The sequence below is a fragment of the Hordeum vulgare genome, chromosome 3H (assembly GCF_904849725.1).
Source record: "Hordeum vulgare subsp. vulgare chromosome 3H, MorexV3_pseudomolecules_assembly, whole genome shotgun sequence".
NCBI lineage: Eukaryota > Viridiplantae > Streptophyta > Magnoliopsida > Poales > Poaceae > Hordeum > Hordeum vulgare.
The window spans coordinates 522,907,265-522,979,353 of NC_058520.1; the positions used below are offsets into that span (position 1 = coordinate 522,907,265).

A 72,089-nucleotide genomic window follows, 5' to 3' on the forward strand; every position below is an offset into this window, starting at 1 on the left:
TTCAAAATTTTCCTACGCCATATTCAGATCTTCCTATGGAGAGACCAGCAACGAGAGAGGGGTAAGAGCATCTTCATACCTTTGAAGATCGCTAAGCGGAAGCGTTAGTAGAACGTGGTTGATGGAGTCGTACTCGCGGCGATTCAGATCGCGGTGTGATTCCGATCTAGTGCCGAACTACGGCACCTCCGCGTTCAACACACGTGCAGCCCGGTGACGTCTCCCGCACCTTGTTCCAGCAAGGAGGAGGGAGAGGTTGGGGAAGAACTCCAGCAGCACGACGGCGTGGTGTCGATGGAGAGACGAGGTCTCCCGGCTGGGCTTCGCCAAGCACCGGCAAAGAGGAGGAGGAGGAAGGGCAGGGCTGCGCCGAGAGAGAGAAACCGTGTGTAAAACAGCCCCGAAACCTCAACTATATATAGGGGGAGGGGGAGGGGGCGCAGCCCTTAGGGTTCCCACCCCCAAGGGGTGCGGCAGCCCCCATCTGCGCCACGAGGTGGCGGCTAGGAGGGGAGGAGTGGTGTGGCGCACCCCTGGTGGGCCTTAGGCCCACCTGGCTTAGGGTTTGCCCCCCCTTTCCTCTCCCCTGCGCATTGGGCTGGGTGGGGAGGCAAACCAGCCCACCTAGGGGCTGGTTCCCTCCCCCACTTGGCCCATCTTACCTCCCGGGGTCGTTGCCCCCCTTCAGTGGACCTCCGGGGCCACCGCCGGTGGTCCCGGTGGTCCCGGTACGTTACCGGTGATGCCCGAAACACTTCCGGTGTCCGAAACCATCTGTCCTATATATCAATCTTTACCTCCGGACCATTCCGGAGCTCCTCGTGATGTCCGAGATATCATCCGGGACTCTGAACAACTTTCGGTAACCTCGTATAACAATTCCCTATAACCCTAGCGTCATCGAACCTTAAGTGTGTAGACCCTACGGGTTCGGGAGACAGGCAGACATGACCGAGACACCTCTCCTGCCAATAACGATCAGCGGGGTCTGGATACCCATGGTGGCTCCCACTTTCTCCACGATGATCTCATTGGATGAACCACGATGTCAAGGATTCAATCAATCCCGTATATGATTCCCTTTGTCTGTCGGTATAGAACTTGCCCGAGATTCGATCGTCGGTATATCTATACCTTGTTCAATCTCGTTACCGGTAAGTCTCTTTACTCGTTCCGTAGCACGTCATCGTGTGACTAACTCCTTAGTCACATTGAGGTCATGATGATGTTCTATCGAGTGGGCCCAGAGATACCTCTCCGTCACACGGAGTGACAAATCCCGATCTCGATTCGTACCAACCCAACAGACACTTTCAGAGATACCCGTAGTACAACTTTATAGTCACCCAGTTACGTTGTGACGTTTGATACACCCAAAGCACTCCTACGGTATCCGGGAGTTGCACAATCTCACGGTCGAAGGAAAAGACACTTGACATTAGAAAAGCTTTAGCATACGAACAACACGATCTAGTGCTATGCTTAGGATTGGGTCTTGTCCATCACATCATTCTCCCAATGATGTGATCCCGTTATCAATGACATCTAATGCCCATGATCAGGAAACCATGATCATCTATTGACTAACGAGCTAGCCAACTAGAGGCTTGCTAGGAACACATTGTGATCTATTTATTCACACATGTATTACTGTTTCCTGTTAATACAATTATAGCATGAACAATAGACGATTATCATGAACCAGGAAATATGATAATAACCAATTTATTATTGCCTCTAGGGCATATTTCCAACAGTGAAGAATAATAAGAGTGCTCGTGCATTGGACTAAGCTGAATCTGCAGGCAAACACAAAGGAGAAGACAAAGTAATATGGCACTTTGAAAGCTAAACAGGTATGCACGCAAGAGCCACTAAACATTGTAACCAATATCTTCTACCTTGACCCAAAGAAAAAGAAAACTATTTACACGGGAAAGATCCCAACAAGCAAAAGAAGAAAGGAAAATCTTTTTGGGTTTTCTCAAAAGGACACAAAACTAGAAAACAAGAAAACTAAAATAAACTAGCAATGGATAATACAGTGGCAAAGTGTAAACACTGACAAACAAAGTGAAAGCATAAGCATGAATGTAAGGTCGGTGAGAACACGTACTCCCCCAAGCTTAAGCTTTTGGCCTAGCTTGGTCTACTCCCAAGGACGGTCCTGGCGAAACCCAAAATCATAATCGGGGTTATACGGGAGCGCTGCAGCCACTGCCTGAATAGCTGCCTCACGAAGACGAGCGTCCGTCACCTTCCTCTCATACTCTTGTGCCTCTCCTATGGTTATATAGTATCTCCGTTTTACCTGAAAGTCAAAGAAAGCAGGAGCAGGAAGGGTAATATGGAAGACACGCTGCCGGTTAAATATCAATCGGGATAGGAGGGATTCATCATCCCTCTCAAGAAACTGGTAGCGTGTCAAAGCGACGCGGTCAAGGAAAGCTGTATGGAGCGGGGAATCTCCTGCGCGGATGGGTACTCCAAGAAAATTTGATATGCGAGTGGCATAGATGCCGCCAAAGAAATCTCCCTCAATAGCGTTCTTATTCAGCCTCATTGCTATAATAGCTCCCATGTTGAAGCTTTTGTCACCCATAACTGCGCTCTTAAGGATACTAAGGTCGGATGCGCATAGGTGACAATGTTCAACCTTACCGTTAATGCATCTACCTATGAAGAGGGAAAAGTAGTGCAAGGCAAGGAAATGAATACATCCTATGGTAGCTTGCGTGATGTCTCTAGTTTCTCCAACAGATATACTAGAGAAAAAAATCTCTAACCGAAGATTTAGCAGGATCTTTAAGATTACCCCCATCGGATATTTTGCAAATTCTGTTAAAATCCTCCAAATCCATGGCGTAGGATTTATCATACAGATCAAACAGTATGGATGAGTCACGGCCAACTGAAAATTTAAATCTACGCACGAAAGAGGCAGTGAGCATAGCATACTGTTCACATTTATCTGAGAGGAATTCTTCTAACCCGGCATTGCGGACAAGTGTATCAAACTGATCCTTGACGCCTGCTTCAATCATGAACTCATCGGAAGGACATTCACATGGTTGTACCGGTGCGTCCCTTAGTTGATAAGGATCGGGCTCCCGAATAGAAAGACGGGGACCCTTCTTACTTGAGGAACCACCATGAAACTTCCTCCTGAACATAATTTCCTTCTGCTGAAATTTTTGAAGTTCAAGAGAAAAGTGAATAAAGACCAACCACACCTTGTAGCAACTACTCCTACTAGTGCCTAGAGACCGTATCATGCGCTAAAACTACTTGGGACCACCTAAAATCAACATTTCAAGCTCAAGAACATGGTCACCAAGGTAGCAAGAATACGCGAAGGATAAAGCACTAGAGCAAAAACTAATTGGACCAATGGAGGAGTCACTTACCAAGGAGTAATTTCCCCAAAACGGTTCGGAGAATGGTGCTTTGAGCAAGGAGATCAAAAATCACAGCCAAATGAGCAAGAACACGGGTTTGAGCTGCGAAACGATTTTTTCTGGAGGTAGAGGAAGAGGATGGGAGCTTGAATGAGTGGAGGGGGGCCCTGTGGGCCCCACAAGCTTGCTTGCCGCGGCCAAGGGGGGTGGCCGCGGTGACAGGGCTTGTGGTCCACTGGTGTGGGCCCCAGGCGAGCTCTCAGTCCCAGTATTTTCCAAATATTCCAGAAAAAATCATAATAGATTTTCAGGACCATCGGAGAATTTTTATTTTCGGGTTACTTTTCTCTGGGATGCTAAAATAGGAAATAGGGAAAACTAAACTAAATCTATCATTTTTCTTCTAAGCAAAAGAAGGTAAAATCTTAAAACAAAGGTATGTGACTCTTTGATTCATCCATTTCATGGTCATCAAAAGAAATCCGTCAATGGGGTTGATCAAATCCTCATGACAAAACTTTCTCGAATCGCAAAAGAGAACGGAGAATTTTTCGAATATCCACTAAGTCACCTCAATGGGGATATGAATCTCCCCAACAAGCAAATCATACTTCATCTTGACACGAGGAATAGGGCATTCAAAGCTCCCAATAAGAATCGATGAAGTTTTTGCGATAGCATTGATGCAATGTACTTGATATCGTTTCTTTGGAAAGTGCACTGTGTGCTCATTACCGTTGACATGGAAAGTGACATTGCCTTTGTTACAATCTATAACAGCCCCTGCAGTGTTTAAAAAGGGTCTTCCGAGGATGACAGCCATGGCATCGTCCTTGGGAATATCCAAGATAACAAACTCTGTTAAGATAGTGGTATTAGCAACCACAACACGCACATCCTCGCAAATGCCGACAGGGAAATCAGTTGATTTTCGGCCATTTGCAGAGAGATTTTAGTGGGTGTCAACTTATCCAGTTCAAGTCTACGATAAAGAGAGAGAGGCATAACACTAACTCCGGCTCCAAGGTCACATAAGGCAGTTCTTACGTAGTTTCCTTTAATAGAGCAAGGTATAGTGGGCACTCCGGGATCACCAAGTTTCTTAGGAGTTCCACCTTTGAAAGTGTAATTGGCAAGCATGGTGGAGATCTCAAGATCTGGTATCTTTCGTTTATTGGTCGCGATATCTTTCATGTACTTTGCATACGGAAATTTTTTGAGCATATCAACTAACCGCATCTGCAGAAAGACGGGTCTTATCATTTAAATAAAGCGCTCAAAATCCTCATCATCCTTTTTCTTGGATGGCTTAGGAGGAAAGGGCATAGGTCTCTGAACCCATGGCTCCCATTCTTTACCATGCTTCCTAGCAGTGAAGTCATTCTTATTGTATCTCCTAGGTTGTGGGTTATCAGGATTAACCGTAGGTTCAATCTCCACATCCTTATCATTGCTAGGTTGAGCATCATTATGAACATCGCTGTCCATATTGTCACCAGGTTCATGGTCATCACCAGATTGTGTTTCTGCATGAGACGCAGAAATATCATTTGGTTCTTCAGGTGTGACAGTATTTGGTGAACTAACATGCAGGTTTCTATCATCCTTCTTCTTCTCCTTAGGATGACTGGGTGTATCAGCATTAATTCCTTGAGAATCTTGATCAATTCTCTTAGGATGACCCTCAGGATACAAAGGTTCCTCAGTCATTTTGCCTCCTCTAGTAATGACTCTGATAGAGTTGTCATTTAATTCATTGAGCAAGTCATTCTGAGCTTTAAGTACTTGTTCTACCTGAGTAGTAATCATAGAAGCATGTTTACTCAGAAGCTTCAGATCATTGACATTCCTGTCTACACAAGCACTTAAATGACTAAGCATACGAGTACTTTGTTCCAAATGTCTGCTAACATAATCATTGAAACTTTGTTGTTTGGCAACAAAGTTGTCAAATTCATCAAAGCATAGGCTAGCAGGTTTATCAAAAGGAATATCACTCTCATCAAACCTACGCAGAGAATTTACTTCTACTACCTGTATCGGGTTATCGAGCCATGGATCTCTTTGATAGGTGGTAGATTTTTGACATCTTCAGATCTAATGCCTTCCTCTTGCATAGATTTCTTGGCTTCTTGCATATTTTCGGGACTGGGGAATAGAATACCTCTTTTCTTCGGAGTTGGCTTAGGAGGTGGTTCGGGAATAGTCCAAGCATTATCGTTGATCAAGATGTTATTCAGTAGAGTCTCAGCTTGTTCTACAGTTCGTTCCTTAAAAACACAACCGGCACAACTATCTAGGTGGTCTCTAGAAGCATCGGTAAGTCCATTGTAGAAGATATCAAGTATCTCATTCTTCTTAAGAGGGTGATCAGGCAAAGCATTCTGTAGCTGGATGAGCCTCCCCCAAGCTTGTGGGAGACTCTCTTCTTTGAGTTGAGCAAAGTTGTATATTTCCTGCAAGGCAGCTTGCTTCTTATGGGCAAGGAAATATTTCTCACAGAAGTAATAGACCATATCCTGGGGACTACTCACACATCAAGGAGTAAGAGAAGTGAATGAGGCTTTAGCGTCATCCTTTAGAGAGAAAGGAAACAACTTAAGGATATAGTAGTGGCAGATCTTATCCTCACTAGTGAAAAGAGTGGCTATATCGTGTAGTTTGGTAAGATGGGCTACGACCTTCTCAGACTCATAACCGTGGAAAGGATCAGATTCGACTAGAGAGATTATCTCAGGATTGACAGAGAATTCATAATCCTTATCGGTGATAAAGATAGGTGAAGTGGCAAACTCCGGGTCGTATTTCATCCTAGCTTTCAGAGATTTTTCCTTCCACTTGAGAAGTAATTTCTCAGCGTCATAGGCATCCTTACACGCAAGAAAATCCTCAGCTATCTCTCCCTCCATAACGTAACCCTCAGGTATATCAGGCAATTCATATCTAGGAGAGCTAGATCTAGCAGGAGCAAAAGCAGGTTCTATCTCAATAGTATCGGCAGTTTTAGAAGCATCACGAGCATTGGCAGTAACTCTAGCATTATGAGCATCAAGGAACACCCCTAGTGGCACATCAGGCAAAGTAGTATCTCTAGCAGCATCAAGCATAGCATCATCACGCAAAATAGCATCTCTAGCATCATCAGGCAAAGCAGTATCAGGCATAGTATCTCTAGCAGTATCAGGCATAGCATCTCTAGCAGTATCAGGCATAACATCTCTAGCAGTATCTGGCATAGCATCTCTAGCAGTATCTGGCATAGCATCTCTAGCAGTATCAGGCATAGCATCTCTAGCATTAGCATCATAAGCATCATCAAGAATAGGCAACATATCAATATTTCTAGCAGGAGGTGATGTCGCAAACTTACACATAACTGAAGGTGAATCAAGTGCACTGCTAGATGGCAGTTCCTTACCTCCCCTTGTAGTTGAGGGCAAGACTTTGGTTTTTGGATCTTTCAGATTCTTCATAATGATCTGCAGATATAAATCCCAAGTGACTCAAAGAATATAGCAATCCCCTCCCCGGCAATGGCGCCAGAAAAAGCTGGTGCTAGCAGTCCCCGGCAACGGCGCCAGAAAAAGCTGCTGCTAGCAGTCCCCGGCAACGACACTAGAGAAATGTTGTTGACGTGTCCCTGACTTGATGCCTCCGCGACAACAGAGCCAGAACTGCTCCTAGTTTCTCAACAATTAGCAATTGTCTTGCAATGGCCCACCAACGCGTGGGTTCGTCACAGTTTTCGAGGGTAGAGTATTCAACCCAAATTTGTTGGTTCGCCCAACGAGAAGTGAAAGGATACTCTCAAGTATTAGCAGCTAAATGTGTCAGATTCAACCACACCTGAAAGATTAGTATCTGGAAGCAAAGTAGCAGCAGCAAAGTAGTATGATAACAACGGTGTCAGAAATGATCTGTTGACAAGGCAGACTATTCCTAACTGTCGTATCAATGGCGCCAGAAGTTGACCGTGGATGGAAAATATTCTTTCCCGTCAATGGAGAGAGAAAAAGTATTGTAGCAGGTAGCAGCAGTGCAACGAGTAGCAACAGTGGCAAGGAACAACAGTAGTGACAGCAGTAGCAAGTAGCAACAGTAGCAAGTAACAGCAGCGGAGCAAAACAAGTAATAGCAGCAGAGCGAAACAAGTAACAACAGCAGTGGGACAAACTCGTAGGCAATGGGTCGGTGATTTGTTTGGATGACATTCATCATGCAACAGTTATAACACAGAGAGATATGTGGCTAGCTCACGTTCATCAATGTGATGTAGGCATGCATTCCGTGTGTAGTCATACGTGCTTAGGGAAAAGAACTTGCATGGCATCTATTGTCCATCCCTCCCGTGGCAGCGGGGTCCAAAAGGATACTACGGGATATTAAGGTTCTCCTTTTAATAAACAACCAGAACAACGCATTAGCACTTGGTGAACACATGAACTCCTCAAACTATGGTCATCACCGGGAGTGGTTCCGGTTATTGTCACTCCGGGGTTGCCGGGTCATAACACATAGTAGGTAACTACAACTTGCAAGATCGGATCTAAAACACACATATATTGGTGACAACATAATAATTTCAAATCTGAAATCATGGCACTCGGGCCCTAGTGACAAGCATTAAGCATGGCAAAGTAGTAGCAACATCAATATCAGAACATAGTGGATACTAGGGATCAATCCCCGTCAAAACTAACTCGATTACATGATAGATCTCATCCTACTCATCACCGCCCAGCGAGCCTACGAATAGATTACTCACGAACGATGAAGAGCTTCGTGGAATTGGAGAGGGAAGAAGGTTGATGATGACGATGGCGACGATTTCCCCTCTCCGAAGCCCAAAACGGACTCCAGATCTGCCCTCCACATGAAGAACAAGATGTGGCGGCGGCTCCGTATCGCAAACGCGATGAAATCTTCTCTCCTGATTTTTTTCTGGATGAAAGTGAATTTATAGAGCTGGAATTGGGGGCGGCAGACCCACGTGGGCCCGACAAGCTTGGTTGTCACGGCCAGGGGGGCCGCGGCAACAGGGCTTGTGGCCCACTGGCCCGTCCCCTCCGGTGGATCTTTGCGCAGGTATTTTTCATATTTTCCAGAAATATTCTCCGTAAATTTTCAGGACGCTCCGAGAACTTTCATTTCTGCACAAAAACAACACCATGGCTATTCTAGTGAAAACATCGTGAGTCCGGGTTAGTTCCATTCAAATCATGCAAATTAGAGTCCAAAACAAGGGCAAAAGAGTTTGGAAAAGTAGATACAATGGAGACGTATCAATGGCAAGAACACGATGCGTGCCTCGCTACCCCTTCTATCACTGGGTGAGGTCACCGCACGGTATGAACCCAAAACCAAGCACTTCTTCCATTGCAAGAATCATAGATCAAGTTGGCCAGACAAAACCCACAACTCGAAGAGAATTACAAGGATATGAAATCATGCATATAAGAGATCAGAAGAAACTTAAATAAGATTCATAGATAATCTGATCATAAATCCACAATTAATTGGATCTTGACAAACACATTGCAAAATAAGATTACATCAGATAGATCTCCATGAAGATCATGGAGAACTTTGTATTGAAGATTCAAGAGAGAGAGGAAGCCATCTAGCTACTAGCTATGGACCCGTAGGTCTATAGTGAACTACTCACGCATCATCGGAGAGGTCATGGTTTTGATGAAGAAGCCCTCCTTATCTGAATCCCCCCTCCGACAGGGCACCAGAACGTGCCCTAGATGGGATCTTGCGGAGACAGAAGCTTGCGGCGGCGGAAAAGTACTTTCGATGATCTCCTGATTTTTTATGGAATTTTTGGGAATACATAGGCGAAAGACCTAGGAGAGAGGTGGCCGAGGGAGCCTACAAGCCTGGGAGGCGCGGGCCCAATGGTCGTGGCTAGGGGGCTTGTGGGGTCCCTGGTGGCCCCCTGTCGTGGTTCTCAGGCTCCATGATCTTCTTCTGTTTCGGAAAAAATCTTTTTGGAAATTTCGTTCCATTTGGACTCCGTTTAAAATCCTCCTCTAAAAAGGGTCAAAAACACGGAAAAAACAGGAACTGGCACTTGGCACTGAGTTAATAAGTTAGTCCAAAAAAGATATAAAAGGCATACAAAACATCCAAAGTTTGACAAGATAATAGCATGGAACCATAAAAAATTATAGATACGTTGGAGACATATCAAGCATCCCCAAGATTAACTCCTGCTCGTCCTCGAGTAGGGAAGTGATAAAGACTGAATTTTTGATGTGGAATGCTACCTAGCATAGTTGTCCTTTGTAACTTCTTTCATGTGACATGAATGTTCAGATCCGTAAGATTCAAAACAATAGTTTTCTATTGACATGAAAACAATAATACTTCAAGCAAACTAGCAAGGCAATCATGAACTTTTAAAATAACAAGCCCAAGGAAAGTTATCCCTACAAAATCATATAGTCTGGCTATGCTCCATCATCCTCACACAACTAATATAAATCATGCAGAACCCCGGTATTGGCCAAGTAATTATTTTCGCACTCTTACTTTCTCAAACCTTTTATAACTATCACGCAATACATGAGCGTGAGCCATGGATATAGCACTATAGGTGGAATAGAGTGTGGTGGTGGTTGTGAGACAAAAAGGAGGAGATCAAAGGGCTATGGAGATTCCCATTAATAGATATCAATGTGAATGAGTAGGGATTGCCATACAAGGGATGCACTAGAGCTATAAGTATATGAAAGCTCAAAAGGAGAACTAGTGGGTGTGCATCCAACTTGCTTGCTCACTGCTACGGCGACAACAGACCTTTCCCGGCAACGCCACCAGAAATCCTTCTGCTGCTGGCTACGCCTATAGGGACTTCCTTGGCAAATATGCAAAGGATTTCCCCGCGGCCTTGGAGCCTTGCGTTGGTGTTCCCTTGAAGAGGAAAGGGTGATGTAGCACTGCGGTCGTAAGTATTTCCCTCAGTTTGAGAACCAAGGTATCAATCCAGTAGGAGGATCGCGTCAAGTCACAAGTACCTGCACAAACACAAAGAGCTTGCACCCGACGCTATGAAGGGGTTGTCAATCCCTTATAGATTGTTTGCAAAGTGGAAACTGTAAGCAAAAAGTAAACAAAGCAAAGTAAAAGTAAAAGTGGAGACGATAGTTGTGAATAGACCCGGGGGGCGTAGTGTTCACTAGTAGCTTCTCTCAGCAAAGCAAGTTGACGGTGGGTGAACGAATTACTGTCGAGCAATTGATAGAACCGCGCAAAGTCATGACGTTATCTATGGCAATGATCATATCTATGGGCATCACGTCCAAAACAAGTAGACCGATACTTTCTGCATCTACTACTATTACTCCACACGTCGACCGCTATCCAACATGCATCTAGTGTATTGAGTTCAAAAGAACAGAGTAACGCCTTAAGCAAGATGACATGATGTAGATGGACAATCTCAAATCTATGATGAAATCCCATCTTGTTACCCTTGATGGCAACAACACGATGCGTGCCTTGCTGCCCCTTATGTCACTGGAAAAGGTCACCACACGGTATAAACCCAAACCAAGCACTTCTCCCATTGCAAGAATCATAGATCTAGTTGGCCAAACAAAACCCAAGACTCGGAGAGACTTACAAGGATATCAAATCATGCATATAAGAAATCATCAAAGACTCAAATATAATTCATAGATAATCTGATCACAAATCCACAATTCATGGGATCTCGACAAACACACCGCCAAAGAGGATTACATCGGATAGATCCCAATGAAGGTCATGGAGAACTTTGTATTGAAGATCCAAGAGAGAGAAGAAGCCATCTAGCTACTAACTACGGACCCATAGGTCTGAAGTGGACTACTCACGAGTCATTGGAGAGGCAATGATGTTGATGTAGAAGCCCTCCAGCTCCAAAGTCCCCTCCGGCAGGGCACCGGGAAGGGTCTCCAGATGAGATCTCACGGAAACGGAAGCTTGTGGCGACGGTAAAGTGGTTTCGTGGACGCCCTGATTTTTTCTGGGATTTTAGGGAATATATAGGCCAAAGAGCTAGGGCAGGGGAGCGCTAGGGAGGCCACAAGCCTGGTTGCCGCGGGGCCCCCTTCGTCGCGGTGTCAGGGCTTGTGGGCTCCCTGTGGGCCTCCTGCCTTGGCCCTCAAGTCCCCCGATGTTCTTCTATTCTGGAAAAATTCATTTCGGGGATTTTATTCCGTTTGGACTCCGTTCCAAAATCAGATCTGAAAAGAGTCAAAAACACAGAAAAAACAGGAACTGGCACTTGGCACTGAATTAATAAGTTAGTCCCAAAAAAGATATAAAAGGTATATAAAACATCCAAAGTTGACAAGATAATAGCATGAAACCATCAAAAATTATAGATACGTTTGAGACATATCACTCACGAAGACCTAGGGCAATTTTGAGTCATTGGAATATACAAGCCAAGTTATATAATAAAGATTCCCACTAGTATATGGTGGTGACAAAACGAGAGGCTCTCAATCATGAAGAACAGGGTGCTATTATGAAGCACAAGTGTGGAATAAGATAGTAGCATTGTCCCTTCTCTCTTTTTCTCTCTTTTTTTATTTGGGCGCTTGGGCCTCTTTTTTTATTTTTTTTATTTGGGCTCTTTGGCCTCCTTTTTTATTTCCGCACATGGGACAATGCTCTAATAATGCTTATCATCACACTTTTATTTACTCATAGCTCAAAGCTTACAACGATGATGAATCTATAGGAAATGCCTCCGGCAGTGTACCGGGATGTGCAACGATCTAGCTTGGCGTATGACGTTGAAACATCTCGCTAGCTATCTTACGATCATGCAATTGCAATATGAGAGTGACGACACAAGTCATGAGACTTAACGGTGGGAGTTGCATGGCAATATATCTTGGAATGGCTATGAAAATGCCATAGTAGGTAGGTATGGTGGCTATTTTGAGGAAGGCATATGGTGGGTTTTGTGTACCGGCGAAAATAGCGCGGCACTAGAGAGGCTAGCAATGGTGGAAGGTGGAAGTGCATCGATACCATGGACTCACATTAGTCATGAAGAACTCACATACTTGTTGTGAAAGTTTTTATTAGTAATCAAAACAAAGTGCTAAACGCATACTCCTAGGGGAAGGGTCGGTAGGTGTTAACCATCGCGCGATCCCGACCTCAACACAAAGGATGACAATCAATAGGTCAATTATGCTCCGATTTCCGAACATAGTGGTTCACCATACGTACATGCTACGGGAATCACTAACTTCAACACAAGTATTTCTAGATTCACAACACCCTACTAACATAACTCTTATATTACCAAATCCATGTCTCAAAACTAATTGAGAGGAATCAAGACTTCTCTTTCTACTCAATGCACATGAAGATGGAAGTTTTTGTATCCTCTTTGGGTACCTATCACCTTTGGGACTAATTTCATAGCATAAGCCAATAACCAAGTCACGCACCGTCATGTTCTAAAAGATCTAAGTGAAGCACATAGAGCAAAATTATCTAGCTCAAAAGATATAAGTGAAGCACGATGAGCATTCTAGCAAAATCACGATGAGTGCATGTCTCTCTCCAAAGGTGTGAAAAAAGGATGATTGTGACACAACAAAAATAATAGACTCCTACGATACAAGACGCTCCAAGCAAAACACATATCATGTGGTGAATAAAAATATAGCTCCAAGTAATGTTACCGACGGATTGAAGACGAAAGAGGGGATGCCTTCCCGGGGCATCCCCAAGCTTAGGCTTTTTGGTGTCCTTGAATTTGGCTTGGGATGCCCTGGGCATCCCCAGGCTTGAGCTCTTTCCACTCCTTATCTCTTTGTCCATGAGAACTTCACCCAAAACTTGAAAACTTCACAACACAAAACTTAAACAGAAACTCGTGATAACATTAGCACAAGAAAACAAACTACCACCTCTTTAGGTACTGTAGCAATCTTGATTTCTATTTATATTGGTGTTAGGCTACTGTATTCTCACTTTTCCATGGCTAGTACCCACCGATACTATCCATAGTTTCATCAAAACAAGCAACCAACTAAAAAAAAACAGAATATGTCAAAAACATACCAGTTTGTAGCAATTCGTACCTTAAAAATTCTGAAAAATTACGAATGCCTGGTAAAAAGGCATATCAACCAGCAGAAAAAAGAATCAACTCAATATATCTTTCTGAATAAAAATGAAAAATCATCTCATGAGCAAAAAGTTTATGTCTTTTTCCAGCAGGATCAAACAACCATCACCGAAACTAGTCATAAAGGTTTTGCTTGGCTCAAACACAAAAAGAAACAAAAAAGACACAATCATAACATAATTATTATAGTGTGGACGCAACAAAACAGAAAGAAAAAAATAAATTCATTGGGTTGCCTCCCAACAAGCGTTATTGTTTAACGCCCCTAGCTAGGCATAAGGCGATAGAATCACGTATCGTCGTCTTTGGTGCTCAAACCATAAGTAGCCCTCATCATGGATTTATAAGGCAATCTTATTTTCTTTCTAAGAAAGTGATCCATGCCCTTCTTTAAAGGAAATTGAAATCTAATATTCCCTTCCTTCATATCGATGATAGCACCGATAGTCCTTAGGAAAGGTCTACCAAGAATGATAGGGCATGTAGGATTGCAATTAATGTCAAGCACAATGAAATCCACGGGTACATAGTTCCTATTTGCAATAATAAGAACATCATTGATCCTTCCCATGGGTTTCTTGACAGTAGAATCCGCAAGATGCAAATTAAGAGAACACTCTTAAATCTCATTAAAACCCAGAACATCACATAAAGACTTTGGAATCGTGGAAACACTAGCACCCAAATCACACAAAGCATTGCATTCATAGTTTTTGATTTTGATTTTGATAGTAGGTTCCCACTCATCATGAAGCTTTCTAGGGATAGAGACTTCCAATTCAAGTTTCTCTTCAAGAGATTTTTATCATAGCTTCGACGATATGATCGGTAAAGGCCTTGTTTTTCCTATAAGCATGTGGAGAGTTTAGCATGGATTGCATCAAGGAAATGCACTCAATCAAGGAGCAACTATCATAATTTAATTCCTTGAAATCCAAAGTAGTAATTTCATTACTACTCAAAGTTTTGATATCTTCTACTCCACTTTCAATGCTTTTAGCATCAAGATGGATGGACTCCGAATCATTGGGGCGTTTTTCAACAAAACTGGATTTATATCGAGCCCCATAATCATTAGGTTTGACACAAGAAAACAAAGATACAATGGGATTCACACCAAGCACTTTAAGATCTTCGTGATTCTTATCACGAGAACACGCCTTTTTAAGCCATTCATGTCTAGCACGAATTTGGGCAGTTCTTTCTTTGCTCTCACTCATGGAAACACGCATAGCTTTCAAAGTTTCATCCATATTGATCTTGGGAGGAGCACATCTAACTTTCAAAGCATCAATATCACTAGACATTCTGTCAACGCTCTTAGCCAAATCATCAATTTTGAGTAGTTTTTCCTCTATGGACGCATTGAAAATATTTTGCGAGTTGATAAACTCTTTGATATTACTCTCTAGATCAGAGGGTAATCTATTGTAATTTCCATGAGTATTGTTGTAGGAGTTTCCAAAGTTATTGGAGGGGTTACTAGGAAAAGGCCTAGGAACATAGTTTCCTCTAAAAGCATTGTTGTTGCCAAAATTATTCCTACCAACAAAAATAACGTCCAAGCTAGCGTTGCTACTCTCAATCAAGGAAGACAAGGGCATATCATTAGGATCTAAAGGAGCACTTCTACTAGCAACCAAATTCATTAACTCATCCATCTTAGCACTCAACGAGTTAATTTCTTCTATAGCGTGTACCTTCTTACTAGTAGGTGACCTTTCAGTGTGCCACTGAGAGTAGTTCGTCATGATATTGTCTAGGAGTTTCGTGTCTTCTCCTAACGTGATTTCCATGAACGTTCCACCTGAGGCGGAGTCCAAGATATTTCTAGAAGCGAAATTCAAGCCAGCGTAGGAGATTTGTATAATCATCCAAAGACTCAAGCCATGAGCGGGACAATTTCTAATCATCAATTTCATTCTCTCCCAGGATTGTGCAACATGTTCATGATGAAGTTGCTTAAAATTCATGATATCATTACGGAGAGAGATAATCTTAGTCGGCGGAAAATACTTGGATATGTAAGCATCTTTGCACTTATTCCAAGATTCAATACTATTTTTGGGCAAAGACGAAAACCAAGTTTTTCCTCGATCTCGCAACGAGAAAGGAAAAAGCTTCAATTTAATCACATCACCACATCTTTCTTCTTTTGCATATCACAAAGCTCAATGAAGTTATTAAGATGGGATGCGGCATCTTCACTAGGAAGGCCGGAGAATAGCTCTTCCATAACAAGATTCAGCAAAGCAACATTGATTTCGTATGATTCCACACTAGTGGCGGGAGCAATCAAAGTACTAATAAAATCATTATTATTAGTATTCGAGAAGTCAAAAAGTTTGGTGTTTTCATTCATGGTGACTTCAGCAAGCAAGCAAGCACACAAGCGAACAGAAAGCAAGCGAGAGAAAAGGGCGAACAAAAAAGGCAAACGAAAAAGGCAAATGTTTTTGTAATTTTTTGTTTTTCAGAAGTGGGGGAGAGGAAAACGAGAGGCAAAAAAAGTAAATGCAAGAGATGAGTTTGCGACACTTACTTGGATGAGTTCTTGACTTGATCCTCCCCGGCAACGGTGCCATAAATTCTTCTGCTACGGCGATAGAAATCTTCTGTCGTCTCTTGAGCTTGCGTTGATTTTTCCCTTCAAAAGGAAAGGGCGATCCAGCACGCTCCAGTATTTCCCTCAGTTTGAGAACCAAGGTATCAATCTAGTAGGAGAATCTCGTCAAGTCCAGAGTACCTGTGCAAACACAAACAAGCTTGCACCCAACGCTATAAAGGGGTTGTCAATCCCTTCAAGATTGATTGCAAAGTGAGATCTGAAGGCGAAAAGTGCAACGAAGAAAATGAGTAAGGCTGAAAATATGGTGTGAAGTAGACCCGGGGGCCATAGTGTTCACTAGAGGCTTCTCTCAAAATAGCAAATATTACGGTGGGTGAGCAAATTACTATCGAGCAATTGATAGAACCGCGCAAAGTCATGACAATATCTAAGGCAATGATCATACATATAGGTATCACGTTCAAGACAAGTATACCGATACTTTTTGCATCTTCTACTATTACTCCACACATCGACCGCTATCTAGCATGCATCTAGTGTATTGAGTTCATGACGAATAGAGTAACGCCTTAAGCAAGATGACATGATGTAGAGGGATAAATTCAAACCAATGATGAAAACCCCATCTTTTTACCCTTGATGGCAACAACACGATGCATGCCTCGCTACCCCTTCTGTCACTGGGTGAGGTCACCGCACGGTATGAACCCAAAACCAAGCACTTCTCCCATTGTAAGAATCATAGATCAAGTTGGCCAGACAAAACCCACAACTCGAAGAGAATTACAAGGATATGAAATCATGCATATAAGAGATCAGAAGAAACTCAAATAAGATTCATAGATAATCTGATCATATATCCACAATTCATCGGATCTCGACAAACACACTGCAAAAGAAGATTACATCGGATAGATCTCCATGAAGATCATGGAGAACTTTGTATTGAAGATCCAAGAGAGAGAAGAAGCCATCTAGCTACTAGCTATGTGTTGGAAATATGCCCTAGAGGCAATAATAAAATGGTTATTATCATATTTCCTTGTTCATGATAATCGTCTATTGTTCATGCTATAATTGTATTAACGGGAAACAGTAATACATGTGTGAATAAATAGATCACAATGTGTCCCTAGCAAGCCTCTAGTTGGCTAGCTCGTTAGTCAATAGATGATCATGGTTTCCTGGTCATGGGCATTAGATATCATTGATAACGGGATCACATCATTGGGAGAATGATGCGATGGACAAGACCCAATCCTAAGCGTAGCACTAGATCGTATTGTTCGTATGCTAAAGCTTTTCTAATGTCAAGTGTCTTTTCCTTCGACCGTGAGATTGTGCAACTCCCGGATACCGTAGGAGTTCTTTGGGTATATCAAACGTCACAACGTAACTAGGTGACTATAAAGGTGCACTACGGGTACCTCTCGAAGTGTATGTTGGGTTGGTACGAATCGAGATCGGGATTTGTCACTCCGTGTGACGGAGAGGTATCTCTGGGCCCACTCGGTAGAACATCATCGTGAGCTCAATGTGACTAAGGAGTTAGTCACACGATGACGTGCTACGGAACGTGTAAAGAGACTTACCGGTAACGAGATTGAACAAGGTATAGGTATACCGACGATCGAATCTCGGGCAAGTTCTATACCGACAGACAAAGGGAATTGTATACGGGATTGGTTGAATCCTTGACATAGTGGTTCATCCGATGAGATCATCGTGGAGCACGTGGGAGCCACCATGGGTATCCAGACCCCGCTGATGGTTATTGGCTGGAGAGGTGTCTCGGTCATGTCTACATGTCTCCCGAACCCGTAGGGTCTACATACTTAAGGTTCAATGACGCTAGGGTTATAGGGAATTGTTATACGAGGTTATAGAAAGTTGTTCAGAGTCCCGGATGAGATCCCGGACGTCACGAGGAGCTCCGGAATGGTTCGGAGGTAAAGATTGATATATAGGACGGATGGTTTCGCGCACCGGAAGTGTTTCGGGCGTCACCGGTAAAGTACCGGGACCACCGGGACCACCGGAGGTGGCCCGGGGGTCCACCGAAAGGGGGCAATGACCCCGGCAGGCTAGATGGGCCAGGTGCGGGAGGGAACCAGCCCGTAGGTGGGCTGGTGCACCCCCCCCCCACTCAGTCCATGGCGCAAGAAGAAGGGAGAGGGGGAACCTTAGCGTAGGTGGGCCTAAGGCCCACCAGAAGGGTGCGCCACCCCTCCTCCCCCCCTTGGCCGCCACACCTCCCCTCATCTAGGGTTGCCGCCCCTCCCAGGAGAGGGAAACCCTCAAGGGGGCGCAGCCCCTCCCTCCCCCTATATATAGTGGGCATTTTTGGCCTTTTGGAGACACAGTTTTCCCTCTCCCTCGGCGCAGCCCTGCTCTTCTTTCTCCTCCTCTTTGTCGGTTCTTGGCGAAGCCCTGCTGGGACACCTTGTCTCTCCATCGACACCATGCTGTCGTGCTGCCGGAGATCTGCCCCAACCTCTCCCTCCTGCTTGCTGGATCAAGGTGCGGGAGACGTCACCGGGCTGCACGTGTGTTGAATGCGGAGGTGCCGTTGTTCGGCACTAGATCGGAATCACATCGCGATCTGAATCGTCATGAGTACGACTCCATCAACCGCGTTCTAGCAACGCTTCCGCTTAGCGATCTTCAAAGGTATGAAGATGCACTCACCCCTCTCTCGTTGCTCGTCTCTCCATAGGAAGATCTGAATATGCGTAGGATTTTTTTTGAATTTATGCTACGTAACCCAACACTATGGACCTGTAGGTCTATGGTGAACTACTCACGCATCATAGGAGAGGTCATGGTGTTGATGAAGAAGCCCTCCCTATCCGAACCCCCCCCCTCCGGCAGGGCACCAGAACGTGCCTCAGATGGGACCTTGCGGAGACAGAAGCTTGCGGCGGCGGAAAAGTACTTTCGATGATCTCCTCATTTTTTCTGGAATTTTTGGGATTATATAGGCGAAAGACCTAGGGCAGAGGTGGCCCAGGGAGCCCACAAGCCTGGGAGGCGTGGCCCCCCTGGCCGCGGCAAGGGGGCTTGTGGGGTCCCTCGTGGCCCCTGCCCTGGTTCCCAGGCTCCCTGATCTTCTTCTGTTTTGGAAAAAATCTTTTTGGACGTTTCGTTCCGTTTGGACTCCGTTTAAAATCCTCCTCTGAAAAGGGTCAAAAATACAGAAAAAACAGGAACTGGCACTTGGCACTGAGTTAATAAGTTAGTCCCAAAAAAGATATAAAAGGCATACAAAACATCCAAAGTTTGACAAGATAATAGCATGGAACCATAAAAAATTATAGATACGTTGGAGACGTATCAGTGTCAACTTATCCAGCTCAAGTCTACGATAAAGAGAGAGAGGCATAACACTAACACCGGCTCCAAGGTCGCATAAAGCAGTTCTAACATAGTTACCTTTAATGGAGCAAGGTATAGTGGGCACTCCGGGATCACCTAATTTCTTGGGAGTTCCACCCTTGAAGGTGTAGTTAGCAAGCATGGTGGAAATCTCAACCTCAGGTATCCTCCTCTTATTAGTCACAATATCTTTCATGTACTTAGCATACGGAGACATTTTGAGCATATCTGCCAAACGCGTTTGCAGAAAGACGGGTCTAATCATTTCAACAAAGCGCTCAAAGTCCTCATCATCCTTTTTCTTGGATGGTTTGGGAGGAAAGGGCATGAGTTTCTGAACCCATGGTTCCCTTTCTTTACCATGCTTCCTAGCAGCAAAGCCATTCTTATCGTATCTCTTAGTCTTAGGTTGTGGGTTATCAAGATCAACACGGTCAATCTCCACATCCTTATCATTGCTAGGTTGAGCAGTAACATCACTATCGATATTATCATTAGGCTCATGTTCATCACCAGATTGTGTCTCGGCATCAGAAACAGAGACATCGTTTGGACTCTCGGGTGTATCAACATCTGGGTTGCTAGCGTGCAGGTTCCTATCATATTTCTTCTTCTTTCTAGGATGACTAGGTGCATCAGTGCTAACTCCTTGAGAATCTTGTTCAATCCTCTTAGGATGACCCTCAGGATACAAAGGTTCCTGGGTCATTCTACCGCCTCTAGTGACGACTCTAACGGAATTGTCATTCAACTCATTGAGCAAGTCATTTTGAGCCTTAAGTACTTGTTCTACCTGAGTAGTAACCATAGAGGCATGTTTACTGAGGAGCTTAAGATCATTGACGTTTCTGTCCACACAAGCACTTAAATGACTAAGCATACGAGCATTCTGTTCCAATTGTCTGCTAACATAATCATTGAAACTTTGTTGTTTGGCAACAAAGTTATCAAATTCATCCACGCATAAGCTAGCAGGTTTATCAAAAGGAATATCACTCTCATCAATCCTACGCAGAGAATTTATTTCTACTACCTGTATCGGGTTATAAAGACCATGGATCTCTTCGATAGGTGGTAGATTTTTGACATCTTCAGATTTAATGCCTTTCTCTCGCATATATTTCTTAGCTTCCTGCATATTGATAACCCTCAAGTATAGGGGATCGCAACAGTTTTCGAGGGTAGAGTATTCAACCCAAATTTATTGATTCGACTCAAGGGGAAGCCAAAGAATATTCTCAAGTATTAGCAGTTGAGTTGTCAATTCAACCACACCTGAAAGATTTAGTGTCTGCAGCAAAGTATCACTAGCAATATAGTATGATAGCAGCAGTAGCAACAGTAACCAGTAGCAGCAAAGTGACAACAGTAGCGGCAAAGTAACGTAGCAAGGACGAGTAGGAATAGACTCGTAGGCATTGGATCGGTGATGGATGATTATGCCGGATGCTATTCATCATGCAACAGTTATAACAAGGAGAGATAAGTAACTAGCTCCAGTTCGTCAATCTAATGTAGGCATGTATTCCGTATGTAGTCATACGTGCTTAGGGAAAAGAACTTGCATGACATCTATTGTCCATCCCTCCCCTGGCAGCGGGGTCCTAATGGAAACTACGGGATATTAAGGTTCTCCTTTTAATAAAGAACCGGACCAACACATTAACACTTGGTGAATACATGAACTCCTCATACTATGGTCATGTCCAGGAGTGGTTCCGGCTATTGTCACTCCGGGGTTGCCGGGTCATAACACATAGTAGGTGACTACAACTTGCAATATAGGACCAAGAACTCACATATATTGGCGACAACATATTAGGTTCAGATCTGAAATCATGGCACTCGACCCCTAGTGACAAGCATTAAGCATGGCAAAGTAGTAGCAACATCAATCTCAGAACATAGTGGATACTAGGGATCAATCCCCGTCAAAACTAACTCGATTACATGATATATCTCATCCAACCCATCACCGTCCAGCAAGCCTACGATGAGATTACTCACGAACGGTGAAGAGCATCATGGAATTGGCGATGAAGGAAGGTTGGTGATGACGATGGCGACGATCTCCCCTCTCCGGAGCCCAGAACGGACTCCAGATCTGCCCTCCAGGTGAAGAACACGAGGTGGCGGCGCCTCCGTATCATAAAACGCGATGAACTCTTCACCTTGATTTTTTTCCGGACAAAACAGACTAAATAGAACTGGATTTGGAGGCGGTGGAGCTTTGTGGGCCCCACAAGCGTGCCATGCGCGGCTAGGGGGCGCGCCTTGTGGGCTTGTGGGCTCCCAGCTCCACTTCCTCCGCTGATTCTTGCGCCAGTATTTTTCATAAATTCGAGAAAAATTCTCCGTAAATTTTTAGGTCATTCCGAGAACTTTTATTTCTGCACAAAAACAACACCATGGCAATTCTGCTGAAAACAACGTTAGTGCGGGCTAGTTCCATTCAAATCATGCAAATTAGAGTCCAAAACTAGGGCAAAAGAGTTCAAAAAATTAGATACGACGGAGACGTATCACATATCTTCAGGACTGAGGAATAGAATACCTCTTTTCTTCGGAGTTGGCTTAGGAGGTGGTTCGGGAATAGTCCAAGCATTCTCATTGCACAAGATGTTATTCAATAGGATCTCAGCTTGTTCTATAGTTCGTTCCCTAAAAACACAACCGACACAACTATTTAGGTGGTCTCTGGAAGCATCGGTAAGTCCATTATAGAAGATATCAAGTATTTCATTCTTCTCAAGAGGGTGATCAGGCAAAGCATTCAGTAGCTGGACGAGCCTCCCCCAAGCTTGTGGGAGACTCTCTTCTTCAGCTTGAGCAAAGTTGTATATTTCCTGTAAGGCAGCTTGCTTCTTATGGGCAGGGAAATATTTTTCAGAGAAGTAGTAGACCATATCCTGGGGGCTATGCACACAACCAGGAGCAAGACAAGTGAACCAAGTCTTAGCATCATCCTTTAGCGAGAAAGGAAACAGCTTGAGGATATAGTAGTGGCGGATCTTTTCCTCACTAGTGAATAGGGTGGCTATATCGTGCAGTTTGGTAAGATGGGCTACAACTGTTTCAGACTCATAACCGTGAAAAGGATCAGATTCGACCAGAGTGATTAACTCAGGGTCGACAGAGAATTCATAATCCTTACCGGTCACAAAGATAGGCGAGGTAGCAAACTTCGGCTCGTATTTCATCCCAGCGTTCAAAGATTTTTCTTTCCACTTGAGCAGTAATTTCTCAACATCATAGTTATCCTTACAAGCAAGAAAGTCCTCAGCTATCTCTCCCTCCATAACATAACACTCAGGCATATCAGGCAAATCATGTCTAGGAGAGCTAGTTCTAGCAGGCAAAATAGCAGGTTTTACTTCAATAGTATCAGCAGTTTCAGAAGTATCATCACATCTAGCAGCAACTCTAGCAATTTGTGCATCAAGGAATGCACCTAGTGGCAAAGCAGTATCAAGCATAGCATCATCATAAGCATCATGGGCAGCAGAAGTAGCATCATCAAGCACAGGCGACATATCAAGATTTCTAGCAGGAGGCGGTGTCGCAAACTTACTCATAACTAAAGGTGAATCAAGGGCAGAGCTAGATGGCAGTTCCTTACCTGTCCTCGTAGTGGAGGGCAAGACTTTAGTTCTTGGATCTATCGGATTCCTCATAGTGACCAACAGACGTAAATCCCAAGTGACTCAGAGAATATAGTTGTGCTTCCCCGGCAACGGCGCCAGAAAAAAGGCACGTTGACGGGAGACTATTCTTGACTTTGGCTTCCCCGGCAACGGCACCAAAAAAAGGTCGTGATAACCCACAAGTATAGGGGATCGCAACAGTTTTCAAGGGTAGAGTATTCAACCCAAATTTATTGATTCGACTCAAGGGGAAGCCAAAGAATATTCTCAAGTATTAGCAGTTGAGTTGTCAATTCAACCAGACCTGAAAGATTTAGTATCTGCAGCAAAGTATCAGTAGCAAGGTAGTATGATAGAAACAGTAGCAACAGTAACCAGTAGCAGCAAAGTGACAGCAGTAGCAGCAAAGTAACAGCAGTAGCAACAGAGTAACAATAGCAGCAGTGACAGCAGTAGCAGCAATGTAACGTAGCAAGGACCAGTAGGAAAAGACTCGTAGGCATTGGATCGGTGATGGATGATTATGCCGGATGTTATTCATCATGTAATAGTTATAACACGGAGAGATAAGTAACTAGCTCCAATTCGTCAATGTAATGTAGGCATGTATTCCGTATGTAGTCATACGTGCTTAGGGAAAATTGTCCATCCCTCCCGTGGCAGCAGGGTCCTAATGGAAACTACGGGATATTAAGGTTCTCCTTTTAATAAAGAACCGGACCAACGCATTAACACTTGGTGAATACATGAACTCCTCATACTATGGTCATCTCCGGGAGTGGTTCCGGCTATTGTCACTCCGGGTTGCCGGGTCATAACACATAGTAGGTGACTACAACTTGCAAGATAGGATCAAGAACACACATATATTGGCGACGACATAATAGGTTCAGATCTGAAATCATGGCACTCGGGCCCTAGTGACAAGCATTAAGTATGCCAAAGTAGTAGCAACATCAATCTCAGAACATAGTGGATACTAGGGATCAATCCCCATCAAAACTAACTCGATTACATGATAGATCTCATCCAACCCATCACCGTCCAGCAAGCCTACGATGAGATTATTCACGAACAGTGAAGAGCATCATGGAATTAGCGATGAAGGAAGGTTGGTGATGACGATGGCGACGATCTCCCCTCTCCGGAGCCCAGAACGGACTGCAGATCTGCCCTCCAGAGGAAGAACAGGAGGTGGTGGCGCCTCCGTATCGTAAAACACGATGAACTCTTCTCCTTGATTTTTTTCTGCACGAAAGAGGCTAAATAGAGTTGGATTTGGAGGCGGTGGAGCGTTGTGGGCCCCCCAAGCCTGCCAGGCGCGGCCAGGGGGGCCGCGCCTGGTGGGCTTGTGGGCTCACAGCTCCACTTCCTCCGCTGATTCTTGCGCTAGTATTTTTCATATATTCCACAAAAATTCTCCGTAAATTTTCAGGTCATTCCGAGAACTTTATTTCTGCGCAAAAACAACACCATGGCAATTCTGCTGAAAACAGTGTTAGTCCGGGTTAGTTCCATTCAAATCATGCAAATTAGAGTCCAAAAGAAGGGCAAAAGAGTTCGGAAAAGTAGATACGACAGAGACGTATCAATACTTGACTAGATGACTGAAGACACGCATTACACTGCCCCAGCAATGGAATTGCATCGTGTTGTCCCACTCGATATTACCTCGGAGGGTGCAATATGCATTTATGAAGAACATGAACTTATAAATCATCTGATGCAAATACTGGTGAATCCTTTAGCACCAGGACAAGCTCCAAGAACCACCTTCTTAGTGAAGGATTTCCTCTATGTGCCCAGGAGGGTGTCTCGCTTATTGACCAAAACCCTGAGTCCAAATAAGGGTCACAATTCTTAAGAAGAGGACATGGTAGGCATCATGAAGAATTTGTTGTTCAATATCATTCATGCGATTCCCATAAACCTTCACGATTTCTTCATGAGGACTTTGGCGAACATTGCCTTATCACCATTTGAATTGAAGCCATATGCCCCTTGGATTATGAAATTCATCATAGCAAGGTCCTCAATTCCTTATCAAGCGGAATTTCAGAATCATTTCAGCTTTCTGCACAAAATTTAAGTCATCAAGAAGACATTTTCCTCAATGTAAGAGAACGACAAAGTTGTCATTGATGAAGGAACACGCCCTTTGGATGGACAATTTCGTCAAGCTGCTTCATATTCCACCAATGACGAGACAACTTCTCAAGGTTGTGCAGCAAAAGCTTCAGCACAACATCCTCGATAATTTTCCCCACGAGTGATGGCCGATCATGAGCTTCTTCTTAGTCTTCATCAGAAGGTCGATCACAACCAAAAGTTGCTAAAACGTTAATTTGGTGCAATTCTTCGTGATATGACTCTTACACATAACTATGTGAGGAAGAATCATTACTATATACTCCCTCCGTCCCAAATTTTTTGTCTTAGATTTGTCTAGATTTAAATGTATCTAGTCACATTTTAGTATTTAGATACATTCATATGTAGACAAATCTAACACAAGAATTTTGGGACGGAGGGAGTACAAGAAATCTTCGATCGCACTTGGGCCATTCTATCTCTTCACAAGACTCCCGAAGAACTTGCAGAGATGGAATTTTAGGAGGACTTTGACTGGTCATATCCACCAAAGAAGAAATTCAACAAGGTTCAAGTTCCTCGGCTGGTTACAAGCTCATTTACTTCATCACGCTCGATGAATGAAGCTAAGGACCTCGATGACACTGTTGCACGCACTACAACGACAAACAACCTAGTCGGTGCTCCTCCACCACCATCAAGATGATATTCTTCACGGGCGTTAGTCCTCAATTTCATCCCTTTTCGTCTCTTGATGACAAAGGGGGAGAAAATTGAGTTAGTCTTCAAACGGGTCTATGCGGGTCTATATATGGGCTGTTTTTTTTGTTAATTTACAACTCTCATTCTTCTGAAGTGTTTGTTCATATGAGTTGTAAACTTAAGTCCGATGGTGGTCTCATGCTTTTGAACTGTTTTCTGCATGCTTATTCCTCAAGCTTATTAATGTAGACATGTTGAATTTCGTCAGACACCATTTTTAAGCATGCATTTCTATTTCCTCATGATATATGTTAAATGTGTGTATGGATTACAAGATATAGGGGAGATCTCCATGATTTTAACCTACCATGTGCATTTGCAGTCCAAAGAAAATTGCTCAAATATGCACATCTTCACAAGGAGTTTCTCTATTATTTTGCAATAAAATATTTCAAACTTTGTACTTACACTTCATATGTTTATCCCCGTTGAAAATTTAAACTATTTGTCATCAATCACTAAAAAGGGGAGATTGTAAGTGCATCTAGTACCCCTTAGTAATTTTGGTTTATTGAAGACTTATAGGTTAAGGGACTAATATGTTTGTGAGTGTACACAGGCTCTATAATTCGCCGAGGAGTTTGATATATTCAAGGAATGTCGACCCCTAAAAATGAATATCTTCAACTAAAGACTTTGATATTTTCCTAAACACTTTGAAAGTGAGGAAATTGTTGTGTCTTTGAAGATATTGATGCAAAGACTATGAAGCGTGAAGTCTTTTGTTTTCGTAGGTTCATTTCGTTTCTATTGAGTCATAGGAACACCGTACTATTAAAGGGGTCCGAGGTAATAGTAACAAAAAATTTCCAAGTAATGCTCATCTCAAAGCCTACACATAACCAATCTTTCGAGTGAGGCCTTTGGAAATTTCTTGTAGTTCAGTCAAATTCTTTAGTGACAGAGATGAAGTTCTTCTGGTCTCTAAGGAAATTGCTCAAGCTGGGGAGTTAGGATTTCGCCGGTGCAAATTGCCTACAAGTGAGGAACATGATAGATATGAGGATTTTCATAGTTCAAAATTCCAACCGTTGAAGTGCTTCATGCTAGTTGTCCCCAAAATCTTATCCACATAATAGTCATATAATTAGGGGCATTTATGTCATATCATGTTGGGTTGCACCCTAGCTATGAATAGCGCCCCCCATAACCACTAGCTAGTTGGCTGCTCCGAGAGAGAACTTGACACTTGTCATTTGAGAGCAACCCATCCTCCGAGGACTTTGAGAGAAAATTATCATTGAAGAAAAACCCAAAACCCAAAGTGATTGAACATCAATGAAGAGATTGTTCCTGTGTGGAACCAATGCTTGTTGCCTTTGAAGATTGTGTATCTTCCACACGATTAGGCGTCATGGTCTAGAGCATCCAAGAGGAAACTGTGGATTGTTGGGTGACCGAGTTTGTGAGGGTTTGGAAGTATACCCTGAAGACTTACCATGAGAGTTGGGTCAGGTCTGTGTGGCCTCAGCTCAAGGACAATACGTTAAGGACTGTGTGCCATGGGACTATGTGTCCTTTGGTTTAAATACCAAGTTGCTCCAAACGAGACGTACGACAGTCACAACAATTGGAACTGGGTCATCAAACCATTGTCTTCATCGAGCTCTTGTTTCTATTTTATCAACTCTTCCATTTCCTCAAATACTTGTTGATGAAAATGATTGTTACTATTTGACGACTTTGACTGAAGACTTTCTCAATTTCCTCATCCCAAATTCTTCAGTCACCTTGTTCTTCACGTGCTTATCCTATTTACATGCTACTCACAGTGTGTGTATGTTTCATTTTGTTATGACGACTATGCTACTCCCATGTCATGCTTACACCTGAGCACTTATTCCGCTTCAAGTAGTTTGTCACTTAGAAAATCCTTAAGTAGAAATTCCTAAATAATTCTTAAAAATTCCATAAAAATTCTTCGTGAAGTTTCACGTCATTTGGAGTCTTTTGATTTTTCTGTCTTTTCTCGGTTTCTCGGTCCAGAATTCCAGTTTCCACATATTTCCCTCCTTGTGACGTGCCTTGCATATTGAGAGACAAAAGGCATAAGAATTGTATGATACTAGGGAATAATAGACAATAATAGCACAAACATCAATAAGGAATCATGATGAAAAATGCACGCTGCGCTAGGCACGCACGCACACACACAACAACGACACAAAGAGCACATGCGACTGTACGCACGGTTGCGCGGCGGCTATTATGGCACGGCTCCGCGGCGGCTACCTGAAAACACAACTTTTCCCTAGGTGGTTTTGGTAATTAATAACAACATATATTTCATTGGACTAATGATTCTAGCTGGTATGTTTCAGGAAAAGTTCAATGAATGGATTGGCCAATAATTGTGAGGAGATCCCCTAGATGCTTGGAACATCAATTGACAACAAGCTTCAAGACTCTACATTTTGCATTTTGTGAGAAATCACATTTGAGTCCATAGGAAAGCCAATATAATTAAACGGGGATGAGGTGTCTATGATGGTCTGGTTGCTCAAGTGCTTAGAGATTAGTCACCAAAAACCCTCATGAATTCTCCCAAGAAATATTCTGTCAGAACCCTAACACTAAAATTTGGAACCACTACCCATTCTGAATCGTCCATACTGAGTTTTTCCTTAGACACAATGCACAGCCAAACCCTAACCTCTCAGTCACCAAATCCCATTTCCGTGCAACCGAAATCTAGTGACTCAGGATCTTCGAGTTTTACAAATCGGTGCCACCAAGTCTGTGTAACTGTTTAGGCCAGCCAAAATCGTCCTCACCGAGCTTCATATATCGGTCTCATTGAAACGCCGAAAGTTGCTACATTCATAGGGAGAGCACTAGTCGGTGCAACCGAGTTTTTTACTATAGTTCCATCGAGTTGGGCAATAATATTGTAACAGTTGGATTTTTGGAGATGCCTATATATACCCACCCACATCCCTCTCGTTCATAGGGAGAGTGCTCAGAACAAGCCAACACTTGCCCCATCCATTTTCTGAGAGAGAACCATCTACTCATGTGTCGAGATAAAGATTTTGCACTCCAACCATATGAATCTTGATTTCTAGCCTTCCCAATTTTCTTTCCACCCAATCAATCTCGTCTACCAAGCAATATTCGTGAGAGAGTGGTTGAGTATTAAGGAGACTATCTTTTGAAGAATAAGAGCAAGGACTTCATCATCCATACCACATCTATTACCTTTTGGACAGTGATGTCTCCTAGATTGTTTAGGTGTCGCTTGGGAGCCTCCGACTTTGGGTGGATATCAACCAAGAAGTTTGTAAGGGCAAGGATATCGCCTACTTCGTGAAGATCTACCTCGAGTGAGGCTAGTCCTTAGTGGACGTAAGCCATGATGGTATAGACAAGGTTGCTTCTTCGTGGACCCCTTGTGGGTGCAGCCCTCCGTGGACTCGCAAATCTGTTACCCTCTGTGGGTTGAAATCTCCATCGACGTGGACATATGGTAGCACCACCTATTGGTACGACGCCAAAAATCTCCGTGTCATCTTTATGTTTGATCTTCCTGTCCCTACCCTGATGCCTTTACTTTCCGGTGTTATACACTTAGATTTGCATGTGTAGAGTGTGCTTGACTTGGTATAATTGCTAAAGTTTTTTATTTGGTCAAATAGTCTAATCACGTCTTCCCCTCTAGACATACTTTCGATCCTACACTAGCACACACCGCTAGCACGACCAGCATGCACGCCATGCACGTCCAGCACACGACTGCGTGCGGCGGATGCACACATACGTGTGAGCTAGTACGCGGCGACTGCGCACGAGCTAACCCCGACATGACTGCATGCGACGACCATCACACATGAACAGCACGCACGCGTGAGCCACTATGTTGCGGTTGCGCACACGCTAGCCTCGATGTGATTGCATGAGGCGCCCAACACGGTGTGTGCGTGAGCTTCGTTGGATCAGGAACAACAGCCACGACACGCGTGAGACGCACGAGCTCATGCTCCGGATCGATGGCATCCGCCGGGATGGTCGCGATTAGCGGGAGGGTGAGCCCCAATGCGGCGCCTGCTTGAGCTCCAGCCCGACGCATCCATAGCGTTCGTCGGGAGTGGTCGCGACCATCGGGAGGCTGAGCCCTAGTGCGGCGCGTGCATGAGCTCCGGCCCCGGCACGTCCATGGTGTCCATTGAGGGAGGCAACGGCCTGCGGCTTGCGGGGCGACAGGCCCCGACGTGGATGTGTGCGAGGTCGTGGGCGATGTGGTCTCTGTGTGACAGCAGGTGGGATCCTTTGTTCACTGCAGCTGACGTGAAGCACTGCACGCACATGTCCGGGCGCCCTCATATTGTCTCCAGATTTGTGATGGATTCGAGGGGTGTCGATCAGTCCCAACATTTAAGAAGTAAACGAGGATTTCAGTTCGGTCATCTTTTTTTGACCAAACACTGATCGAAAAAATGTTTTAAACTTTTAAGAAGGACTAGGGTTGGACCAAAAACTCATAGCTTGCGAGCTTAATGAGCGTTCGATAGTTCAAGCTCGTTGAGCTCGTGGCTCACTTCTTAATGAAGAGAGTCGATCATTGATTTCAGCTCGTTAAGCTTAACAAGCTTAATGAATGAGTTAACGAGTTTCATGGGTAGCTCGTTAAGCTCGTCAGTAACTTCACAACACATATTTTTATCTTTGGTGGCAAAGTTTTCATAGCACATCGCTCCATCTATTCAACCTAATATACATAGGAGGCAACGAACTAGTGCATTTCTTGTTGTAGTCATCATTTTTCTTCTTAAAAATCATATCTACACACTCATTATGTAGACCGTAACACATCATAATCTATTAATGAGCTCTTGCAAGTTTAGCAAGCTTAAGACGAATCGAGCCAACAGTGTGTTTTGGTTGTTAATCTTAACGAGCCAAGCCTTAACGAGCACGAGCTTAACTAGCCGAGCAGCTCACTAATCCATCTAGGAAGGACAAGGGGTGGGTCGTAGATGCCCTTACTATACACCTTGTATTCGTGTGGGTCGTGTGGAAACCAAGTGCCCCATCTAACGTCAATCGCTCTACATATTCATTGGTGGAGGGTCGAAAATTAAGTGAACCATTTTGTAAGTTTTGGATTCGTGGGTGTATAAGTTTTAGTACTAGTATATAAAAAGGACACATCCAGTTCTTGTTAGACTATCCATAATGGCAGTGTAAAAAATATGATGTGACAGCTAATTAATAAAAAGAGAGAGAAATTGAGTACTCCCTCCATCACGGTTTAGAAGGCACGGTTAGACTTGCGCGCGTTTTCAAAATAGACAAAGATTAAGGCACGTTGCATTTACTCCTAGCAGCTAATTAGTACTCTGTTGTACTACTTCTATATGCATGCCTAGTGTGAATGTTATTTTTTAACTCATTTCACAGCCAATCAATAACCACCTAGGTCCTAGAGAATTTGCATGCACGTCTTCTAAACCGTGACGGGGGGAGTAACTTAGCATGTTACTATCCTTATAATGCTACTCTTAATGCTCCACCTTCTTCAGATGCTAAGACTGTCACATAGGCAAAAAAATCTGATGTGACAAGCTAATTAATAGGAGAGATATGAGTGTGCTGATCTAGGAAGAAACAATGCTAAGCGCATGAACCTAGGTAAAACAATTAAATAAAAAATACATCAATGCATGCACAACTTTAGTTAGAAAAGCATTAAATAAGGAGGCTTAGCTACAATAAGCTAAGCAACTAGCATTGGAAACTTTAGTTGCTAAACTATTTAATGTGCTTAGCACCTCATCTTAGCACCAATGCATTGGAAGTGGCCTAAGTAACATGACACATATCAAGGCAAGATGAGTCTATAAGCTAATAAATGAAAGGCTCAATGTTACTACCCTTAGGCTGGCCATAGTGGGGGTAACATAGTCTTGGGACTAGCAAACATGGTGATGTGGCAAGTAATTAAAGAAGAAAGAGAGGATTAGAGTAACATAGGTAGATACCGTAACATGTTAAATCCTATGCTACTATGTGTCATGCATGTCAATAAATGAGATCACCTATGATACTAGTTTATGTTACTATGCACTATGAATGTAATATTATACAATAATAACATATGCATGATACTACTATATGTTACTCTCCACTATGAGCAGCCTTATGTTACTACTCTCGCCGTCACGGTTTAGAAGGCGTGCATAATTTTTTTCTAGAACCTAGGTGGTTATTGATTGGCTGTCAAATGAATTTAAAAATAGCATTCATACTACGCATGTATATAAAATTGTACAGCGGAGTACTTTTTTTACTAATTAGAAGCTAGGAGTAAATGCAATGCGTCTTAAACCTTGTTTAGTTTAAAAATGAATGTAAATTTAACCGTGCCTTCTAAACCATAACGGAGGTAGTATTCACAATGAAGATAGTAACTTAGACTCCTAACATATACTCTACATGTTATTATTCTATGTTTATTACCATTGTGGGGTAGTATTAGAGCAAGTACAATAGTATAGCCAGCTGCTGGCTATAAGCCATTTTCATGTCATCTATAGCTCACCTTATAGCCAACACGTACAATAGTTCATTGCAAAAGTGTACTACTTTTTTATTATATGGTCCACCTTTCATACTCATAAAATGCCTAGGAGCACGTGCTAGAGCTGGCTTTTAGCTAAGAGCTCGCTTACCTTCTCTCTCCTCTTCTCTTCCCTTTAACTAAATAAAAATATATTAATTTATTCCTTATAGTCAGCTGACTCAGATCTATTGTACTTGCTCTTAGAGCATGGTTAATAGTATAGCCAACTGCTGGCTATAAGCAATCTTATAGCCTATCTTATAGCTAGCTTGTACTATAGTTAGCTATAAAAGAGTACTACTTTTATCATATATGGCCCACCTTTCATTTTCACAAAACACCGAGGAGCACGTGCTAGAGCTGGCTCTTCACGAAGAGCCCGCTTCCATTCTCTCTCCTCTTCTCTCTCATCCAATTCAGCAAAAATATAGTATTTTAATCCTTACAACCCGCTGATTGTACCTTATTATACTTGCTCTTAGAAAGTTCGGCGCACATCGCATAAAGCCAAAAGGGAAAAGATACAAGTGTACGTGTCTGTATACGGACGCACCATTGCAAGCAAATGGCCACGTCCTCTGTTTCCGACCCCTGGATCCCAATCTTTTTGCTGGTAGTAGTAAAAGCGAACGGGAAATTAGCTTGCCGGCCAGGGCAAAAGCAAAGGCGCAGGCGCAGGCGCGTGCGTGAGTGACCCGGTCACCGTGCGTCGACTTGGGTCTATCCACGTAAAACGGCGTTCAATTAAATAATAAATGGTGGCCCGTGCGCGCGCCGCAGCGACACCGTCCCCTCCCTCCGAGGCAGTCAGTCTCCTCCACGGCACTATTCCCCAACCCACACCCACACCCACACCCAGTGGTGAGCGGCACGCTTCCCCTCGCCCGCGCCTCCCTCCTCCTATAGAAAACGTCCCCGGGACCAGAAATTCCCCAAAGCAAAGCACATCCATCCCCTTCCCGAATCCACCCGCGCGACCTCGCTGCCCGAATCCAAGCTCCCGTCTTCTTGCCTGGGGGGTTGCTGTCTGGAGTAGCTGTTAGCTCGCGCTCGGTGTTCCTGAGGAGCCTGAGTCGCCGGAGCTGGGATCCGGCGGAAGGCCGGATTTGTGGCCGGCCGGTTTCATCTCTGACCATTTTTTTCGCCGCCGCCAAGCTGCCCGTAGCCATCCTCGTGGTAAGCACAGCACAGCCTTCTTGGTTTAGTTTGAAAATCATCCGCCGCGGTTCGGTTTTCCAGTCTTTGCACGATAGTGGTAGCACGTACTGTACTATCCATGGATGGATTTTTTGTTCGTCACGCACGCCTGTTTCTGTGGAGAAGATTCAGTTGCATTGTAGATGTGTTATTTCTCTAGCTTTGGGTGTGTCTTCCTGGCTCAGCTCAGGCCCTTTGCGCCCCAAGTTTGTGTGACGAATTCTGCCGGCTCAGCTCCCCCGTCAAATTCGTCTTCTTCTTACCGTAGCTGTTCTTTTGTTTCAGTTTAAGGGGTTCTCCTGTCAACGGATTGCTGGTTGGTTTATAGCAGTCCAGAGTCTGAGTATGCATCCCAAGGCTCGCATCCACGCAGACCCAGCAGCTCCGGAGCCGGACCGGATGGACTGCCTGCCGGACTCGCTCGTCCTGCTCATCCTCAACAAGCTGGAGGACGTGCACTCGCTGGGCCGCTGCTCCGCCGTGTCGAGGCGGTTCAACGAGCTGGTCCCGCTCGTCCACGACGTCTACGTCAAGATCGACCGCGTCGTCGCCGTTGACGGCGACCCAGACGACGCCCTCAACCTGTCGTCCCCGAAGCCCCGGCACATCTTCTCCCACCTCTTCAAGCTCATGCTCTTCACCATCGCCAAGCCGTTCCACGGCATGCGCGGCCCGGGCGGCGCGGGCGGCAGGCCGCTGTTCCCGCGGCTCGCCCAGCACTCGCCCGTGCAGGTGCTGAGGAGCTTCTCCCATGTCCGGAACCTCCGGGTTGAGCTCCCCTCGGGCGACGTCGGGACCGAGGAGGGGGTGCTGCTCAAGTGGCGGGCCAGGTACGGCAGCACGCTCCAGAGCTGCGTCATCCTCGGCGGCACCCTGGTCGACCGCAACGGCGGGCACGAGCTGCCGGCGACGGAGGACGGCGGGAGCATGCCGGAGTCCTTCTACACCAACGGCGGGCTGAAGCTCCGCGTGGTGTGGACCATCAGCTCCCTCATCGCCGCGTCCACGCGGCATTACCTTCTCCGGTCGATCATCAAGGAGCATCCGACGCTGCGAAGCCTGGTGTTGGCGGACGCCGACGGGCAGGGGACGCTGTGCATGGGGACGGAGCAGCTCGCGGAGTTCAGGGAGAACCGGCTGTCGGCCTCGGCGTGCTCCAACAGGACGCAGGTCCCGGCGTGCAGCATGAAGCTCAAGTACGCGCCGTACCTCGAGCTGCCCGGCGGCCTGGGGCTGCAGGGCGCGACCCTGGTCGTCATCAAGCCGTCCGGCGATGGGGCTGGTGGATGCCACGCTGGCCGGAAGGAGGCTGAAGCTTTTGTCTCCGGCGCGTTCGACGGGCCGTTCAGGTTCGCGGCCAAGGCGCTGATGAAGAGGCGCACATATCTGCTGGAGATGAACGGGTTCTAGAATCTAGATGCAGTGCCTTGAGGTGTTCGTGGATGTATATCTTGCATTTGCAATGCTTCTCATGGGTAACTGTTTTCTGCTCGGGCAAATGCAGCTTTGCAATTCTAGGGTGTGTTTGCTTCGAGGATATGGTGGCACGAGGCGGGTTCATTCTGTCCCCATTCCACCATTCCAGTGTTTAGTTAAGGATGGAACCGGAACCGGGCGATCCTAAGAAAAGAAATATTTTCTATATATGCTTCATCAAACGATTCCACTAAATCAAAGGAATCACCTGGTTATTCTTCTCTTATTGATAGAAGAAAAAAAGAAAATACCCCTGCTAATTGTTAAAACCAAAAATACAATGAAAATGTTGCTGAAATTTATATAATATATCGATAAAAGAAAAATAAAAACCCTACAGGGTGAGTTGAGTCATATTCTTCTCATTTCATATCTCCAACCAAACACAAGAATGAAACGAACCCGTGACGTTTTTTATTTTCAACCAAACACAAAAATAAAACCAACTTATTTCTTTAAAACGAGACCATGACATGCCATGTCTTTTGGTTCTTAAACCAAACACATTATTTTTGGTTCTCAAACCAAACACACCACTAGTGTTGCATATGAACTGTTGCGTTTGCTAGTTTGACAGAGTGCTGCCGTATTATCTTTGTCTGTGGCGCTTGGGTACAATCTCTCTTACTCGCACAAGCCGTTCTTCCATTGATGGAGATTTCCGGAAAATTATTTACATATGCTCTGCATGCACGTGATCAGACACTCCCTCTGATCCATGCACATAATCAGTACTCCCTCCGTTCTAAGTATAAGTAGTTTTAAAGATTTTACTTGAAATTTACATACGAAGCAAAATAAATAAATCTACATTTTAAAGTACCTCTATATACATTCACATGTAGTTTTCTAGTGGATCCTTTAAAATGATTTCTAAATATAAGTTTTTAAAAAAATTCACTGTGAAATTACATACGGAGCATAATAAGTGAGTCTATATTCTAAAGTATGTATATATACATTCACATATTGTCTTCTAACGAAATCTTTAAAAATACTTATATTTAAAAATGAAGGGAGTACAACTGGTCAGAGGGAGTATTATTTATTGATAACAGCAATGCTACTCAACCATCCACATAAGACTTGCCTCGTGATAGTGTTCACTATCTTAACACAAGTGCTTTCTCCCTTGCCCTTGACGGCTAGTGCAAACTCTCTTCCCAGAATTTATCGACGAGTCTATGGATTTGTCTTCCTTTTTGCCTGCCTCCTTTGTGCTCAGTGGTGGAAAGACTAACCCTGATGCCTGCATTCTGGCTAGTAGTTAAGGTTAAAGATGTTTTTGTCCTTGCAGGTGCAGCACTCGCTTAGTCGGTTGGGGCGCTTCTTCTTCAAGTTTCTTTTCCGTGTTTCAATTCTTCTCGAGTTCATCCATCGAGATTTAGTTGATAAAATTTTAGGGTAGATTTCTGTTGTCTTCTTTAAGAACAAGGTTAGGATTTTTTTTATCTTGCGTATGTGACAACAAGATTTGATGTCAGCCGTTTCAAACCTATTTGAAGGTTCAACGACCATGACTGCGGTTCGAAAGACACTCATAGTTTGACCGTTATGAGTCCTCTTAACCAGTAGGGCTGCGCTAAAAAAGAAAACCAACAAGGACGAGAAGGCCTCCTTAATAAAATATGCTACACTTGCGTAAAAATCCTACGTATTTTTAGTTAACTTTTCTAACTAATCCCCCCCCCCTCCAATTTCAACTGGGTAGGGCCCCCTCCCCTAATTAACTCCAATTGAAAGAGGGCATCTAAGCTATTACGTTAGTTTGCATATGATAGCTATGTAGGTATAGCATTGCTCCTCCTCAATAGGGCCTGGAAAATTTAGGTCCTCAAGTCCTGCCATTACCTTGTCTGGGTTAGTTTTTTTTTTGTGAGGGTCCATGTCTGGGTTAGTGCAAGACAGAAGCACGGCTCGCCTACAAAGTTCGTGCTGATGGGCTGGTTTTAAGAACCCTCTATCCGGTCTTGTGAAGATTTCAATACTTTCTTCTTTTCGGTTTTCCTATGCTATCCTCAACCAATTTTTAATAGTGCAAATGACTTTTAAATTTTTATTTACTGTTTATTAATATTTTTATTTTTATTTCCTTTTCAATTTACAAATACATGTTGGCTTTTCAAATATACATTGAACATTTTTGGCATACATGCTAATTTTTGTAGGTACAAACTGAACATTTTCTGAATACATGATTAACATTTATCTGAGTACATGACGAACATTTATCAAATGCACATTGAATCTTATATATCTAAATAGCTAACCCCCACTAACATATTACTCTCAACATGCAAGCATGGCACTTCATCATGCAACAAATGCTCACTTCAACATGCAACCATGCATAGAAACGCCCAACCTAAATATACAATCATGCATGACATTTTCCATTCTATTATGCTATTTATATTTATTGAATAATTTTAAAATATACAACTACCAACAAAAATCATACATATTTTTGTTTTATTTTTCATATTATTCTTGTTAATATTCATGTTACATACAATCAAATATCTTGCAAATGTATTGCAAAATATTGTCGCACCAACCTGCTGGTATCATATATTGTTTTTAATATGGTGAACATCTTTTTGACACACGTCGAACATTTTTCAAAACATTAACGAACATTTTTGCAGACATTATTTTAGTGTTATGGACAATATTTCAATGTCGTGAATTTCTTTTGTAAAAAAACATTTTTTTTAAATGCATGAAGATTTTTTATACTCCATTATTAGCATATTTATGCATGATTTTTATAAATCTGATGAACATATTTTTGCAAGGAACGAAAATTCACTGAAAATTATGTAACAAATGTTTACATTTTCATGAATATCCTCAAATATGTCATCAACAAATTTTAAACATTAAAAAAAATGCCGAAACATTTTTCCTGGAATGTAAAATCATTTTGATTTAAACATCACAAACAAAATTTACGTTCCATAAACATTTTTTAATGCACGATGAATTTTTCAAAGGTAAGTATTTTTTGAAAATTGATGTTTCGAAAAAAACTCACTATTTCAAAGAATCTATTGTATATAAGACAGGGAATACAAAAAAAAAAGTAAAAGAGTGCAAGTAACAAACAAATTATATTATTAGTATAAAGATACCACACAATTAATGTTAAGGAAAATCGGTGCTTGAGGAATATGCGGTGTCGTGGGACCACCTACAAAGGAAATTCTGTTGGCGAGTTGGAACTCTGGCTAGGTACAAGCGAGATACATACGCACCCCTCAAATCCTTGCCATTGCTATATCTTGCCCGAACTGAGAGATCCTTTGGTCTCGCCTCTTGAATGTGGTTAGTGTGCGAGTACCATATAGCTGACAGTTGCGATTTCGGGAAGCTTCATTGGACTGGTTCTGTTATGTTTGAGAAGTTTAATTTGTTTTTTTGGGAGTTTTTCAAATCAGCTTTCATGGTTTTCATCTATTTTCTTAAGTATTTTTTGTATTTTTATTCAGATTTCTTCAACTTCCTACTTCTTGCTTCCTTTTATTTTTTGCCAATACATGTCGACTTTTAAAATACATGCTGTGCATGTTTCATATACACACGTATATATTTTTTTATGCACAGTGAACATTTTTAAGAGATAACTAACATTTTGTTTCAAATAAATCGAAATGCTTTTTGAAGTATCACCAACATTTATTTTTGAAAGGGTGTGGACATTTTATAAATGTCACAATTTTTTTTTGGAATGGTATAAAACATTTTTGTTAAACTATGCAACATTTTTTAACATTATATAAACATTTTTTTAATGTAACTCCATTATTCAAATTCTGAAGAAATGTGAATGCCAGCAAGTTTTCCATTCGCTGATAAAAAAGTAAGTAAAATATATTTCCTTTAAATTATTGAGTAAAAGTAATAAAAAATGTGAGCTCCGACGAAACATTTACGGGAGCTCTCGAGGTGAGGTGATACTTGGTCTACCTGTAAGCGAGGCAAAGCTATGCCCTCAAATCCCTATTCGATTTCCCTGCAAAACAAAATCCCTCTTCAATTTAATTACTCAACAAGAGAAAAAATAAATCCCAATACAACATACCACCAACATTTCAAAAAAAAGCTTATCAAGTATTTGAAAAATGTTAATCAAGCAATTGGGAAGTGTTAAATGTGTCAAGAAAAAATGTTGACCGTGTATTGAAAAAATGATGAATCTTTTTGATCATGTATATAAAAATATAAATCAAGAATTTTAGTTTTTTAATCAAGCGTTTAAAAAATACTAAATATGTATATAAAAAAGTTGACCATTTTGAAAATGATAATCATGCACTAAAAATGTTTCAAATGTTGAACATGTATTCAAGAAATGTTAGTATTGTATTTAAAAAAGTTAATCAAATATTTGAGAAATGTTAAGTAATGTGTATAGACAAAATGTTGACCATATATTAAGATAATGTGTATAGTCGGTGCAATCAACATTCACCTATTGATGATGCAAGACAAGAGCTTTTTTGATTTCTTTAAGATGAAAAAAGGAAGAAAAAGACAAAGAGTGATCCGTTTTATAAGAAAAATTAGGACAAAAATCACACAAAAACTAGAGAAAAAACAACCTCCGTGTGTATCCAAAGAGTTAATCACCACCTTACATGACCTCCACCCAAAGGGCCACAAGCAAGTTCTCTAGAGAGGCTTCAAAAAGCGAAATGCGCATAAGAGCATCGTCGCCGTCGAAATTGATCCCCATTGACCAGAAAGATTTCGTCCGGACTCACAAACGACCACCCTATCAAACTTGTGAAAAAGCATGAACAGCCACCACTGGCGCCCCCAATTCAACCGAACATGGCCTGTGAAGAGGGAAATACTCTTTAATAATTCCAGGGGGGAGGGGGTTCTCGAATCCAAGAGTTTCGCCCATAGCCTAATTAATGGCTCGCCCCTAACCGCTGCAAACCATGCCAAATGAAGTAGAAGGACACGAAATGTCCTGATGGTTGAAGCTAGGCCCTAAGATTCAGTCTATCTCTGGCACCAATGACAGGATGCAACCGTATTATTATTAACTCGGACAATATGAAGGTGATTGATACAATGAAGAAAGGAGGAAGATCGTCGGGAGCAGCGACGACAGTTTTTGATGATTGTTTTCATTTAGCTTGTGATTTTACTATTTTCTGATTCAAGCATTGTAATAGAGAAGCAAATAAAGTTGCTCATGAATTTGCTAGATTGGTTAAATTTTCGTTTATTTCTAATTGGTTTGAGGAGCCAAATTCTGAAATTGTACCCATCCTCATGAACGATGTAATGGTTATTTCAAATGAATAAAGCACGAGTTTTTTTCAAAAAAAGAAGAAGAAGAAGAAGGACACGAGCACCCCCACACCACTGAGGAATAGTGTCGGCACCAGCCCACCACAGCAGTCGGGACAATCAGCTTCCACGTCTTGCATTTTGTTTGCAAGAATGACAAAATGTATGAGTGTATATCTGTACTATGTTAAAAGGAAAGAATGGCAAAACGCGTTGCATTTGTTTAACAAGCCAATGACTATTATGGCAGTGCCCAGAATGGTAATTCGCACACCGCACTTTATCAAGGTCTCAAGGTCGACCTTTTCAAGGACAACTTGATGCGCCTGCTTATGCATGTACTCAAGTACTCCTTCCGTTTTAAAATAAGTGTCTCAAGCTTAGTGTAATCTTATAATCGAGCTAGTACAAAATTGAGACAGTTATTTTAGGACGGAGGGAGTATATCTAAAGGATGCAACACACCTTTTCTGGTAATCTAATATATGCTATTTTACGAAGTGGCGTGTGTTGCTGTATTCAGTGTCAGTTTTTAGAATAGAGATTTCTGTATGAGGACACTAACATAGAATAGAGATTTCTGTATGAGGACACTAACAGTTTATTCAATACTATTTGTGTGTGTCGTCGTCAACTCTTTTTTTACGGGGTACTACCAATTCTGCACTACGTTTTTTGCCCAAGATCCATTGAATATGCTTCCGGTAACATGGTTGACCTGCTGTTTATTGTTATTTAGGGATGTCGATCATATCAGCAAAGCGTGTGTTAGCTTGTTTTTAAAGGTGTTGACCACAGCTAAAAGATGGTGTTGAATCAGAGCAACAAGACAGGACAATCTTATATTATCTGGCCAAGAGACAAACTACGTACTGCTTGCAATGGGGTCGATGATCGTGCCGATGGAGCCGATCAACCATGTCGACGACGGCAACGACGATCCGCCGCCCACTCATGCATCTCGCCAGCGGCGTCCTAAGTTCCCAGACATGGTACCGGTGCCACTCTTGAAGAAGGTACCAAAATGAACCTTCTTCTTGCTACTACATTCCTTCGGCTAACCAAGAGCTAGATGCTTGGATGGATAAGGCGACGGCGGAGTTCCTCGGGACCTTCATCCTGATGTTCACCCAGGTGTCCGCCATCATCATGGACGAGCAGCACGACGGCGTGGAGGGCCTCATGGGCATCGGCGTGTCCGTGGGCCTGGCGGTCACGGTGCTTGTCTTCTCCACCATCCACATATCCGGGTGCCACCTGAACCCCGCGGTGAGCATTGCCATGGCGGTCTTCGGGCACCTCCCGCCGGCACACCTCGTCCCCTACGTCGCCGCGCAGGTGCTGGGATCCACCGCCGCCTCGTTCGTGGGCAAGGCCATCTACCACCCCGTGAACCCCGGCATCGCCACCGTCCCGAGCGTCGGCACCGTCGAGGCGTTCGCCGTCGAGTTCATCATCACCTTCGTCCTTCTGTTCGTCATAACCGCTGTGGCCACGGACCCTCATGCAGTAATATAGTACTTCTTCCATTCCTTATATACCGCTGTGGCCAGTGATCTGATCTCAGCTGTCTTACGAAAATGGTTAGGTGAAAGAACTGATCGCGGTGGCAGTTGGTGCGACTGTAGTGATGAATATTCTCGTCGCGGGGTGAGTAGAATCTGTGCGGGATAGTACATATATATATTTGGGTCCTTTCTGTTTTGATTCCAAGATGAACATGATTTTATTTATGCTGGCTGAATTTTGTTGTCAGAAGGCCATCAACAGGGGCGTCTATGAATCCAGCGCGCACGATTGGACCGGCGATTGTTATGGGGAGATACACCAGGATTTGGGTTTATCTGCTGGCTCAACCACTGGGTGCTATTGCTGGAGCTGGATCCTACGTTGCAATTAAGCTGTAGTTATGAATGTGCACACAAAAAGGGATAAGAAAGAGGCGAATGTAAATAGCTCATTTTTGTTTAGCAAAGTGTGTGTTTTTCAGGAACATTTGGCACTGGGACTGGGAGTACTCATTTCAATAGACCTGAAGGCACTTAGGCTCTGTTTGGTTTCAAATAAGTCACCAACTTATAAGTTGAAAAGTGAAAAAAATGACTTATTTTGCCAAACAGGCCCAACTTATAGGTCATAAGTTACTCCATCCCAACTTAAAACTTGTAAGTTACCCACTTTTGCATGAAAAGGTGACTTATAAGTCACATGACAACCAAACAGGCGTGACTTATAAGTCATTAGTTTTAAGTCACCTACTTATAAATCACCTGACTTATTAAAACCAAACAGGGCCTTACAGCATATCTAACCAATCCCCAATAAAGCTTAAGAAAACAAAATAAAAAGTTAACTACACTTAACCAATCTCTCGAACCTTTAGAGAAGGACAATTTTACTTCTCTAAAGCATTTCTAACTGACTCCCTAAAAATAACGAAGCATCCGGTGGAGTAAATTCTTAGTGAAGTATGTCTACCCCATTAAAATTTCGTCGGACCTAGCCGATCCCCTATATATAAGAAAGTAAACATAAGTTTGTATAAATTTAACCTAGTTTCAACCGAAATTTGCACATAATTAAACATAAGTTCAACCTAGTCTTGACAATCGAACACTAAACATAAATTCAAACTTAAACTGCACTACACTAGACTACTCATCATCATCATCGTTGTCATAGTGGAGGTCGAGCCAATCTTGCGTGAACATGCCACTGCCGGCGAGACATGGGTCCGGGCCGGTGCCATAGTCGTCACGGCCACGAAAGATGCGCCGCCACTCCTCGACATCGATCTCTCGCTCCTCCTTGTCGCCCTTCTTATCATCGGAGATAAGGATGACCTCCCCACCATGCGCCGTGAAGATGGCCCACTCCACCTCCACGAGCTCGGGGTACTGTTGGCAGATCTCCATCATGTACGCCTCGTCGACGGAGTCTGCCGCGAGGTGCTCCCTCGCCTCCTAGTCCTTCCTAGCTGTCACCGCATCCACCACACCCGGTGAGGGAGTTTCAGATTAAGGGGTCCTCGGGCAGTCGGGTTGTCCCTCATGGGCCGATCATACGGGCTGCGTTATTGAAGAACCGAACTATATGACGACCACGTGATCAGGATGGAAAGATCCGAAGACAGACATGCACTCCAAGACAAGCTGACGTGTTCGGCCCGTCTACTACCGATCTATATCGGTAGCATGTAACCCTAGGGGTCCTCATGTATAGATAACCGGAGGCCCCTATACATAGGGGAGAATAATCTGATCTAAGGTTTGCTCATATGATCTCGAGGTAGATCAACTCTGTAATCATCATTCCCCATCAATATAATCAAGCAGGACGTAGGGTATTACCTCCTCAAGAGGGTCCGAACCTGGGTAAACATTGTCTCTCCCTCTCTCCTGCAACCCATCGATCTAAGCTCCATAGTTCAGAACCCCTAGCCGAGATCTATTGGTTTTGACGCCGACACCCGACACCGTCCCCCACGAGAAGTTGAGCCTCGCCATTGAGCCATGGAACCTGCCACCGGTCATATTCAATGGCGGCAACATCCGTCGTGTGGAATGACCCAATCCACGTCTTCGTGTGGGTCTCCTAGTCGATGATCTTCGCCACCCATGGCTCCCACGCGCGCTGGCATAGGGAGGTCCCAAGAAGTCGACAAAGCGGACAGAGCCGACATACCAGCTGTGCGGCGGTGGCTCGAGGATGCGCCGCTTAAAGACGAACCGCGGGTGTGGCGGCGCGGATCGGCGATGGGGAGCGACGACAATGGGATCCAACCATTGGGATGTGGGGGCGATGGGGAACGTCGGGGGAGTCGTCGAAGAGAAGAGAGAGGGAGATGAAGTGAAGTGGAAGAGGAGGTGAATTGGAAAATTTGTACTCAGTTGTCGAGCAGTGGAGTAATATAGAAAGATGAGCAGCGGCTAAGTATATTTTTTACTCCTCTAATGCCGATTGGGGATCGTCTAGGTCCCGATTAGAGGAGTACAATCAGGATTTTGCTCTAACCAGTTATTGTGGATCCGTTACAAATGCCCTAAATTTACTCCAGCGCTCAACTCTCCTATTTTTACTCTTCCGTAACGCCGCTACATAAAGATCAATACAAATAATAGCATTCAGTTGGTGCGATTACTGTTTCCAACAGAACTAGAAATACATATTTGTACGAGGGTCCATCACGAGAGAAACTCTCGGGCGACAGGAGGCGATCGGTAGGCGACCCCGGGCTGCCGCTAGGGTTAGGGTTTCTCTTCGGGGGGTGCGCAGGGCTCCGGTGGTGATCGGGATGACGACTGCGTCCTCCAAGATCACGGACCGACGCGGAATCAGCTCTCCCGAGGGAGGAGCTATGGCGGAGAAGGAGGGTGGGAGGAAGGCTGACGCACCTGATGTCCAAGGAACGAAGACGAGGCAGGATGCAAGCACGGGATCCAGAATCAGGGGAACGCCGGCGAAGGAAAGGAAGGAGAATACAGAAGGAGTGTCGCCGGTGGTTAGTAGGACTCCGGATGCATCGGCTAGCCTCTTGGCAAAACTTGGTGGGATGGTACTGACGGAGAAGGAAGCGCAAGGTCTTGTGTTTTCAGGACCCAATGAGACCGTGCCTGCGGCGAAAAGATGGACGTTGATCGGGAAAGCTTGCACCCCAAGGGCTATAAATTTCGGGGCACCAGAACGCTCGCTGAGGAGAGCTTGGGGCCTGCACCATGACACGCAGTTTCGTGATCTCGGGAATAATCTATTTTTGGTCCACTTTGGAGGGGAAGGAAATATGAAGCATGCTAGGAATAATGGGCCATGGCAATTTGATTTCAATGTCTTAATACTGAAGGACTACGATGGGAAGACGAGGCCGTCGGAGATGATCTTTGACACTGTGGAAGTGTGGGTCAGAGTAGAGGATCTACCTCTGGATAGAAGAACCAAGGAATTTGGGGAGGTCATTGGGAACTGGCTGGGCGAGGTTGTGAAAGTGGATGTGGAAAGCGATGGCTTTGCAAAAGGGAAATATCTTAGAGTCCGAGCAAAGATATCAGTCTATGAGCCGCTGGTTCGATATTTCAATCTAAAGGAGTCAAAGGAAGATGACGAAGGAACATGGTTTAATTTCTCTTATTAAAATCCCTCATTTTTGCTTTGAATGTGGTAGACTTGTGCATGGAGAAGGAAGATGTGATCCACCGGTAGACAAGTCTGCCCAATGGGGCGAATGGTTGCGAGCATCCCCTGGCCGGAACTCATTTGGCAAGGGAGGAGGCTATGGAGGGGTTGCTAGCAGTAGCTTTAGTGGGGAAAGCTCTCGCACTGGCGGGAGTGACCCGATAAGATTCCCGTCGGTCAGGATTCGGGATCTACCAACAAAACGTAACCTTCAGACAGAATTATCTCGGGCGAGCTACTCTCACACAAGTGAGGGTGTGCAAAGAGACAAAAATGAGGTAACCAGTCCTGCTAGAGGATCGCGGAGAAGCAGTGATGCAGGATCCAGAGATCTAAGGCATGCTCTGGAGAAGAGAAGGGAGCTAGACTTACGACAGGAACTGATAAACAAAAAAGGTGGTATAGCTGATAATGTGATTGCAAAGGAAGTATTGAAGAGATCAGATCCTATGGACTATGATGCTTATCCAAGGTCTCGAGAAATAAGGAAGAGGGGTACCTTCACGCGCAAGCCAAGACCCACTGGTGGGATTTACAGGCCGAAGGAAAGGGTGGAGCACCCTCCGAGAGACTCACGTAAAAGGAGACCGAAGCAATTGTGGGTGGAAAAAGGTGATCCGGACAAGCAAATCTCGCATGACACTTTCATCCGGGATACAAGGCTAAAACCAACTACTGTGTTTGAACGTCTCATTGCTCCTAATGATATATCGGCGGACCTTGGGAGCCAGGGCCGCCGTGATCAATGAATTGCCTTGCATGGAACTGTCGTGGTTTGGGGTTGGACCCGACAGTTGGCGAACTACGAGACCTGGTACGGTCCTACAACCCAGTGGTGGTGTTCCTCAGTGAAACTAAGAAAAAAGAACGGGCTATGGAGAGGATTAGATGGAGTTTGGGTTTCCCTAATGGGATTTTTGTTGATTGCGTTGGCAAAAGTGGGGGTCTGTCGCTATGGTGGAGAGAAAATGTGCAAGGCACAATCAGACCATGGAGTCAGTTCTTCATTGATGCAGAGTTTTGCCTTGATGGGAAATCTTTCAGATTTACAGGCTTCTATGGAGAACCAAGGACAAAGCTCAGGGACAAGTCATGGGCAGCTTTATGTTACTTAAAGGCCCAGGACAATCTACCTTGGCTATGCGGAGGTGATTTCAATGAAATCCTCACCATGGAGGAACAAAGGGGGGGGGGGGTAACCCAAGACCCTTTTCTCAGATGGAGAAATTCACATGGGATAATAGGAGAATTGATGGAGATAATACCCAGGTTAGGCTGGACCGAGCTCTATGTAATGGTGATTTCATGTCCATGTATCCAGCGTCGAGGGTGGAAAACATTGTTACGGAGGAGTCTGATCACATGGCTGTTCTTATCCGGGTGTTGGATGTTGGAGTTATGCCCTAGAGGCAATAATAAATATAGTTATTATTATAATTCCTGTATCGAGATAATCGTTTATTATCCATGCTATAATTGTATTGAATGAAGACTCACTTACATGTGTGGATACATAGACAAAACACCGTCCCTAGCAAGCCTCTAGTTGGCTAGCCAGTTGATCAAAGATAGTCAGTGTCTTCTGATTATGAACAAAGTGTTGTTGCTTGATAACTGGATCACGTCATTAGGAGAATCACGTGACGGACTAGACCCAAACTAATAGACGTAGCATGTTGATCGTGTCATTTTGTTGCTACTGTTTTCTGCGTGTCAAGTATTTATTCCTATGACCATGAGATCATATAACTCACTGACACCGGAGGAATACTTTGTGTGTATCAAACGTCGCAACGTAACTGGGTGACTATAAAGATGCTCTACAGGTATCTCCGAAGGTGTTAGTTGAGTTAGTATGGATCAAGACTGGGATTTGTCACTCCGTATGACGGAGAGGTATCTCGGGGCCCACTCGGTAATACAACATCACACACAAGCCTTGCAAGCAATGTGACTTAGTGAAAGTTGCGGGATCTTGTATTACGGAACGAGTAAAGAGACTTGCCGGTGAACGAGATTGAAATAGGTATGCGGATACTGACGATCGAATCTCGGGCAAGTAACATACCGAAGGACAAAGGGAATGAGATACGGGATTATATGAATCCTTGGCACCGAGGTTCAAACGATAAGATCTTCGTAGAATATGTAGGATCCAATATGGGCATCCAGGTCCCGCTATTGGATATTGACCGAGGAGTCTCTCGGGTCATGTCTACATAGTTCTCGAACCCGCAGGGTCTGCACACTTAAGGTTCAACGTTGTTTTATGCGTATTTGAGTTATATGGTTGGTTACCGAATGTTGTTCGGAGTCCTGGATGAGATCACGGGCATCACGAGGGTTACCGGAATGGTCCGGAAACGAAGATTGATATATATGATGACCTCATTTGATTACCGGAAGGTTTTCGGAGTTACCGGGAATGACGAATGGGTTCCGGGAGTTCACCGGGGGGGGGGGGCACCCACCCCGGGGAAGCCCATAGGCCTTGAGGGTGGCACACCAGCCCTTAGTGGACTGGTGGGACAGCCCAAAAGGGCCCTATGCGCCTAGGAAAGAAAATCAAAGAGAAAAAAAAGAGGAGGTGGGAAGGGAAGGAAGGACTCCCACCCACCAAACCAAGTCGAACTCGGTTTGGGGGGGGAGCCTTCCCCCTTGGACTCGGCCGACCCCCTCGGGGCTCCTTGAGCCCCAAGGCAAGGTCCCCTCCCTCCCACCTATATATACGGAGGTTTTAGGGCTGATTTGAGACGACTTTTCCATGACAGCCTGACCACATACCTCCACGGTTTTTCCTCTAGATCGCGTTTCTGCGGAGCTCGGGCGGAGCCCTGCTGAGACAAGGTCAACACCAACCTCCGGAGCGCCGTCACGCTGCCAGAGAACTCTTCTACCTCTCCATCTCTCTTGCTGGATGAAGAAGGCCGAGATCATCGTCGAGCTGTACGTGTGCTGAACGCGGAGGTGCCGTCCGTTCGGTACTAGATCGTGGGACTGATCGCGGGATTGATCGCGGGGCGGATCGAGGGACGTGAGGACGTTCCACTACATCAACCGCGTTCACTAACGCTTCTGCTGTACGATCTACAAGGGTACGTAGATCACTCATCCCCTCTCGTAGATGGACATCACCATGATAGGTCTTCGTGCGCGTAGGAAAATTTTTGTTTCCCATGCGACGTTCCCCAACAGTGGCATCATGAGCTAGGTTCATGCGTAGATGTCTTCTCGAGTAGAACACAAAAGTTTTTGTGGGCGGTGATGTGCGTTTTGCTGCCCTCCTTAGTCTTTTCTTGATTCCGCGGTATTGTTGGATTGAAGCGGCTTGGACCGACATTACTCGTACGCTTACGAGAGACTGGTTTCATCGCTACGAGTAACCCCGTTGCTCAAAGATGACTGGCAAGTGTCGGTTTCTCCAACTTTAGTTGAATCAGATTTGACCGAGGAGGTCCTTGGATGAGGTTAAATAGCAACTCATATATCTCCATTGTGGTGTTTGCGTAAGTAAGATGCGATCCTACTAGATACCCATGGTCACCACGTAAAACATGCAACAACAAAATTAGAGGACGTCTAACTTGTTTTTGCAGGGTATGATTGTGATGTGATATGACCAACGATGTGATGTGATATATTGGATGTATGAGATGATCATGTTGTAATAGAAATATCGACTTGCACGTCGATGGTACGGCAACCGGCAGGAGCCATAGGGTTGTCTTTATACTAACGTTTGTGCTTGCAGATGCGTTTACTATTTTGCTAGGATGTAGCTTTGGTAGTAATAGCATGGGTAGCACGACAACCCCGATGGCAACACGTTGATGGATGATCATGGTGTGGCGCCGGTGACAAGAAGATCGTGCCGGTGCTTTGGTGATGGAGATCAAGAAGCACGTGATGATGGCCATATCATGTCACTTATGAATTGCATGTGATGTTAATCCTTTTATGCACCTTATTTGGCTTAGAACGACGGTAGCATTATGAGGTGATCTCTCACTAAAATTTCAAGAAAAAATTGTGTTCTCCCCAGCTGTGCACCGTTGCTACAGTTCGTCGTTTCGAGACACCACGTGATGATCGGGTGTGATAGACTCAACGTTCACATACAACGGGTGCAAAACAGTTGCGCACGCGGAACACTCGGGTTAAGCTTTACGAGCCTAGCATGTGCAGACATGGCCTCGGAACACATGAGACCGAAAGGTCGATCATGAATCATATAGATGATATGATTAGCATAGGGATGCTTACCACTGAAACTATACTCAACTCACGTGATGATCGGACTTGAGCTAGTATAAGTGGATCATGAACCACTCAAATGACTAGAGAGATGTACTTTTTGAGTGGGAGTTTAGCGTATAATTTCATTAAGTTAAACTCTAATTATCTTGAACATAGTCTAAGTCCACTTTGAATATATTTGTGTTGTAGATCATGGCTCACGCTACAGTCATCCTGAATTTTAATACGTTCCTAGAGAAAGCTAAGTTGAAAGATGATGGAAGCAACTTTGTAGATTGGGCTCGTAATCTTAAGCTAATCTTACAAGCTGGGAAGAAGGATTATGTCCTTAATGCTGCGCTAGGAGATGAACCACCCGCTACGGCTGATCAGGATGTTAAGAACGCTTGGTTAGCACGTAAGGAGGACTACTCAATAGTTCAATGTGCAGTCTTGTATGGCTCAGAACCGGGACTTCAACGTCGCCTTGAGCGTCATGGAGCATTTGAGATGTTCCAGGAGTTGAAGTTTATCTTTCAGAAGAACGCCCGGATCGAGAGGTATGAGACCTCCGATAAATTCTATGCTTGCAAGATGGAGGAAAACTCGTGTGTCAGTGAACATGTGCTCAAAATGTCTGGGTACTCAAACCGTCTAGCTGAGCTGGGGATTGAACTCCCGCAAGAGGCTATCACTGACAGAATCCTTCAATCACTGCCGCCAAGCTATAAAGGCTTTGTGTTGAACTACAACATGCAAGGGATGAACAAGTCTCCCGGCGAGTTGTTTGCGATGCTTAAAGTCGCAGAGTCTGAACTCCGTAAAGAGCATCAAGTGTTGATGGTGAATAAGACCACTAGTTTCAAGAGAAACGGCAAAGGCAAGAAGGGTAATTCGAAGAAGAGCGGCAAGCCTGTTGCCAATCCGACGAAGAAACCCAAAGCTGGACCTAAGCCTGAAACGGAGTGTTACTATTGCAAGGGTATGGGTCACTGGAAGCGCAATTGCCCCAAGTATCTGGCAGATAAGAAGGCAGCCAAAGAAAAATCAGGTATATTTGATATACATGTTATTGATGTGTACTTAACCGGCTCTCGTAGTAGTGCCTGGGTATTCGATACCGGTTCTGTTGCTCATATTTGCAACTCGAAACAGGAACTGCGGAATAGACGAAGGCTGGCGAAAGATGAAGTGACGATGCGCGTAGGAAATGGTTCCAAGGTTGATGCAATCGCCGTCGGCACAGTTTCACTTCAGTTACCATCAGGATTAGTGATGAACTTAAATCATTGTTATTTAGTGCCTGCGTTGAGCATGAACATTATATCTGGATCTTGTTTATTGCGAGACGGTTACTCTTTTAAGTGAGAGAATAATGGTTGTTCTATTTCTACGAGTAACATCTTTTATGGTCATGCACCTAATGTGAGAGGATTGTTCATATTGAATCTTGATAGCGATACGCATATACATAACGTTGAGACCAAAAGACTTAGAGTTAACAATGATAGCGCCATATTTTTGTGGCACCGCCGTTTAGGTCATATTGGTGTAAAGCGCATGAAGAAACTCCATGTCGATGGACTTTTGGAGTCACTTGACTTTGATTCACTTGACACGTGCGAACCATGCCTAATGGGCAAGATGACTAAAACTCCATTCTTCAGAACAATGGAGCGTGCCACTGACTTGTTGGAAATCATACATACCGATGTGTGCGGTCCGATGAGCGTAGAGGCACGCGGCGGATATCGTTATTTTCTCACCTTCACTGACGATTTGAGTAGATATGGTTATGTCTACTTAATGAAGCACAAGTCTGAAACATTTGAAAAGTTCAAGCAATTTCAGAGTGAAGTTGAAAATCATCATAACAAGAAGATCAAGTTCCTACGGTCTGATCGTGGGGGTGAATATCTGAGTTTCGAGTTTGGTGCTCACTTAAGGCAATGTGGAATTGTTTCACAGTTGACACCGCCTGGAACACCACAGCATAATGGTGTGTCCGAACGTCGTAATCATACTTTATTAGAGATGGTGCGATCTATAATGTCTCTTACAGATTTGCCGTTATCGTTTTGGGGTTATGCATTAGACACACCTGCATTCACTTTAAATAGGGCACCATCAAAATCCGTTGAGACGACACCATACGAACTGTGGTATGGCAAAAGGCCAAAGTTGTCGTTTCTTAAAGTTTGGGGATGTGATGCTTATGTCAAAAAGCTTCAGCCTGAAAAGCTGGACCCCAAAGCGGAAAAGTGCATCTTCATAGGTTACCCGAAAGAGACAGTTGGGTACACCTTCTATCTCAAATCCGAGGGCAAAGTGTTTGTTGCTAAAAACGGAGCTTTTCTCGAGAAGGAGTTTCTCTCGAGAGAATTGAGTGGGAGGAAGATAGAACTTGATGAGGTTGTCAAACCTCTCATCCCTCTAGATGGTAGCGCAGGGCAAGGGGAAACCTTTGTTGTTGCGATGCCGGTTGAGGAGGAAGTTAATGATAATGATCATGAAACTCCGGTTCATGTTTCTGTCGAACCACGCAGGTCGACGAGACCACGTGCTGCTCCAGAGTGGTACGGTAATCCCGTTTTGTCAATCATGTTGTTAGACAACAATGAACCTGCAAATTATGAAGAAGCAATGGTGGGCCCAGATTCCAACAAATGGCTAGAGGCCATGAAGTCCGAGATAGGATCCATGTATGAAAACAAAGTGTGGACTTTGGAAGTACTAACTGAGGGCCGCAAGGCTATTCAGAACAAATGGATGTTTAAGAAGAAGACGGACGCTGACGGCAATGTGACCGTTTATAAAGCTCGACTTGTGGCAAAGGGTTTTTCACAAGTTTAAGGAGTTGACTACGATGAGACATTCTCACCCGTAGCGATGCTGAAGTCCGTCAGAATCATGTTAGCAATAGCTGCATTTTTCGATTATGAAATCTGGCAGATGGATGTCAAAACGGAGTTCCTTAACGGTTTCCTTAAGGAAGAGTTGTATATGATGCAACCCGAAGGTTTTGTCGATCCTAAGAATGCTAACAAGGTGTGCAAGCTCCAGCGATCCATTTATGGACTGGTGCAAGCATCTCGGAGTTGGAACAAACGCTTTGATGAGGTGATCAAAGCATTTGGGTTTATACAAGTGGTTGGAGAATCTTGTATTTACAAGAAAGTGAGTGGGAGCTCTGTGTCGTTTCTAATATTATATGTGGATGACATATTGCTGATTGGAAACAACGTAGAGTTTTTGGAGAGCATAAAGGATTACTTGAATAAAAGTTTCTCTATGAAGGACCTAGGAGAAGCTGCTTATATTCTAGGCATTAAGATCTACAGGGATAGATCAAAACGCCTGATAGGACTTTCACAAAGCACATACCTTGATAAAGTTTTGAAGAGGTTCAAAATGGAACATTCCAAGAAAGGGTTCTTGCCAGTTTTACAAGGTACGAGATTGAGTAAGACTCAGTGCCCAACAACTGATAGAGAGCATATGCGCTCCGTCCCCTATGCTTCAGCCATAGGTTCTATCATGTATGCAATGTTGTGCACTAGACCGGATGTTAGCCTGGCCATAAGTATGGCAGGTAGGTTCCACAGTAATCCAGGAGTGGATCACTGGACAACGGTCAAGAATATCCTGAAGTACCTGAAAAGGACTAAGGAGATGTTTCTCGTGTATGGCGGTGACGAAGAGCTCACCGTAAAAGGTTACGTCGATGCAAACTTTGACACAGATCCGGACGACTCTAAGTCGCAAACCGGATACATATTTATTCTTAATGGGGGTGCGGTAAGCTGGTGCAGTTCCAAGCAAAGCGTCGTAGCAGATTCTACATGTGAAGCGGAGTACATGGCTGCCTCGGAGGCGGCTAAGGAGGGTGTCTGGATGAAGCAGTTCATGACGGATCTTGGAGTGGTGCCAAGCGCACTGAATCCAATAACCTTGTTCTGTGACAACACGGGTGCCATTGCCTTAGCAAAGGAACCACGGTTTCACAAGAAGACCAGACACATCAAACGACGCTTCAACCTCATCCGCAACTACGTCGAGGGAGAGGACGTAAATATATGCAAAGTGCACACGGATCTGAATGTAGCAGACCCGCTGACTAAACCTCTTCCACGGCCAAAGCATGCTCAACACCAGAACTGTATGGGTGTTAGATTTATTACAATGTAATTCACATGATGATGTGAGGGCTAGATTATTGACTCTAGTGCATGTGGGAGACTGTTGTAATTATGCCCTAGAGGCAATAATAAATATAGTTATTATTATAATTCCTGTATCGAGATAATCGTTTATTATCCATGCTATAATTGTATTGAATGAAGACTCATTTACATGTGTGGATACATAGACAAAACACCGTCCCTAGCAAGCCTCTAGTTGGCTAGCCAGTTGATCAAAGATAGTCAGTGTCTTCTGATTATGAACAAAGTGTTGTTGCTTGATAACTGGATCACGTCATTAGGAGAATCACGTGATGGACTAGCCCAAACTAATAGACGTAGCATGTTGATCGTGTCATTTTGTTGCTACTGTTTTCTGCGTGTCAAGTATTTATTCCTATGACCATGAGATCATATAACTCACTGACACCGGAGGAATACTTTGTGTGTATCAAACGTCGCAACGTAACTGGGTGACTATAAAGATGCTCTACAGGTATCTCCGAAGGTGTTAGTTGAGTTAGTATGGATCAAGACTGGGATTTGTCACTCCGTGTGACGGAGAGGTATCTCGAGGCCCACTCGGTAATACAACATCACACACAAGCCTTGCAAGCAATGTAACTTAGTGTAAGTTGCGGCATCTTGTATTACGGAACGAGTAAAGAGACTTGCCGGTAAACGAGATTGAAATAGGTATGCGGATACTGACGATCGAATCTCAGGGCAAGTAACATACCGAAGGACAAAGGGAATGACATACGGGATTATACGAATCCTTGGCACTGAGGTTCAAATGATAAGATCTTCGTAGAATATGTAGGATCCAATATGGGCATCCAGGTCCCGCTATTGGATATTGACCGAGGAGTCTCTCGGGTCATGTCTACATAGTTCTCGAACCCGCAGGGTCTGCACACTTAAGGTTCGGCGTTGTTTTATGCGTATTTGAGTTATATGGTTGGTTACCGAATGTTGTTCGGAGTCCCGGATGAGATCACGGACGTCACGAGGGTTTCCTTCCCTTCCGAAAAAGAGGAGGTGGGAAGGGAAGGAAGGACTCCCACCCACCAAACCAAGTCCAACTCGGTTTGGGGGGGGAGCCTTCCCCCTTGGACTCGGCCGACCCCCTTGGGGCTCCTTGAGCCCCAAGGCAAGGTCCCCTCCCTCCCACCTATATATACGGAGGTTTTAGGGCTGATTTGAGACGACTTTTCCACGGCAGCCCGACCACATACCTCCACGGTTTTTCCTCTAGATCGCGTTTCTGTGGAGCTCGGGCGGAGCCCTGCTGAGACAAGGTCAACACCAACCTCCGGAGCGCCGTCACGCTGCCGGAGAACTCTTCTACCTCTCCGTCTCTCTTGCTGGATCAAGAAGGCCGAGATCATCGTCGAGCTGTACGTGTGCTGAACGCGGAGGTGCCGTCCGTTCGGTACTAGATCGTGGGACTAGTCACGGGATTGTTCGCGGGGCGGATCGAGGGACGTGAGGACGTTCCACTACATCAACCGCGTTCACTAACGCTTCTGCTGTATGATCTACAAGGGTACGTAGATCACTCATCCCCTCTCGTAGATGGACATCACCATGATAGGTATTCGTGCGCGTAGGAAATTTTTTGTTTCCCATGCGACGTTCCCCAACATTGGAGACGGCTCTGGACACCGGAGGGAGAAGGGATCGTCTGTTTCAATTCGAGGAGATGTGGACAAAGCATGAGGGGTATGATCCAATGGTGGAACTAGCATGGAGACAGTAGGGACAGTGCATGGGGCTGAATGAATTATGCACAAAATTACGACACATATCCAGGAAGATGCAACAGTGGGGAAGCTCGGTATTTGGGTCAGTCACACGCCAAATAAGATTGCTTAAAAACCAGCTGAAGGATGCAAAAGAAAGGGCCCTATTGTCAGGATATACACAGGAGGTTCGAGACATTGAGAGCCTACTAAAAGACATCTTTGAGAGGGAGGAGGTTATGTACAAACAAAGATCGAGAGTTAGCTGGTTGAAGGAAGGAGACCAAAACACTAAGTACTTTCAGAACAGGGCATCACATAGAAGGAGAAAGAACACTGTTAGGGTTTTGAAGGGAGAGAATGGAGAGTGTTGCTCGTCAGATGAGGGTATGAGGAAACTCGCAGCCAGATTCTATGAAAAACTCTTCCAATCGGAGGGATGCAACCAAACCGAACATATCCTGGATCTCTTCCAGAACCTCGTCTCACCCGCTATGAACTAGAAACTTTCGGAAGTGGCCACAGATCGTGAAATAGAGACAGCTCTATTCCAGATGGGGCCGACAAAAGCACCTGGACCAGATGGATTACCAGCGATGTTTTATCAACGTCACTGGGCGTTGGTAAAGGAAGAGGTGTGTAGGTCGATCCGAGGCTTCCTTGAAGGAACTGAGCCGGTGGAAAGTTTAAACGAAATGGTTCTGGTGTTGATTCCCAAAACCAATTCACCGGAGTTTCTCTCACAGTTTAGGCCCATTTGCCTATGCAATGTTCTATACAAAATCGCGGCAAAGGTGTTGGCCAACAGACTGAAACTTATTCTCCCACTTCTTATCTGTGAAGAACAAAGTCCGTTTGTGCCGGAGCGCCTCATCACTGACAATGTGTTAATTTCTTATGAATGCGTGCATGCTATTAGAAAGCGGGAAAGGAAGAAGCCGCTCTGTGCGGTTAAACTAGATATGATGAAGGCCTATGACAGGGTGGAGTGGGATTTTCTTAAGCAAGTTATGAAGAAACTTGATTTTGCTCCAAAGTGGATATCTATGATTATGCTCTGTATCAGTACTGTGTGTTTTCGCGTCAAGCTAAATGGGGGACTATCAAGAAACTTCCAGGCTACAAGGGGTCTTCGTCAGGGGGATCCCCTGTCCCCATATTTGCTTCTTTTCTGCGTCGAAGGGTTCTCAACGCTTCTTAAACACGCGCAAAATGAACAGCGGATCCGAGGTGTTAAATTTGGGTGCACTGGCCCCCATATCACCCATCTTCCGTTTGCTGACGATAGCATTGTGTTTCTCGAAGGGTCTGAGGATAACCTGCAAGCACTCAAGGAGATTTTGCAACAGTACCAACAGGCCTCGGGACAGAAGGTAAACCTCCAAAAATCGGCTATATTCTTTGGCAAAGGGTGCAGAGAGACAGATAAGGAGGCTCTTAAGCAAGCAATAGGAATTGAGTCTGAAGCGCTAAGTGAAAAATACCTAGGTCTCCCTACAGTTGTAGGTAGATCAAAGGAAGGATCATTTCTATATGTCAAAGAGAGTGCAAGGAGCAAAGTATCAGGGTGGAAAGGACAAGGTTTATCCAAAAAAGCACATGAAGTTTTGATAAAGTCCGGGCTTCAATCCACTCCTACGTTCACTATGAGCTGTTTTCAATTATCCAAGAAAATGTGCGGGAATCTGACATCAATCTCTTCAAACTTTTGGTGGGGAGCAGCTCAGGCCGGCAGGAAAGTGCATTGGATTGCCTGGGATAAGATGTGTTTACCTAAGAGAGATGGAGGGATGGGATTCCAAAATTTTGAAGCGTTTAACCAGGCTTTGCTCGCTAAGCAAGCATGGCGGTTACTCCAATCTCCCTCCTCGCTATGCGCCCGAGTTCTTAAAGCCAGATACTACCAAGATTGCTCGATTATGAATGCTTCTTGTCCAAGTGGGGCTTCGTTTACATTTAAAAGTATCATTCATGGCAGGGAACTTCTGAGAGAAGGAGTTGTATGGCGGGTCGGTGATGGCACGTTGATCAATATTCACCATGAGAATTGGATTCCTCGTGAAGGTAGCTTAAGGCCTCTCGGGCAGACCTATGTACAGGGAGTAACGAGTGTTTGCGACTTGCTCACTAACGATGGTTCCTCATGGGATCATGAGAAGATACACATGATGTTCTCGGAGGATGATGCATGCGATATAAAGCAAATTCCCATTGGGGGTCTGAGCTGCAGTGACTATCAAGCATGGAACTTCACTAAATCGGGCCAGTTCACTGTCAGATCGGCCTATCACTTGTGCATGCGGATAAAGCAATCTAACTCCAGACGACCGGAGTGATCATCATCGGTGTCCAGACACCAAAGTTGGTTAGCGCTATGGAACACCAATGCTCCTGGAAAAGCTAAGATTCATATGTGGCGGCTGATTAAGAATGGGCTGGCAGTAGGATCGGAGTTGCAACGAAGAAAGATAAAACCAGGGATTCTCTGTACCGTTTGTGGCCGAGAGGAAACCATTCTGCATCGTTTCTGGCGGTGCCCGCATTCTGCTATGGTGTGGGAGGTGTTAAACTCTGAAAAAGGTGCTCCGGCGACTATTCCTCCGGTGCCTGATGGAGATCACAGTGTTGTTGCTTCTTGGCTGCTAAGTTGGATAGCATAGGCTGGAGACAGTGAAAGGGAACTAACAATCCAGGCATTGTATGGGCTTTGGCTAGCTAGAAACGAGGCAAGAGATGGCAAGAGGATTGCCGATCCAAGAAGTGTAGCAGACAACATCAATCAACATCTTATGGAGTGGTCAAACATCCACGCACGTCAGCCTAGGAATACCACTCCAACACTGGTTGCGAGATGGAACCCACCTGAGCAAGGATGGTTGAAGGCCAATTCTGACGGAGCTCTAGCTAAAGCGCACAACCGTGGAGGTGGAGGTGTAGTTCTTCGTGATCATGAGGGAGCTTATAGAGGAGGCGCCTGCTATGTGTTCAGGGATGTTTCTCATCCTGAGGTGGCCGAGTTACTTGCTTGTCGGGAGGCGGTACAGTTGGCAATCCAAACGGGAGCGCCGAAGGTGCATGTCGAAGTTGACAGTTTAGCAGTAGCGGCTATGGTGAACGAGCGGGCCAAGAACTTAAGTCTGGCTGGTCCTATTGTGGAGGAGATTAAGTTGATGGGACGTACTTTGCAGGGTTTCAAAGTGTCTTGGATTAGGCGTACGGAAAATAAAGGTGCCCACTTACTTGCTAAAGAGGGCATTTCTAGGGATAGTAATACATTCTGGTCTAATGCCCCCCCCCCCCGATTGTATTCTTCATGTAATTTCGGATGAAATCCCAATGGGAAAAACTTAAATAAAGTTGGAAGGTGATTCTAAAAAAAAATAGAACTAGAAATACCATCCAGACAAAGTCATCATTTATATTTTTATCAGTCACGATATTATTGATTAGATCATCAATCATGATCTTACTCTTTTTTGTGTCCATAAAATTAAATGGTATTTTTTTCATTGCCTTTTGTCCTTCCGTTCTCTCAAAAAAACATCGACTCCTTGACTTTTTAAACCAAATATAAAAATCACATCATGAGGCCCTACAGAAATAAGCCCTTTACCCCATATGCCTCTTGGACCATGAATTTTTTACTATTACGATTGTAACCTTGGATCAAAAAATGAAGTAAAAATTCACGCATCTTTACCAACGGTATTTGTAACATGCCTTTCAAATCCATTTCATAATATGCAAATTTCTGACTTGCTGAAAGTTTGTCAACAAGGATAACCCACTTCTCAACTGAACATGGAATCACACCATGGATGTCCATCCTTCATAATTTAAAAATATTGTCACGTACGATGCAACTCATATAACATGTGAATACTAATATGAAAACATCATAAAAACACTTACCCAAACCACAAAGTCGGCACTTCAGCTGGCGTGTAAGACGAAGTTGACGGTCGACGGACGACGTGGAGTGCGACGGCCGGCGGGGTGCACGGGGATGGACAGGCGAATCGATGCAACGACGGTTGTACGAACGGCGGGGGTTTGGCGATGTATGGAGGAAGAGGTGCGACGATGGACGGGGTAGTAGTTCACAGCGACGCACGAACGACCGGGGGAGAGGGTGGGGAGAAGGCGGCGACGGGGAGGAGGGTGGGCGGCGGGGCAGTCTAGAGCGAGGGGCGGCGGCGTGATCACGTCGGCGTAGGGTTAGGTATGATAGAAAATTGCAGGCATGTCGGTTATCCCGACGGACGTGGATATCCTACTATCGCGACGTCAGCTGAGATCACGACGGTCCAACTGACCACGCCGACAAGGGTTTAGCTCTTTACATATCAAGACGGGGCCTTATGTGCTTCTTAAATTAATCCAAATTTTAACTTGTCACAAGAAAGATCATTAGACGGCCCAAAAAAATTCACGTGCTCTAGTGAACTTCACAAGGAGGCACGTTTTTTTTATTTTCTAACATTTTGTGCTTTTGTGTGATTTTTCATGAAAAACACATAAAAACAGATGTCGGACGTGACACAACGTGGTTTTGATCTTCGATTTCATTTAATTTTGCGTGGCATAATTGGATATGCATTCACAAGTGCTGGCTAAAGTTGGGTAGATTTCATGCATTTACGCATGTACAATATATGCAACCCGCCGGTGTCGGTACAGACGGAAGCATGTTACAATGCGATCATGTTTCTTTTCTTCATCAAACGGATCTAATTTTTTTCACGCGCTTTAATAAACTTCACAAGGAGCCACGCCAATTTTTTTTATTTTCTGACATTCCGTGTGTTTTCTGTGTTTTTCCATGCAAAAATGAAAAAAAAAATAGATACACGACGTGACGCAACGTGCCTTTGGTCTTCAATTTCATTCAAATTTTGCGTGTTGGTACAGAACCAATTTCATTTTCAAACCGAGAAAATTGTTTTTCACAGTCAAAACATCATCACAACAAGTGGCACGCAAAGTCTTTAAAACTATAAGAAATAATCAAGCTAAGACAATTTTCGTTCAAATTGAAACAGTGTTCATTCGGTAAATTCTAAGAAACAAAAAAAATAATAATAATAATTCATAAAACATGAGGAAATATTTAATTAAACATAACCATAGTTCATTCATATTACATTCGAACATGACGCGGTATTTTCCGAAAACACAACGCAAAATTTAATTAAACATAACTAAAAGTTTTAATAAACTTCATGATTTTTCGTAAATCTAATCGGACTTGTCGAGGTGGACAACGTCCGGCTCCACCGGTCGTCCCTGTCCAGGCCGTCATCATCGTCGGAGCTGACGCCGAGGTTGTCCTAGTCGATCTAGTCGTCGTCGCCGTCATCCTCGACGATCGGCTGCGCATTCCTCCTCTGTGCCGTCGCCTCCGCCTCCATCAATGTCGCCGCCTCAACCGCCATGCGCGTCGGAACTAGCTGATGACGTCGACGTAGGATTTGCCGTTCAAAACGCATGTTGGTCGTAGATGTTGCATTGGCCGCCGCGGTGGTTACGGCGCTCCTCTGCCGTGGTGCTGGGCTCGAGCATTGCATAGTTGTCCTTGTCGATCTGCCACAGCTTCGTGAGCCGGCACCCCGGCGGAACCAGCAGCGCATAGCGGTGGAGCTCCTCACTGGCCCGTCAAGGCTCCTCAGCCAGATGCTCGGGGTGTCGTCGTCTCCGGCGTCGGAGCTACTACCGCCGGCATAGAACGCCATCGTCGGAGGGAGTGGAGAGGGAGAGGAGCGACGGTGGAGAGAATGGTAGGGGGTCTGGGCGACAAGCCGATACGCCGACTTTATATAGGCCGTCAGGGAGACGACATGCAGTTGGGCGGCGTTACTCCCTGGAGTAAACGCGTCGCCTCGGGAGCCGACGGGCCTCGAGAGACGACGGGGGTCAAGGGCAGCGGCTGCGGAGTTCAATTCGGCGGAATTGATGGCGGTGGCCACGGCACCCGACGCGGCATCTGGAACCCACGACGTCTCAGCCGACGCGCGTTGATAGCGCAAGCGGGATCAATGGCGGTGGTCTCGGGAACCGACGGGCCATCTCGAACCGACGCAACGACGCGTGGTTTGACCGCGGGCGACACGGGGTGACGTGGGAGCGCCACACGTCACGCCGGCTCACGGGGGGTACGCGTCGTGCATGTACGACGCCCATACATCTACGTCGACCGGAGCGACCGCTCGCACTGCAGAGCTGACGCGAATACGTCAACTCGGAGGAAAATGACCATCATACCCTTTTTTATGAAACGATATCATTAAATCTCAACCGTTGTTTTCTCGGGGCTGTTGTGAAGATGAAGAAGTGCTCGATTTAACACCTCAGCGCCATCTTGTCAGTCATACTGTAAAGTACTCTTCCCGTGACTCCGTCTTACAATAAAGGGAAACGTTTAAATTCTCTCGGCTGATTTTTGACAACACGTAAATCGTCGGCTGCGCCGTCCGATTAGTAGATCGGTTTGTTGAGTGACGCGTGATAAAGGCGTAGAGCCCACAAAGCACGTTGTGCATCTTTGCATGTGGCTGGTCCCTAGAGGCTATCGTGGCTTTTTTTAATGCCATCATGTGTCTTGTCGCACTTAGGTGCATGCTACTCCCTCCATTCCTAAATATAAGTTTTTTTTAAACATTTTAGTAGAGGGCTATATACGGAGCAAAATGAATGAATCTATACTCTAAAATATCTCTATATACATATGTATGTAGTCTTTTAGTGAAACCTCTTAAAAGACTTATATTAAGGAACGGAGGGAGTACTACGGAGGGCTGCACTTCAACGACGTTGCTATGAGCCAGTCAGACACCGATGGTGCTACCAGGTCGCCTCACTGCTATGCCGCGTTGGTGGCCGGCGATGCTGGGACGAAGGACTATCGGTGGGATGTAAGTCACTGCCTCTGTTGTATGCATCACTAGACTGCTGCAACGAACCATCGCCCTTCCGTCAAAGAATCGTCGGGCGTCGGCGTTGCAATGAAGCGTCGCCGGGTCACCAGAGCGTCGTTGGCACTGCAAAGGAGCGTCAGCGGGCCACCGGAGCATCGCCGACGCTGCAACGGAACATTGCCCGTCCGTCAAAGCATTGTCGGGCGTCAGCGCTGCAATGGAGCGTCGTCGGGCCACCGAAGCATAGCTGGCACTGCAACAAAGCGTGAGCGGGCCACCGGAGCATTGTCGGCACTGCAACGGAGCATCATTGAGTCGTTGAAGCATCACCGGCGCTGCAACGGGGTATCACCTAGCTATCGAAGGATCGTCGACGCTGCAACGAAACATCGTCGGGCAGCCGAAGCATCATCGACGCTGCAGTGGAACATCACCGGACAGCCGAAGCATCATCGTTGCTGCAACAGAGCATCTTCGGGCCACCAAAGCACCGCCAATGCTGCAATGGAGTGTCGACGGGCCACCGGAGCATCGTCGGGCATCAAAAGCATCATCGACACTGCAATGGAGCATCACCGGACAGCCGAAGCATCATCGATGCTGCAACAGAGCATCTTCAGGCTGCCGGAGCATCACCGGTGCTGCAATGGAGCGTCGCCGGGCCGTTGGAGCATCATGTGGGCCGGAACGGAGCATCGTCAGATAGAGGAAGCATCGTCGGCCCTGCAACGGAGTATCGTCGGTCCAACGAAGCCTCACCGGTGTTGCAATGGGGCATTGTTGGGTCGGTGGAGCACCATCGATGCTTCAGAGGATGGTCGCGGCAGCTTCATTGCCTGCAATTCCGGAGCTTGTCGGTGCTGTAGCCATGGCCGAGCTGTGGCGCGCTCACCGAGGTTGTTGTGAGATGACCGGCAACGTGGCTGCTGCAACCTGAACAATGCAGGTGGTGCATATGCAAGTCGACTAGCTGCGGTTCTCGCTGGATCTATTTGTGCTACCACGGAAGCGAGAACCTGCCTTGCAGCACCGGCGGCTGAAGACTGCAACGGTTGTTGGGAAGACAAACACGTATTGTGATGTTGTGGTCCAGAGAATCAAGTGGGCATGTACGTACTGCTGATGGCATGGATTAGGAGAAGAGCGGCTATCGTTGTCTGACGGCTTTATATAGGCCGTCGGGGAGGCGACATGCAGTTGGGCGGCGTTACTCCCCGAGAGTAAACGAGTCGCCTCGGGAGCCGGCGGGCCTCGGGAGACGGCGGGGGTCAAGGGCGGCGGTTGCAGACTTCAATTCGACGGGATTGATGGCGGCGGCCTCGGGACCCGACGGGCCATCTGGAACCGACATCGTCTCAGGCGACGGGCGTTGACAGCGCAGGCGGGATCAATGGCGGTGGTCTCGGGAACCGACAGGCCATCTGGAACCGACACGACGACGCGTGATTTGACCGCGGTCACGGGTGACACAGGCTGACGTGGGGACGCCACACGTCACGCCGGCTGACGCGCGGGTACGCGTTGTGCATGTACGACGCCCGTACATCTACGTCAACCGGACCGTCCACTAACGCCGCAGAGCTGACTCGAGTACGTCAACCCGGGGAAAAATGACCATCATGCCTTTCTTTTTGAAACGATATCGTTTAATCTAAACCGTTTTTTCTCTCGAGGTTGTACTGAAGATGAAGAAGTGCTTGATTTAACACCCAGCGCCATCTTGTTAGTCATATTGTAAAGTACTCTTTCCGTGACTCCGTCTTAAAATAAAGGGAAACATTTAAATTCTCTCGGCTGATTTTTGACAACACGTAAACCGTCGGCTGCGCCGTCCGATTAGGAGATCGATTGTTGAGTGACGCCTGATAAAGGCGTAGAGCCTAGAAAGCACGTTGTGCATCTTTGCATGTGGCTTGTCCCCAAAGCCTATCGTGACTTTGTTTTGAACGCCATCATGTGTCTTGCTGCACTTAGCTGCATGCTACTACGGAGGGCTGCACTTCAACGACGTTGCTATGAGCCAGTCAGACAGCGATGGTGCTACCAGGTCGCCTCACTGCTATGCCGCATTGGTGGCCGACGATGCTGGGACGATGGACTACCGGTGGGCTATAAGTCACTGCCTCTGTTGTATGCAACAGTAGACTGCTGCAACGAAGCATCGCCCTTCCGTCAAAGAATCGTCGGGCGTCGGCGTTGCAATGGAGCGTCGCCGGGTCACCGGAGCGTCGCTGGCACTGCAACGGAGCGTCAGCGGGCCACCGGAGCATCGTCGACGCTGCAACGGAACATCGCCCGTCCGTCAAAGCATTGTCGGGCGTCAGCGCTGCAATGGAGCTTCGTCGGGCCACCGGAGCATAGCTGGCACTGCAACAAAGCGTCAGCGGCCACCGGAGCATCGTCGGCACTGCAACGGAGCATCATTGAGTCGTTGATGCTTGAAATATGCCCTAGAGGCAGTAATAAAATGGTTATTATTATATTTCCTTGTTCATGATAATTGTCTATTGTTCATGCTATAATTGTATTAACCGGAAACCATAATACATGTGTGAATACATAGACGACAACATGTCCCTAGTGAGCCTCTAGTTGGCTAGCTCGTTGATCAACAGATGGTCATGGTTTCCTGGCCATGGACATTGGATGTCGTTGATAACAGGATCACATCATTAGGAGAATGATGTGATGGACAAGACTCAGTCCTAAGCATAACACAAGATCGTGTAGTTCATTTGCTAGAGCTTTTATAATGTGAAGTATCATTTCCTTAGACCATGAGATTGTGCAACTTCCGGACACCGTAGGAATGCTTTTGGTGTATCAAACGCCACAACGTAACTGGGTGATTATAAAGGTGCACTACATGTATCTCCGAAAGTGTGTGTTGGGTTGATACGAATCGAGAATGGGATTTGTCACTCCATGTGACAGAGAGGTATCTCTGGGCCCACTCGGTAATACATCATCATAATGAGCTCAATGTGACTAAGGAGTTAGCCACAGGATCATGCGTTACGGAACGACTAAAGAGACTTGCCGGTAACGAGATTGAACAAGGTATAGGGATACCGACGATCGAATCTCGGGCAAGTATAATACCGGTAGACAAAGGGAATTGTATACGGGATTGACTAAATCCTTGACATCGTGGTTCATCCGATGAGGTCATCGTGGAATATGTGGAAGCCAATATGGGTATTCAGATCCTGCTATTGATTATTGGCCGGAGAGGTGTCTCGGTCATGTCTGCATGGTTTCCGAACCCGTATGGTCTACACACTTACGGTTCGGTGACGCTAGAGTTGTAATGGGAATTGTGTATGTGGTTACCGAAAGTTGTTCGGAGTCCCGGGTAAGATCCCGGACATCACGAGGAGTTCCGGAATAGTTCGAAGGTAAATATTTATATATGGGAAGTCTAGTTTCGGTCACTGTAAAGGTTTCAGGGTTTATCGGTATTGTACCGGAACCACCGATAGGGTATCGGGGGTTCACCGGGAGGGTCCACCTGTCCCCGAGGGGCATGTTGACGTGCAACTATTCCTGACTTGATGCCTCCACGACAATGGAGCCAGAAAAGAGCTGCTTCCAGTTGCTCAACAATTAGAAATTGTCTTGCAACAGCCCACCAGCGCGTGGGATCGCGGCAATTTTCGAGGGTAGAGTATTCAACCCAAATTTGTTGGTTCGCGCGACGGGAAGTGAAAGAATATTCTCAAGTATTAGCAACTGAATGTGTCAGATTCAACCACACCTGAAAGATTAGTATCTGCAAGCAAAGTATTAGTAGCAAAGTAGTATGATAGCAACGGTGCCAGAAACGATCTGTTTACGAGGCAGACTATTCCTAACGGTTGTATCAATGGCGCCAGAAAAGTATTGTAGCAGGTAGCAGCAGTGTAACGAGTAACAACAGTGGCAAGGAACAGCAGTAGTGACAGCAGTAGCAAGTAACACCACTAGCAAGTAGCAGCAGTAGCAAGTAGCAACAGTAGCGAGTAAAACAAGTATCAGCAGCAGTGGGGACAAACTCGTAGGCAATGGATCGATGATTTGTCGGATGACATTAATCATGCAACAGTTATAACATAGAGAGATATGTGGCTAGCTTCCCTTCGTCAATGTGATGTAGGCATGCATTCCGTGTGTCGTCATACGTGCTTAGGGAAAAGAACTTGCATGACATCTATTGTCCATCCCTCCCGTGGCAGCGGGGTCCAAATGGATACTACGGGATATTAAGGTTCTCCTTTTAATAAAGAACCGGACCAACGCATTAGCACTTGGTGAACACATGAACTCCTCAAACTATGGTCATCACCGGGAGTGGTTCCGGTTATTGTCACTCCAAGGTTGCCGGATCATAACACATAGTAGGTAACTACAACTTGCAAGATCGGATCTAAAACACACATATATTGGTGACAACATAATAATTCCAGATCTGAAATCATGGCACGCGGGCCCTAGTGACAAGCGTTAAGCATGGCAAAGTAGTAGCAACATCAATCTCAGAACATAGTGGATACTAGGGATCAATCCCCGTCAAAACTAACTTGATTACATGAGAGATCTCATCCTACTCATCACCGCCCAGCGAGCCTACGAATAGATTACTCACGAACGACGAAGAGCTTCATCGAATTGGAGAGGGAAGAAGGTTGATGATGACGATGGCGACGATTTCCCCTCTCTGGAGCCCAAAACGGACTCCAGATCTGCCCTCCAGATGAAGATCAGGTTGTGGCGGCACCTCCGTATTGCAAACGCGACGAAATCTTCTCTTTTTATTTTTTCTGGGTTGAAAGTGAACTTATAGACCTGAGATTGGGGGCGGCAGAGTCGTGTGGGCCCCACAAGCTTGCCCACCGCCACCAGGGGGGTGGCGGAGGCAGGGCTTGTGGCCCACTGGCCAACCCCCTCAAGTGGGTCTTGGCGCAGGTATTTTTTTACATTTTCCAAAAATGCTCCCCGTAAATTTTCAGGACGTTTGGAGAACTTTGATTTCTGCACAAAAATAACACCAAGGCAATTCTGCTGAAAACAGCGTCAGTCCAGGTTAGTTACATTCAAATCATGCAAATTAGAGTCCAAAACAAGGGCAAAAGAGTTTGGAAAAGTAGATAAGATGGAGACGTATCAACTCCCCCAAGCTTAAAACCTTGCTTGTCCTCAAGCAACTCAGTTGACAAACTGAGAGAGAAAGAAAACTTTGACAAACTCTATTTGATCTTGTTGTTGCAACTATGTCTAATTCATAACCAGAATTTTAGCAAGATCACAAGTTAACCACATAAGCAAGTGACACAAAGGTCTCACGGTAAACTAATATCAATGGCATAATTAGCTAACGAGCAAATAATAATGAGTTTCAAATACCAACACTTCAATCAAAACAAGCATGAAGCAATACGAATAGGTGGTATCTCGCTAGCTCTTTCTGAGACCGCAAAACATAAATGCAGAGCACTTTCAAAGATCAAGGGTTGACTAAACATTGTAATTCATAGCAACGAAGATCCAGTCATAGCCATACTCAATATCAATCAAAAGCAAAGCATAAAAATGACAGAGGTGCTCTCTGATTGGTGCTTATAGAAGAGGAGGATGACTCGACAGGAAAATAAATAGACAGGCCCTTCGCAGAGGGAAGCATTGATTTGCAGAGGTGCCAAAGCTCAAGCTTTGAAAACAGAGATAATAATTTTGGGTGGCATGCTTTCATTGTCAACGCAATGACCAAGAGTTCTCAATATCTTCCATGCTACTCATGTTATAGGTGGTTCCCAAACAGAAAAGTAAAGTTTTAACTCCCCCACCACCAATCAATCACACTCCACGGCTAGCCGAATCCTCGGGTACCATCCATACTAACATCAATCCGGGGGGAGTCTTGTTTCACAGTTATGTTTTCGATTTAAGCGTGGAACTGGGCATTCCAATTACCGGCCTCTTTCTCGTGAATGACAGCGAATAAACACATGTCGAGGATAATACTCCTAGCATGGAAGATACCAATAGCCTTCTGTCACCACATGAGCGGTTCGGGCATGCAAAACAGATTTTTTCTTGAAGATTTAGAGAATGGACATGCAAATTTACTTAGAACGGCACGTAGATACCGCAAATAGGTAGGTATGGTGGACTCTCATGGAAAAACTTTTGGTTTTATGGAAGTGGATGCACAAGCAGTATTCCGCTTAGTACAAGTGAAGGCTAGCAAAAGACTGGGAAGCGACCAACTAGAGAGCGACAAGAGTCATCAAGATGCAATGAGTTTGACTAACATTGAATGCAAGCCTGAACAAGATATAAATCACCATGAACACGAACATCATAGAGGCTATGTTGATTTTGTTTCAACTACATGCATGAACATGTGCCAAGTCAAGCCACTTGAAACATTCAAAGGAGAATACCATCCTATCATACTACATCATAGTCATCTCAAAATCTATGTTGGCAATCAAGACAAACCATTATAAGCTCCTAGCTAAATAAGCATGGCATCAGAAACTATGATCTCTAAGTTGTCATTGCAAACATGGTTCTCTCACAACAAAGCTGAATCTGGGTCGACAAGCTAGTCATATTTACAAAAACAAAATAGATAGAGTTCATACCAGCTTTTCAGTCTCAGTCACTTTATCATATATCATCATTATTGCCTTTCACTTGCACGATCGAACGATGTGAATAATAATAAGAGCATCGGACTAAGCTGAATCTGCAGGCAAACACAAAGGAGAAGACAAAGTAATATGGCTCTTTGAAAGCTAAACAGGTATGCATGCAAGAACCACTAAACATTGTAACCAATATCTTCTACCTTGACCCAAAGAAAAAGAAAACTATTTACATGGGAAAGCTCCCAACAAGCAATAGAAGAAAGAAAAATCTTTTTGGGTTTTCTCAAAAGGACACAAAACAAGAAAACGAAAATAAACTAGCATGGATAATACAGCGGCAAAGTGTAAACACCGGCTAACAAAGTGAAAGCATAAGCATGAATGTAAAGTCGGTGAGGACACGTACTCCCCCAAGCTTAGGCTTTTGGCCTAGCTTGGTCTACTCCCATGGTGGGAAATCACCAGCTCCAGGATACTCCGGCGCAGACTGTGGATGCCACTGTTGTGTGAGCTCCTCTGGTCCCACTGATAAACTGGCGTTTAGTACTCGACTGGCGGCGCGGGCACGGGCGCGTGTGGTTGGGCCAAGCCCCAATATGCGTAGATGTCCGAGGGCATAATAGTGTACCTGCCTGCATGAAGATTGAACAAAGAAGGAGCAGGCAAAGTAATAGTCTCTCGAGTACCCTGACTAAATACCAGGTTATAAATCATCCGTCTACTAGCATCTCTATCCAGAAAATCATGGCGAACCATGCTGTCATAATCCAGATATTTTTCGGGGAGAAGCATTTCTCCTTCCTCTCCCAGTCTAACAGGTATCTCAAAGTGTCTGGCAGGACGGGTAGCATAGATACCTCCATAGACGACACCCTTGGAATGGTTGGTGTTCAACCGCTGGGCCACTATAGCACCTAGGCTGTAAGTTTTATCGCTATAAGGACCTTCGCGCAAAACCGCAAGGTCTGGAGAACTAAGTGATCCAGCCTCCCCACGGATAATCAAACATTTTCCCACAAATAATGAGAAGTACCGAAGCACAGGAAAATGTATGCTAGCAATTCTAGCGCGAGACACTCCTCTCTCCTCTCCAACAGCAGCACTTAGTCTCGGGTTTTGGGTTTGATCTCGGGTCTCTTCATTAGTGCAGCAACTGTTTTGCCGTTTTACGAAGTATCCCTTCTAGCCCTTGCCTTTCTTGAAACTTAGTGGTTTTACTAACCATCAACTATTGATGCTCCTTCTTGATTTCTACTTTCGCAGTGTCAAACATCGCGAATCACTCAAAAGATCATAGTATCTATCCTTGATATGTTATAGTTCATCACGAAGCTCTCATAGCTTGGTGGTAGTGACTTCAGAGAACCATCACTATCTCATCTGGAAGATTAACTCCCACTTGATTCAAGCGATTGTCGTACTCAGACAATCTGAGCACATGCTCAACGATTGAGCTTTTCTCCTTTACTTTGTGGACAAAGAATCTTGTTTGGAGGTCTCGTACCTCTTAACAAGGGCACAAGCATGAAATCACAATTTCATCTCTTCGGAACATCACTTATGGTCCGTGACGTTTTACAACGTTTTCGGCGCCTTGTTTCTAAGCCATCAAGTATCTTGCACTGAACTATCGTGTAGTCATCAGTAACGTGTATGTCGGATGTTCATAGCATCCACAGACGACGCTCGAGGTGCAGCACACCGAGTGGTGCATTAAGGATATAAGCCTTCTGCGTAGCAACGAGGACAATCCTCGGTTTTACAGACTCAGTCTGCAAAGGTTGCTACTATCAATTTTCAACTAAATTTTCTCTAGGAACATATAAAAACAGTAGAGCTATAGCGCAAGCTACATCGTAATTCGCAAAGACCATTAGACTATGTTCATGACAATTAGTTCAATTAATCATATTACTTAAGAACTCCCACTCAAAAAGTACATCTCTCTAGTCATTTGAGTGGTACATGATCCAAATTCGCTATCTCAAGTCCGATCATCACGTGAGTCGAGAATAGTTTCAGTGGTAAGCATCCCTATGCTAATCATATCAACTATACGATTCATGCTCGACCTTTCGGTCTCATGTGTTCCGAGGCCATGTCTGCACATGCTAGGCTCGTCAAGCTTAACCCGAGTGTTCCGCGTGTGCAACTGTTTTGCACCCGTTGTATGTGAACGTTGAGTCTATCACACCCGATCATCACGTGGTGTCTCGAAACAAAGAACTGTCGCAACGGTGCACAGTCGGGGAGAACACAATTTCGTCTTGAAATTTTAGTGAGAGATCACCTCATAATGCTACCGTCGTTCTAAGCAAAATAAGGTGCATAAAAGGATTAACATCACATGCAATTCATAAGTGACATGATATGGCCATCATCACGTGCTTCTTGATCTCCATCACCAAAGCACCGGCACGATCTTCTTGTCACCGGCGCCACACCATGATCATCCATCAACGTGTTGCCATCGGGGTTGTCGTGCTACTTATGCTATTACTACTAAAGCTACATCCTAGCAAAATAGTAAACGCATCTGCAAGCACATATGTTAGTATAAAGACAACCCTATGGCTCCTGCCGGTTGCCGTACCATCGACGTGCAAGTCGATATTTCTATTACAACATGATCATCTCATACATCCAATATATCACATCACATCATTGGCCATATCACATCACAATCA

At 44.8% G+C, this 72,089-nt stretch overlaps 2 protein-coding genes across 3 annotated transcripts; both read left to right on the plus strand.

Annotated features, from left to right (window-relative positions):
• Positions 1 to 33,332: 33,332 nt before the first annotated feature.
• Positions 33,333 to 35,259, plus strand: LOC123440397 (F-box protein At4g18380-like). Its single transcript, XM_045116968.1, has 2 exons — positions 33,333 to 33,721; positions 34,028 to 35,259. The coding sequence occupies exon 2, from the start codon at positions 34,088 to 34,090 to the stop codon at positions 35,150 to 35,152; it is 1,065 nt and encodes a 354-aa protein (XP_044972903.1). The 5' UTR covers positions 33,333 to 33,721; positions 34,028 to 34,087; the 3' UTR covers positions 35,153 to 35,259.
• A 6,094-nt stretch (positions 35,260 to 41,353) lies between these two features.
• On the plus strand, positions 41,354 to 42,575 carry LOC123440399 (aquaporin NIP3-3-like). Of its 2 annotated transcripts, none has more exons than XM_045116969.1 (4): positions 41,354 to 41,541; positions 41,615 to 42,034; positions 42,114 to 42,175; positions 42,282 to 42,575. In XM_045116969.1, exons 1-4 carry the CDS (start codon positions 41,407 to 41,409, stop codon positions 42,430 to 42,432), a joined length of 768 nt encoding a protein of 255 aa, XP_044972904.1. In that variant the 5' UTR covers positions 41,354 to 41,406; the 3' UTR covers positions 42,433 to 42,575. The 2 variants fall into 2 exon arrangements, with proteins under 2 accessions (XP_044972904.1, XP_044972905.1); XM_045116970.1 differs by having other exon boundaries at positions 42,285 to 42,575.
• Positions 42,576 to 72,089: the final 29,514 nt, after the last annotated feature.

What these genes read in the sequence shown, in the direction of transcription:
- LOC123440399 (XM_045116969.1), top strand. Translation starts at nt 41,407, where the DNA reads ATGGGGTCGATGATCGTGCCGATGGAGCCGATCAACCATGTCGACGAC. An exon ending in CGGTGCCACTCTTGAAGAAG is followed by an intron (nt 41,542 to 41,614) that starts GTACCAAAATGA and finishes TGGATGGATAAG; the next exon opens with GCGACGGCGGAGTTCCTCGG. An exon ending in ATGAATATTCTCGTCGCGGG is followed by an intron (nt 42,176 to 42,281) that starts GTGAGTAGAATC and finishes TTTTGTTGTCAG; the next exon opens with AAGGCCATCAACAGGGGCGT.
- LOC123440397 (XM_045116968.1), top strand. Translation starts at nt 34,088, where the DNA reads ATGCATCCCAAGGCTCGCATCCACGCAGACCCAGCAGCTCCGGAGCCG.